A 51183-nucleotide genomic window follows, 5' to 3' on the forward strand; every position below is an offset into this window, starting at 1 on the left:
GCGAGCGTTACTTGCAAAAGGTCTTAAATAAAGGACTATATTGAGTCCTTAAAGTCAAATGAGGAAAAAAAACTGTCATATGAAATAAAAGACTCTGTTGAGTTCTTAAAGTGAAATGAGTAAAAGGTACTCCCATACGAATTAAGAATTACTTTTTTCTGCATGAAGTAATCATGTGGATGAAGTAAGTAATTAAAGTTTCCTCATTTACAAAAGTTGTGAATAGTTTTCGAAATTGTGGCAGAAAAATTCAAGCCACATTTCGAGGGGACGAAATATGAGACAGTTAAGAAAGACACTCCCCTGTAATGTGTATTGAAAAGTAAGAGGTGATCTATTAAAGAACGAATGTGACAGTCAGGAGGAGCACAACGGTCACTATATTGATACCCCTATGTAAAGAAATAGCTAAATTCCAGTATTTATGCTGGACGAGCACATATAAAGTTTTTAACAGATAACCCAAATAAAGAGATTTACTGATACGCCATATTTACAAAAGATGGCAAAATCTAGGGGAGCATGTGCACTTCGATGATTCAAGAGCAACAAGGTTCTCATGCCAGCTGATGTTGTATACAACACCTGTTGTTAGCTCTCAAAGAAAATGAATAAAGTAAAAAAAGGATCTTGTTATGCAAGATCTCATTAGTCCATTGCCATTTGGCAAAAGGGAGCAGCAACAGCCCTATACAAAGTAAAAAAAATCAAATAGATGTTGATTCCACCCATTTGAAGAAGTCGCGAGAATTACATGGGTAGTTCATGGAAAAAGGTGTGATTTCTGAAAGAGTCATCACAGTAGGTTATAATGAACCTACAAAATTTCAATGTGACTCCAGAGGGAATGTTGAAAAATATATAGCAAAATTTGTGACAAAAATTTTAGTCAAAGAGAAGAAAGAACATACGGGATACCACAATAGTAAATTCATTTATGGATTAAAGAAAGCCACGAGACGGTGCTGTCTGAAGTTTAAATGAAACAATATGAAATTTTGGGTTTTCCAAAGATTGAGGAGGACAATAGCTTTTAAGGAAAAGTTAAATAATGGGGAATCTAATTTCCACACCTTAAATGAAGATAACATCCTACTTTCTAGTGGTGGTGTTAATGTACTGTTACAGATAAAGAATTCTTGTCCTCAAGTTTTGATCTTGGTGATGAGTTTTTCATTCTACAAATTGAGACTCATCGAGATAAAAGAAAGGGGTATTATGGTCACTACAAAGGCATACTCAGAAAAGGTTCTAAAAAAATAAAGTATGCAAATGAGTAAACCTACGCCTGTTCCTATCGTCAAGGGTAATAGTTTTGGGAACCTTAGTGTTCCAAGAACCAATGTGACACGGAAATAGTTCCAAATGCTTCAGCTGCTAGAAGCTTTATAGGCGCGCAAGTAAGGAACTTACCCTGACATATTTTGTGTATCCGGGTTATTTTGGCAAAAGTTCAATCCAGATATAGATCACTGGAATAAAATTTAGAATGTCGGCCTCATGCTAAGTTAGAAAGATCAAGTACTCTCAAAAGATTGTGAGTACAAAAGTAGAACATGTGAAATGTGTAGCGAAATCCACAATTGTCGCTAACTTTCACACTTGGAGGTTTTGTGTGGAAAAGCTCCAAAATGAATCAATTATCATCAATGTGATGCAAAGACATGGTACAGCATGATACGAGGCCGAGGGATAGGCAAAATGGTTAAGGGAACCTGTACCCGGAGTTGATAATGGTTGACAACAGCAATAACCATTACAGTAGTTTGCTCCTATGACAACGAGTCAAGTGTGGTGCCAAACACATTGACACAAAGTTATACGTTGTAAAGGAGAAAGTCCGGAATCATGATGAAATGCATTGTGAGTATAAATGACAGAAAGTGTCTGCGGATCCGCTTGCTAAAGGCTTGCCGCCCAGTGTGTACAGAGAACACACAGTCGACATGGGTTTATGGTATAGCCTATGTTTTCCGGATGATAAAGGGCCCAAAGTTAATGTATCTATTTCAGAACCGAGAGGTGTGTTGTAGCTGTTAAGTCCATCGGCTATTGACCGTGACGATGAGACATGCTCATATGCACTAATCCGTAATGGAGTAGGTAGATAAAGAATCAAGAATGAAGAAAGTAAAGATTGAGATAAGTTAAAATACGAGATGAGATCAAGGGGAAGAATGTTAGTGTTATCTCCACCGTTTGGGCCCAACGGCGGGCCTCGACTCGCGCCCTGATCGGCGGCGCCCAGCCCGTGGAAGGCTGGTGGGCCCCGTCGCGCAGCACACATATAAAAGGAAGAGGTGGGGGTCAGTGGCACACAGTCCAAAGATCGTCGCCCTTTGCCCCACCAATAGAAACCCTAGCCGATCAGGGATGTGCTGAAGCGACGGAAAGCGCCACCGGCCCGCCGTCACCACTGGCCGTCACTGCACCGCGCCTCTGCCACCTCTGCACCACGCCGTCGTCAGGTAGCCGCCGCCACTGCTCCGCGACTCCTCCACCCCTGCGTTCTTCGACGGCGATGCGACGTGGAGGTCACAGAGGACACGAGCAAGGTATTTTCCCCAACAAAGTTGTTTACCCGACTGATCCACATCTAGACGATCCACAAAATATAACAATGTTACCATCAAACAAAGAACACGGATTCGAGACGTATACTTGTAATTTTCTGATGGGTACTCATGCATGGTTTGTTTCAGGCTTCTTCCCATCTACTGTTTGAGAGGCTGATTCAGCTCTCCACCCGGTAGCGACTTTCAGGTACACAAAAGCAAACATGGATGGCAGGTAGTGCAGGCCGGGAGACGGGACTCGAGCAGTGGTCGTCGAATAATCCATCCATCGTCTACCGTGTATGCTGCGTCGCCTGATTGTCCATCCGGCCATCCATGAACGAGCTGGGAAGCTCAAGGAAATGCACAGGAGGCTTCCCGTGCCTAGCTAGGATAAGACGCCACAAGGACTTCCAGGTTTCGTTCACTTGTGATGACTTGCTTTGTCCAGTCGTCGTCAGCTTTCCAGGATTCACTTCACATTATTGCATTGTTGTGCTGTCTACGCATGCAACTCGATCGGGTATCAGATTTACCTCAACCACTCGAGAGCAGTCGCATCTATCTCCGTGCAATTATACAGATCAAAGCTGACCAGCTGAGACAGTAATGAACAAGATATCCAACAGCCGGGCCCGCCTGTCTTATACAAACGTTACTCTTTCTCTGCTCTAAAATACGATTTGTTCTAATTTTATCATAAGTCAAACTTCTACATCTACTTTTGATAGAGTTCATAGCAAAATACACCATCGGTTACAACATCAAATTAGTTTAACTGAATCCTCCATAAAATATGTTATACTAGTACATTTATTTGGTATATTATAAATGCTAATATATATTTTCTATAATTTAGTCAAAGATAAAGAAAATTGTTTCAGGACAAACCTGTGAAACACCTTACAAAATGAAAGATGAAAGGGGAGAAGTATAAGTACCGATAATGCCTGGACGAGCAATCCATACACACATACAGGTAGCTATGATAGCTCGATAACTAGCCAGATTAGCGCACTACTCTTGCTTGATATTATTAGTTAAAATAGAGGTAAAATTTGCATTGAATAGGGGTAAAATCATATTGACTCTTGTGAATAGCAGGCAAAATCACAAAGTAAAAAAAATGAGGGTTATAGCTGAGATATTTTCCTTCAAGAAGTTGCCTGACAAATGGGTGGCGGAAGGAGTCGCACCGGAGTGGGCAGCCGGACTCCACTTCTGTGTTAGGAACTTATCGGTCCAATCTGCGTGCCATTCAAATGTTGGTGCTGAAGCTACTATTATTACCACCATTAGAGAGGATATAAATCTGATATACCTGCTGAGAATGCAAAACAGCGTACATGAGCTACTTCAATTTGACATAGTACAGAAGAAAGAAAGAAATGTACTAGGGCAGGGATTGCTGATAGAAAATGCCGATCCTTTACCTTAGTTTAGCTTCATGTTGGTTGCTGCAGTCCTGTGCAGCACCAACTGATGGTAATCACACATCACCTAGCTAGAGGCAGGTATCAGTTACTGATGTGCGATGCTGGCCCCGTCTGTTCCCTGTTGTCCTTCACATCGCATCGGGTGACTGGCACTAATTAGAAGTATTAAATATTAATTTACTATAAAATTGCATAAATCAAGGTTAATTCGTGAGATGAATCCATTAAACCTAATTAGTCCATAATTTGCCTATGTTGTGCTACAGTAAATATATGCCAATGATAGCTTAATTATGCTTAATATAGATTCGCCTCATGAATTAGCTCCGGCTTGTGCAATTAGTTTTATAATTAGCTTATGTTTAGTCCTCATTGGTATCCAAACATTTAATGTGATCCGGACTGAAAATTAGTCTAGGATCCAAACACCTCTGAATTACTCGGAGAAGAGAGCTATGTACTGCAAGATGTTTGCTGCCTGGAAATGAGGTGGAAAGCCCGAGGAAATGCGGAAGATGGCTCCTGCCTTCTGGTACCCAGTACCTCGCTCCTAGGATGCCACCGACCGGGTAGAGACAGGGGATGAGATGCACTCCAGAGTCCAGAGTCACACTCACATAAGACACTCTTGAGTGGGTCAGTTGTAGCAACCACTCAGCTGTCACTGTGTCACAGCAGTAGCTAGCGTCCGTCCTCCAGTCTTTAGCAAGTCTTCGTCAACTTGATCTGGTCCCCATGTACCACCGTTCACGCGGTGACGACGCACTGTCTCCTGCCATTTGATTCCACTTGGATGCATGACTGCAAGCATGCATGTTTGCTTCTTCACTGCTGTCACTGATATTCGAAGGGGATCACCGAGCTTTGGTAATTTCCAGGAAATACAGAGGAGGCTTCCGATCAAGCAGCTACCTAGGACGCTGTATATGCTAACCGCGGCTTGCAGGTCATCCTGGTCAACGGCTGGTCGTCGGCCGTCAGCTTTAGTTGTGTCGTGTGGGCTGGTCCGAAATGAGGCGCGCGGAAAGCTCCAGGGAAACGCATGCAGAGGATTCATATATAGCTGCATGTGCAAGTGCAATCACCTTAGGAGTGTGCAACAATCCAAATTGTTGATCGTTTTAGCAAATCTAAATATATAATATTTGTTATACACCTAGATAAACACTATATCTGGATACATGATAAAAATTATCTATCTGGATTGAGGGCCACCCGAAAGGAGCCGGAAAGTTTAAGGCAGAGGAATGGTAAATGCATGGTTTCTCTCATCCGACAGACCTGCGCTGTACTCTCTTCAAGCGACGACTTACAAGCAGTGAGGTCGTCTCCAATCATCTTGGTGTCTTTGTCTATGTCCTTATCGTCTTCAATTCAGCATTATCAACTTCATGGGTCTCTCAATTATTATGCACTATTTTTCTTGGATCTGAAGCCAGTCATAATCAGTCACCATTACTAGTACGAGTCTAGGAAATTGCTTACATCCTCCTGAGAGTCAGAGGCTTGTTCTTACTTGGAAATTAAGATACAATGTGACGGAAGCTTCAAGGAACCTATGAAGCTGATTTGCTTTTCTAATCACGAACGTCTTCGCTTGTTCAGTATTGGCTTGGCGTGTATTTCCTCTTTCCAGCAACCTGCATCAGCTTAAACAAAAATCTTCCGATGAGAAGATTATCAAAGATACACTGTTCCAAGAATGAGGGAGTACATCTTCTACGTAAACTATTTTCAGCACCGCTATATATTTTCACTGCCAGTTCTTCAAAAACAAGAACTGTCTAAAGTAGGTAGGTGTAGTGGAGGATCGACTCGGACAGAGCCCCAGGCTGACGGTTGAAAATGGTCGAGTCCTTAGTTGAGCCGGCGATGAAAGCTGTTCGAATAAAAACCCTACGCCTGCCTATGCTCCTCTGCCCGCCTACTTGGCCGCTTGCACTCCTCTGCCTAGCCGCCAATGGCGGAGCTACATGCAGCTATTGGGGTCAGCGGACCCCGATAAATTTATTAAAAATTAGTGTAAGTCACCGTTTGTTACTATTTTTCATAGGCAAAGACCACATCGTGCAATAGGAAAGACCTATTCCCATTTTAGGCTGGCTTCGCCCGCCTGCACTGACGCTCGTCTCCCTGCCGCTGATTGTGCCGCCCGCAGACCGCACTCCTCCGCGATGCTAGGTCCGCATCGTCGCCGCGGCACCGCCTAACGCCGCGGGCCCACACTAGGACTACAGTCACCACCCCAACACTGTGCCCACCATCTGTCAATGCTCTAGTCACGCCCTGTAAATTTGCCATAAGGGAGGATGCGATACAAGATGCCTAGCATTTGCCGTAAATATTATATATGTTTTATTTGCTCTAATATTGCGGTTGTCGCGTGCTGCACACCAACTGATGGTGATCGATCACACAGTATCTAGCGACTAGGCAGGTAGCAGCAATTAACTGATGTCTGATGGACTGAAGGGAAGTTGTGTGGTTTGTGGTTGTGTAGTCTATGCTTATGGTTGGAATTTGGATAAAAAGCTGGTGACTCGTTAGCTCGCTTGGTTTGTGACTAGGTCGGCTCGGCTTGGCTTGCCACTCATCATGTGATCGCGCCATCGGATCTCAAGTACTTTTGGGCCGGTCGTCGTCAACATGGTGGGTTCACTGGCTACTCCCACTGTTTCAAATTTTAGGTCATTCGATTTTTTACCTTAAATTTAATTTGACCACTCGTCTTATTCAAAAATTTGTGCAAAATATTATTATTTTTATTGTGGCTTGCTTTCTTAAAATGACTTAAATTTAGCTATGCACAATTTTTTTGAAAAAACAAGTGATCAAATTTTAGGTTAAAAAAAATCAAACGATCTATAATTTGAAAAACGGAGGGAGAACTAAAGACGGAAACCGAGGGAGAACTAAAGACAACGTAGCAATGTATGGCTCACGCGGTTACTTTCGCATCGTAAAATTCTTTAATTTAGCTGCATCCGTATCCGACTCCAGCTAGATCGGTCGGCAATCACTCTGCTGGCTGCGGTTAGTGGCTGGTGCTGGTTTATTGTGAGAGAAAAGTTACTGTTGGCTGGCTGCTGGCGGGAGGCTGATGGTGGTTTGGAGTGAGAGAAAAATACTGTTAACTAGCTGGAGAAGCAGCCAGCAGAACAGAACAGAGTGAATGCAGTTCCCTCGACAAAATCAACACACGCACGACAGCAAGTGCAAAAATATACTCCAATCTTGCACATCTACGGAAAAAAAATTGCACAAGCTATGTCCCAGACCTGCTAGTACGAAATGCTCCTCCGGTTTTCTTTCCGTACGACCTGGCCTTTTCGGCCCATGCATGAATTCTCGTCGTAACGGTTGTTGCATTTTTTTGCTTTCCCCGTCGATCTCGTCGTGGGCTTCGCCTGTCAAGTTGCACAGCACCTGTGCCCGCCCGGAAGAGCCCATGGGCCAGTGCGCGAAACATTCAGCCCAGCCGAAACCCGCGAAGCTCTAACCGGCCCTAAAACATTCAGCCCAGCCCAACAGAAGCCCATCTAGCAACCCCAGCTATATAACCTTGAAATCTTATCGTAAGTTCGTAACCACCCCACACCCTCTCATCCACACCCCACATCAGCAGGCGCCGCCCCACACCAGTTCCACGCGCATAGGCACGACATGGGCGCACAGTGGAGGCCTCGCCAGACGCCTAGATTGTGACCTCGCCGGCCGCCGGCCTCGCTATTCCGCGAATCAAGCTCGGGTTTCGAATTATCCGTTGGGTTTCAGGTATGATTTTAGTTTTGGGATGGATTCTCATCCGAATTTGAGTTCGAAAAGAATTTGAGTTTTAAGTTCGATTTTTGATTTTGAGTGCCCAGAGCCCCAGACACTCCCGAACCGTTGCTATCCTGACCGGTCACCCGGCTGATTCCCAAGGCCACCGGCAGGCGAGCGAGCTGGCACTGCTGCCATGCCCGTTATGTGCTTCTGGGCCGGCACGCACAAGCCTGGCATGGAATGAGCAGCCCAGTAGCTGTCCTATTAGAATCCACGTCTGCTACAAACTCGCCAATCTACCGTGACGCCAACTTCTAAAAAAACTACCGTGACATGAGCAGTGGCAGTCGAATCTAGGACATCCCACAGTGTATCAAGTTGGGCCGGTCTTGTGAGCTGGGCCAAATACGCATTTACTGTTGCTCAGTGGTGGGTGCTATAGCGCCGCGGAGCAATTAGTGCTCCAGGACTTAGCTAGACCAGCTAAAAGCCTGGTCTTAGGGAGCTGTTAACTCGGTTGCAATACACGAAACGAGAATAAAAGCATAAGACAGCAGGGTTTTTGGATTGAAAACTGTAAAAATTTTGGTTGCTACTGAAATGGGTGAATTTTGAAAAAAATCGGAAAAGTCACTCCAGGATTCAGTTGTTTGATCGGTCAACGAATTTATTTTTGAATGAAATTTGGATACAACTTGATGGAATTTCGGGCATGATCACTCTTGTAGTAGATTGTGAGGAAAATTGGGGAGACATGGTGAGCTAAGAAGAAAGATGGCGAAATCATGATGTTTCAGCATTTGATAATATACTATCATAAAGTGAAAGAGGCACAAAATAGATCTATAATTAGAGTTTATTCATGTTTTAATACCTACAAGAGTACACAGACTTGTATGGACCATAGTCATGGCATAAAATTCAACTTCGATCAAATGTTTTGGACGATTCAGTTTCATTCGGTCCTCACCGAGATGGGCGAATTTCGGTGAAATTCGGTCATCTCGGACTGACTCCCAGAACCATATAAGAGAGTTAACTAGCTAGTGTTGTCCACCCAACGTGTAGAATGAATGTTAGCCATTTCCCAACCCGGGTCGTTACAGAATCCATCCATCGTCTACCGTGTTTGTTTTGTCGCTTGAGTCCATGAACGAGCTGCTAGGAAGAGGTCGGCTTCCTGCGCATATAGCTAGGATATAAGACGCTGCATGTACAAGGACTTCGGTGAACTAATTCCGAAGAGGCCCACGAAGGCCTAGAGAGAGGGAGAGACCGGTCACACAACGTGGCTGAACATGGTCGTCCAAACTTCCATTCATCGGCAGGGATTTTATTTTTTCCCTTTTTGAGACAGGCGCGTATTTTTTTTTCTCTGTAAAGATTGTTGGTGAACGAATATATGCATCACAAGTAAAGCTACATTTCTCACACCTTAGTTCTACTAGGTTCAGCATTTGGGATCAGTTCAAGCTGCTCACATTGTATCAAAGCTCTGCTATGTAACATTGAGCCTGTTATTTATTCTCACAATATTATTCCGATGAACCAGTTTGCCTGCATGCGAGCCTAGGCAAGCACAAATTTTCAGTTTGAAAGCGATCGGATGCTCTAGCCTAAGAGGGGGAGGGGTTGAATTAGGCACTCTAAAAACCTTAATCTATGGCTCCAACTAGTTTGCACAAAGCTTAAACTAAATCAAACTATCTAGATGTACAACTACGGTTCTTCTAGTGTGAGACCCTCATCCCACAAGAATTTAGCAACCTATAGTCAATCCTATCAAGATACTACTCTATGAAAGTAAAAGCACCAAGATTGCAATATGAAATGCGGAAGTTTAAGTAGGAGGGATGAGAGGAAGCAAACTCTTGACACGAGGATTTATCCCGTGGTTCAGATTGCCACAAAGGCATCTCTACATTCACGTTGTTGAAGCACTCACAAAAAGTATTACTTCCCGGCAATAAGTCTCTTCCGTGAACACAATCACGGTCACCTTGATCCCGATCTTCACTAAGGGAGATTGCCCACGAAGGAGGGGTCTCCGTCCCCCGCACAATGTTGTCGACGCCGCTCCACACCAAGCTGGAGGGTCGAAGACGTGCCGGCGAGCCACCAAGACTCCAAGAAGGCCGGCGCACCGAAGTACAAGTTTGGTTCACTCTAGAACCAGCCATAAGGATCTCAACCTTACTTGCTCACTCACTTAGGAGCTAACCTAGCACTAACACTTATAAAGCTTGTGCTAAGAACTAAGAATTTGATTTCTATGCTCTTGGATGGCTTGGAGGTGTTCTTGGATATGTGTGTGATGTCTTGGGACTCCAGCAAACTTCAAATGGCTGGGGGAACTCATATATATAGGCCTCCAAGTTGAACTAGCCGTTTGTAGCCGTTAGCAGTTTTTCTGCATGGGCATCGGAACATCCGGTGCATAGGGCATCGGTTCTTCCGGTCACTCACAAGCTGATACTAGCCGTTGGCTTCTCTGACGCTTCTGCAGCAACTTCCAGGAACCATCGGTTGAACCGCTGCTAGGGCGTCGGTTAAACCGGTGACACATATAGTCGTTGCACTTGATCATTCTCTGCTGACATCATTACACTGACGCATTGCTCCGGTGGCCATCGGTTCTTCCGGTGCTGAAGGCTTGGCTGCTGCACGCTTGACATTGTCTTTGGACAATGGTACATCGATTGCACCGATGCCTATATTGACACCGTCGGTTCAACCGATGCAACACTTCTTTCTTCATGGATCTTCCTTGATCTCCAGAACACGTGGCGCAATGCACCGATGCTTAGCTGTCAGTTCTTCCGACAACTATCGGATGCACCGATGCCTAAAGCATCGGTTAAATCGGTGCTACAGATTTCTGCAGAACTCGTCCAATTCAGCATTTCTTTGAGTTCTTTCTTCGTGTTTTGCTTTGTATGACCTTTTTATTTCATCCCTGGGATCTAAAAATGTTCACTCAACAAAACAATTAGTCACATTGATTGCGTTGTCATACGATCACCAAAATCACTCGAAATGGCATAAATGGTGCCATGTTCGTTACAATCTCCCCCTTTTTGGTGATTGACGACAACACAATCAAAGCAAGCATAAAATTTGTAAGAATTTATAAATTGAACCACTTACACTTGCTTAGATGCTTACCACCATCTATTGACGGTTTGGCCTCCCCCTAAAGTCATGATTCCCCCTTTGATCCTCCCCCTATCTTGCTACTTCTCCCATATGAGTTGACTTGATTCACTTGCATTTCTCCCCCTTTGGAATATACCTCTCCTCCTTGGAAAAATACCTTGCTTTGATCCATAATTCTCCCCCTTTGGAATCAAATCACCTAAAATGGTCTCTTGCAAAACAATATAGCTCAAGAAAAGATTAGTAGCCTAGGGAAAAATACCTTGCTTTCCTATGGTTGCTAATTGGACTTGATTGCTCTGATAAAGTATAGAATCAACTTGTAAATCCTCCACGCATGTATGGAACATATATTTCTTATTCTTTCAATGGAGATGATCGGTGAAATCCTAATAACATGGACTACAACAGGGGCTATGTACATTCAGATACGTGACATTTGTTTGTGAAATCTTTTTAATTATTGATAAATAAATCTATTGTTTCTAGACAACAAATTGATTCCATTATTTTTTATCATTATTTTTCTTGTGCCATGCGTTGATCAACTTTCCAAGATGTTGGCCTACATTAGTTTTCTTGTGCCATGCGTTGATTAGACTTCCAAAAGTTTGTCCATGTTCTTTCCTTCGGTGCTAGCGCTTTGCCCTGGCCTCCTCACCGTCATTTTTGCATGGCCGGCTTCCGTCATGGTGCCATCGACCGCCTTGCTCCCTCCTCTGAAGTCTTGATTGGGAACGGTGTTAAGTCTGCGCGTCGCTCTTCCCTCTCGACGATGTTGTTCTGCTAGTCTCATGCTGTCGGCTTCCTTCGTGTGCTAGGTGCCTAGGTCTGCCCATCCCTCTTCCCTCTCGACGACGTTACTCCAGTATTGCGCGGCCGGCTAGACGCAATCAACCAGGTTGCCCAATCCCTCGTTAGTTTTGTTTGAGCCCTCGTCCTACGTAATCAGGCCATACGAGCCGCTGGACGAGGCGAGTGCAGCAACAGTAGGATTGAAGGCATTGACGTACTCAAGATAATGTTCTTTCTGCCTTGATCCTGTCTTTATGATCCTCAAATCATAATCCAGTCTCAACACAGAACTCGAATTTTTAGTAGTCTTGATGCAACCCAATAATTTGTAAATATAATTATTCTTTAAACACATCCTATTTTTAAATATAATTATGGTCATGCCTCTATTGCATGCAAACATGTAATATTTTTAAATATAATTATTCTTTAAACACGTGCCGGGCACGTGCATCTCCACTAGTTTTTGGAGAAAGACAAACATACTCCAGCATGTCTCCAAAAGGGAAAAAACATCCCAAGCCTCGCCCTCGTCTGCATTATTTCTGCTTCTTGGGTCGGATCGGATCCAAATGTTAGGAGTCACATGTGTGACTGATAGTTAAACTATCACATAAGGCCCAATAATTATTTTTTATTTGGGAAAAAATTTATAGTTGGAACAAAACAAAATTGTTCCTGAACAAAACAAAATTGTTCCGACAAAAATTTGACTGGATTACACATGTGGACTGGTTTGTTGGACCAGTTTACGCCCAAAATATAAAATCTGGAGCTGGAAAATCTTAGTGTGACAAGTTTGCTGGGGTCACACGCGTGATTCCCAACAGTGCCCCGGATCGGAAGTCCTCCAGTCCTCCTCATCTTTTCACCTCCAGTCGTATAGGCTGCCCGTGAGGCCCAAAGTCCTGGGCCTGTGGCGACGGTCGAGCTGCGATACTAAGGGCCACCAGCCCAGCGTTGAGCAGCAACAGCCGCCAGCCGGTCGCCGCCTCTAGGCCGGTGGCCCATTTTCGCTCTCCACTTTCCTCTCGCTCTTCCATCCTCCCCCATCCTAGTCCTCCATCCAAATCCTCACCGACTTGAGTACAATATGGCGGCGCCGCAACGCCCACCACCAGAGCTGGTTGAGGACGTTGTCGCCGAAGTCCTCCTTCGCCTCCTGCCGGACGAACCCGCGCACATTGTCTGCAAGCCCTGGCGCCGCATCCTGTCCTCCACCGCCTTTGTTCTCCCTCTGTTATTGCTTTGGAGAATTTGGGGAGCTCACGGCGAGGCAGCGCGCGGTGCGGCTCGCGGCACACTCGTGCGGCACGGATGGCGGTGACGGCCAGCCACCTGCGAGCGTAGATGGCTGCCTGATGGAGACTATTAGAAGTCGAATGTGTGACTAGCAGTGAAGGTGTCACACAGTCCATTCGATTGCTAGGGCCATCGGTCACCTGGAAAAATACTCAAGGAAATATATGCAGGGGTGGATCTGGAGCGATGTATTTGATGTACATCGCCGGTTTGATCGCCAATGTCATCGTCGGTCGCACAATCGGGCGCCGGGCACACGCCGCCGGTCAGTTTCCCAGACGTCACCCCGGGCACATGCTAGTGATCCACGCGACACCGCTGTACCTTGAACTTGGACGCGAGCGAAGCAATCACACCAATCATCAAATGTTGGCCAAGTTCAGTGATCGCAAATAGCATGCAAGTCTCCGATACTCCGCCGCTTCTCCAGCCGGCAGTCCGCCGCCGCCTCCAGCTCCATCTCCTCTCGGCGGGCTGCGGCACATCACAATCACATCAAGCAGCATCGCATCGTCGTCGTCAATACTGATTTCTGGCCCAGCCCAGATCTCCATGGGCCAGTTCGAACTAACTCTACGTAGGCCCATGGATGCCCAACTCGACAGGCCGAATGGTTCCACTTCCACAGTTTGGAGTTTGGCAGGCGCGGAGCAGCCTCCTCGCTCTCGGGGGTGATCTCGTCTTCCCCACCGAACGGTTCCCAGAACCCAACCAAAACTCTCGCCGACCCCGAGCGCGACATGGCGGCGCCGCCGGAGCTGGTCGAGGACGCCGTCACCGAAATCCTCCTCCGCCTCCCGCCGGACGAGCCCGCGCCTCCCTCGTCTGCAAGCCCTGGCGCCGCATCCTCTGCTCCGCCGCCTTCCACCGCCGCTACGCCCGCTTCCACCGCTCCCCTCCGCTGCTCGGCTTCTTCGCGGGGTCCTACTTCCTCGACCCCACCCCCGCTTCGTCCCCACCACGGACGCCTCCCCCTTCCGCCGGGCGGCGTTCGGCTGCCGCAGCTACTGCCACCTCGACTGCCGCCACGGGCGCCTCCTCCTCAGGAAGCCCGGGGCCCACCGCTTCGTCGTCTGGGACCCGTCACCGATCGCCGGGAAGCGGTGCCCGAGCCCGGCATCGTCTGGTTCGGCGCCGCGGCCGCGGGCTGCTGCGACCACCGCGGCTGCCACGGCCGCGGCCGCCCCTACCACGTGCTCTGTGTGGGCACCGACAACATGGTCGGCGTCGTGCACGCGTGCGTCTACTCGTCGCTGCAAGCAGCTGGTTCATGGGGCACCACGGTTTCTGTTCCCATCGGCGCTAACTATGTGACCCCAAGTCGGGGTACCCTTGTCGGGGATGAAATGTACATGGCACTCGGGCTGCGTGGTAAAATTCTCAGCTACAACTTTGCCAAGCATCGCCTATCTGTGATTGATGCGCCTGACTCGTACGACAAGGGCATTGTGCTCATGCTCACCGAGGACGGCTTGCTCGGTCTCTCCGGCGTTAGGGGGTTTCAACCTTCACCTGTGCTCGAGAAAGGCGAATAAAAGGTATAGATCTCGAAAAATTATGAAACTTTGTAGTTGACAACTTTTAATTTGAATTTGTTTAGGGCCTCAAACAAATAATATACTCTCAGTTTAGTATAATATGTGGGGAAAAAAATGGAGTATAGACACAAGTGACTGTGTGGTGTAGTGGTACTGCGTGGTGTGCGAAAAATGTTACAACTTGCAATTTAGATGGAACCGGTGTGTGGCTGGCCGGTGGGGTCCTCCCCGAATTAAATCTTATTTGTTTTCTATTTTTAAAATTGATTTTCTGAAAACTTCTTTGCCGAGTGCTTTTTAGCACTCGGCAAACTATTTGCCATGTGCCCGATAAATGGCACACAGCAAAGGACCTCTTTACCGACGCCTGTTTGCCACACCGTAGCGGAGGGAGGGAGGGAGGCACGGCGAAGGGAGGGAGGCGACGACAGAGAAAGGGCGGCGGCGCTGCGGGGAGGGAGGCAGGGGAGGAGGGAGAGAGAGAGAGAGAGAGAGAGTGGAGAGGATGACAGGTGGGGTCAGCGAGCTGACATGTGGGGCTAGCGCCATGTCAGCAAAAACCACCTACAAAACCAGCTAGGGGGGTTATTTACCCGGTTTTAAGAGTTGAGGGACCTTCCATTTCTGGTTTTGTAGTTAAGGGGGGTAATCCGGATTCCTCGACAAGTTCCGGGGGGGGGGGGGGTAAATGGACTTATTCCTATACTATGGTATGAAATAGTAACTCTTAACTTTTATTCTTGATACTTTTGAAGTTGTGCTTGCAACACATTGCCATTACCAGCATAGACAAGTTAATCAATACTGAGATGCCTGACCAGTTTACAAATCCAAGAAGCTGAATCTGCCACTGTTGGCACTTTGGAGGGTTGATGCTTTAAAATGTTTATTAGTATTCTGTTTCGTAGATTGATTTCTTCTAGGGCCGGCCACCATGGTCAGAGCCTACCCCAACTTTCTTGACTCTAAAATGGCTGTTGTTGCAGTAGTAGTAGTGTAAGCCAGCGTCACCAGTTCTTGTGTTCTTCGTTCCTGACTAGTTGTTTGAGATCATTCTTGTGAAGACAATGTTTGAGGATTAAATCTATTCTTAGTTTCTTATTACGGTCGGTGTTATATTGATGGTTGATAGGTCCACTCCGAACTAAATGTGTATCGTGGTTCTTTTGACCGAAAATTAAATCCAATTGATGATTGCTTTAGCTTAGTTTTTACTTCCGGAACCAGGATGGTTGGTTCAGCCTTCAGAAATGCTTTTGGAACTGAAACTGATGAAATTAATCAAAGTTTCTGTATGCCAGGTTACACATCAGTGGGATTGCTATCAAAGTAAGTTTCGTATTTTTGGACTGGGGGAGCTTTGTTGCTCCATTCTTTGTTCATACAACACTAGAATGCATCACCTAGTGGTCGCTTGCTTGTTCTGAAAGACCTGACCGTTCCATCACGTCTCAGAGTTAGCTCCTCAAAGTTCATCTGAAGACTGAAAGAGGAATGATGTATGTAGGTTGCATACAGATGCACATATGCATGCCATGAAATCTGAAAGGCTTCAGTTGATGGCCTGATTGTGAGTTTCTTTCTAATACTAGCTACTAGTTGACTAACCAGTAGTGTAAAACTGTGAATTGTGAACAGCTATTTTTTTTGACACAGAAGCAGGGAATTGGTAATATTTTTGGTTTACGACATCATCAAGTACTGTGAGTAGTATTAAGGCTACCGGTTATGGTCTCATACTTTCATACTCATTTGAAGCCCTTGTTCCTTAAGGTTTATCATGAGAGCGATAATTGAACCCCCTGTATTTTGAAAATATTGTGCTAAACCATGTGTTTCTGCATTTCATCCGGCAATATATCCTTAGAATATCCATCATGCATCCTAGAATCTAAAACACAACTTCAACAACTCTGTTTGTAGATTGTACCAAGGGCCTTTATATATTTTAGGGAAGTCAAAGTAAAATAGAAGAACAATGCTTAGTCTTTTTACAGGAAGAGAAAAGTTGGAGTTATATTGAACATGAATAAACAATAGTTCAACCAAACATAAGTTCTCAATTCCTTGATCATGATGAATTTAGTCAGAGACAATTAGTAATCATGATTATACTTGGCAGATTTTATCCAAATTTCAGTAAAAATAATGATATGTATTTAGTTTGTAGTGGTTGCGTCAAATATTGTCTGGAAAAATGACCCATGAGCCCTAGGATTCAGCCCCCCCCCCCCCCGCGCTCTCTTCCCTGCGGACCCCCCGCGTAACTGAACCTTGGTTTAATTGGTTGCCTCAAGTAGCGTTTGGGTTTGGCCCGCAAGGTGCAAAAGGTCTTCTCCAACTTGGCTCCTAATATGCTAAAGATCTGCTTATATATCCTTATCGTCGCTGCTCCTAGTCGCTCACTCACCATTCTCTGCATCTGACCGGGTGAATCTCTCCTCTTCTTTCCTCTCAGATTCATCTCATCTCCTCTCTTTTTTCTCCTTAATTATCTTCTTGATGAATTCCTCTAAACTCTCTTGTGTTTTCTTTGTTTTGCAGCGGAGATGTGTTGAGGAACCAGTGTGAGCAGGCAAGTGATTTCAATAAGTGGAGATTTCTCGAGAAATCTGTCCGTGCGTGCAGGCAAGTGATTTCTCTCTCGCTCTCTCTCCCCCCCTTTGTTTTCCATCAATTTCCCCATCGCTTAACCCAAGAACACCGAGAAAATTATGGAAGCCATCATTTCTCATCTCGACCATATAGTCCCCAAACTGGATCTGGATTGCTTGGTTGCTTGAAGATAAAAAGGCAAGTTTTCTTTGTGATGAATTTTGATTTATGCTTCTTTACTATTATTTTCTCGAGATCTTGATGGTTAAACTCAATTCTTTGTTGTTTAGGATTGGAGATCCGCCTCTTCTTCATCTCTTCTCCTGGCTCCGTACTGCTCCTATTGTGGTAAAAAGATACAAACCCATCTCCTAATCCAATTTATTCATGTGGATCTGAGCATGGCATCCTCGATCGGTCCCACATGGCAGACTCCACCTCAGAAGCTCGGGCGCTTCCTCAGCATCGTCAAGCTAGTCAAATCCAAGTATCCAGCCAAGTGACACCCACTGGCCCACCCACTTGGTCATCGGGCTGTCGGACCCACATGTTCCAGCACGCAAGCAAGCAATTTCTCTCTTCTCGTTGATTTCACTCGATTTATCTTAGAAGATTTGAAAAGTTATGGACTCCCTTGCTTGTCATCTGAACCGTGCAGTTTCTACTAGATCCGAGTTGCTTGGTCGTGTTTAAGATAAATAAAAAGTTAAGTTTTTTTGTCATGAATTTTTATTTATGCTTCTTTCTTGTCATTTTACTGAGATATTAATGGTTAAAATAAACTCTTTCTTGTTTAGGATTGGAGATCTGCCGCTCCTCTGTCTCCTCCCTGGCTTCCTGCTGCTCCTATATTGTGGTAAAAGAAAAAAATACACAAATTCCTCTCTTAATTCGATATATTCACGTGGATCTGAGCATGGTATCCTCGACCAGTCGTACTCGTACATGGCAGACTCTCACCTTAAAGGCTCGGGTGGGTCCTCGGCATCATCAAGATAGTCCAACCCAACCAGAGTGACACCCATTGGTCATCCACAAGTCTGCTCCTCCCTGTCAAGCACGCAGGCAAGGGATTTCTCTCTTCCCATTGATTTCCCTCGATTTAATTACCTTAGTAGTTAGTACGTCCAAAAACAAAATCCCTTCTTCTCATCTCATCTGTGCAGCCTCTACTAGATTCAAGTTGCTCGGTTGTTTTTGAAGATAAAAAAGTTAAGTTTTTTTTTTGTTAGGATTTTGACTTATGCTCCTGTCTTGTCATTTTCCCAAGATTCAGATGTTAAGGCCTTTTTTAGTTGCCAAATTCAAAATTATAAAATTATCACATGAAATGAGAATCTTACATGCATGAAGTATTAAATCTAGACGAAATAAAAAAACTAATTGCATAGTTTGCTTGTAAATTGCAAGAAGAATCTAATGAGCCTAATTAGATCATGATTAGATACTAAATTGCTACATTAATTGCTACAGCAATCATGTGTTAATGATGGATTAATTAGTCTTAATAAATTCATCTCGTAGTTTACAAACAAATTCTATAATTAGTCTATATTTAGTACTTCAAATGTGAAAAAAATTCTATTTCATAAAGTTTATAGAAGCAACTAAATAAAGCCTAAAATTAGTTCTTCCCACCAAGCCTCTTCGACAAGCTCGGCTGTCGAGCACCTCGCGTGCACCGCGATGCCGCCCACCAAGGCGCGCCGCCGCCGGCAGAGGCGCGGACCCAGGCGCGCCACTCGGTCCCAGCGCAGCTTGTGGAAGACACCGTCGGCGAGATCCTCCTCCGGCTCCCACCCGACGACCCCGCGAGCCTCGTCCGCGCCTCCGCCGTCTGCAAGACCTGGCGCCGCGCCCTCGCCGACCCCTGTGACACTTCAGGTGTCAGCATTAATAAATCATGGTCATTAGCGTCAAATCATGCATCATTAATCAAGAATGAGAAATAATTGCACCTCTATATGTTTTTGAACAACAATCAAGAAACTTAAATAACTTTTAAACCGATGCAAGTATGAATATGAAATTGAGTACGCAACTCAGTATCAAGATGATAAACCAAAGTCTAGTTGAGGCCAAGAGGATAAAATGAAATTTTGCACATAAAATGACGAGTCATTCGAATCGAAGTTTCAAAGGTTAAATGTTCGAATTTGAAATTCAAATAAAGAGGCTTTGAAAACAATTTCTAAACCATAGATCAAGTAAACTTTTGGCTAACACAAAAGTTGTAGAGTTTTGTGTTTTGAACAAGTTTTGTGTTCAGGGTTTTTCGAGTTGTTACACAAAAGTTTGAGTTAGATTTGATTTTCGGTTGAAAACTTTTATTGTTTCAAAGCGAGTTTGATTTTATTTTGCAAACGACAGCTCAAATGAACTTTGGGCTAAAAGGAAAGTTGTAGGTTTGGAAATTCGGCACAACTTTCGTATTCAAACTTTTTTGCGTTTCTGTTCAAAATTTTGAGAAAAAAGCAAGTCAAACGCGGTCAATTTCTTTTTCCCTTCTCTCTTTTCTTCCTCTCTCTCCCCCTCCCCTGTTTTTCCTACCGATGGAGCAGAGCCCCCGCGCCATGCGGAGGGGCATCTCTGCCGGCGAGCCGCGCCAAGGACGACACCCCGACCAGCGCCCCGACCGGCCACCGACCGAGCGGCCCTGTCCCATCGCCTCGGCCACGTCTCGGCCATGCGCGAGCTTCCCGGCACGCCGCGCGCGAGCTGGCCGGCCACCACGGCCGCCCGCCGCACTCAACCCCGCGCCCCACCCCCTACAGAGCCTCCTCCCCCTTATTTCCTTCGCAACGAGCACTCTTGCCCACCCCTCTCCACTCCTCTCGCCCAGGGAGCTGAGCCCCAACCCCTCCCCTGCGCCAGAGGCGCCGCCGTGCCCGACCTCGCCGTGGATCTCGCCCTCCGGCCCTCCTCCGCCCCAACCAACTCCACAGACAGCTCCCCCACCTCCCATTGGTCCTTACAAGCACCACCGCCGCCACCCTAGCCCGCCGGACCACCGCCGGAGCAGGCCGCCGCCGCCACCCGCAGCTCTGCTCCACCGCCGGCCATCTCCCGTCCTCCCCCAACCTCGATTGAGCCCACAAATCGGTAGATCTCGAAGTCCTCTAGCTCCTCCTCCACTTCCCCCTAGCCGCCGGGGACCATAGCCACCGGATTTCGGCCGGCAAAGCCCGCCCCTTCTCCTACCTCCGGCTCGGGGCCTATTTGTGATTTGTTTTTAGATTTCAGGGGCCTCTGCACAAAAGTTCCTTTTCCTTTTTGTTTTCCAAAGCTGTGAATTTGTAAATTTGATATAAATTCGTAGCAAAATCGTAAAAATGCAAACTCAATTGTTATGATTTCCTTGTGACTAGGTCTACAATTTTTGTTACATACACTTTTTCTTTTGCTCAATAGTTTTTTCTCTATTTAAAATGCAAAGAAAAGGTAGATTTTATTGTATCTCAAGTTTTATCCAGTGCATGTATACCATTTTTGGTCAGTATGTTTAATGCTGTAGAAGGAGGCTCTTATGAAAATTTGGTGGCCATTTGACACTCCTAGCTATAGGTTTTATTTAGGTCTTGATTTATGCCTAGGATAAATAGTTTGATTTATACAAGTTGTTATGATAATATTATTTGGCTGAAACTTTTACAGATGCTCTATGGTCATTCATGTATTTGTCAGAAAAAGTTGGGCAATTTTTAGTTAAGTGAAACTGGTCCAAATGATTTATGGTAGAAATAAATGTACTAAATAAAGAAAAATAGTTTCTCTGCCTAGAAAAATCTGAAATTTTTACTACAGCTTTAATTTGAGTTCATAATCATTCTAGTAAAGTTTTAGTCCCTGGAACTTAGTATAACTAGCTGTAAAAATTAATTTTGTTACATGCAGCTCTAGATTGTTACTTTTTTCATGCCTAGTATACTGCTCCTTTAAATCTGAAACATTGAAAGTAGACTCATAATAGGATCACCAGCACCCAGTTAATTTTTCAGTACTAGTACTTAGCTGGTTTGTTCTATAGAAATTAATCTTGTTTCTAGCAGTGGCTGTGTAAAATAATTATCATGCTTTTTCTGCTACATGAAACTTGCTGAAGTTCATACAGTAGGACGTTAATTAAGTTTCTTACCATGTGTGAAAATTTCATGACCAAAGGATATGTTTAACTCCACTTTCACTTTATACCTAGCTCGCACATGTTACATGACTAGGAATGAATTAATGGCGTTTTGGAAAATCACCCTAGTTCTTTTATGAACTAAAACATGATGATTAATACTCGATAAACGATTGCCCAATGAGATGAAAAATGAAAGTATTTTGTTGTCCAACTTGAGTTTTGTTGGATTACAACTTTATAGTGAAGTAAATAATAACTTGTTATCATCACAACAGCTCATGCATGTGCATTTCATATAGATTCGACTACTCTCGCTGAGGGAACATACGAGCTGGTGCCCGAGTCCGAGAGTGAGCTGCGTGAAGCCCAAGTGAATCTAACTGAAGCCACCGAAGACCCGAACCAAAGTTCGGAAGAGCCCCAGGCTAACTACGCTCAGGAAGTCAAGCCCCGGAGCATAACCTATCTATTTGCAATTTATGTAATTTATTGTTCCTACCTACTTGTGCATTTAAGTTGAAAAGATTTGTTTGGAACCTTAGTTGCATGATCTTAGGTACATATGTTTGAACACTAGTATGGGTAGGTCTATAGACAGCAATGCTAATGAATCGGTAGAAGTCGAGTGATTTCCTGTCACTCACGAGCTTATAGGAGTTGAATGTTTACTACATGCTGCAACCATAAGGTCCATGGGTGGGGCTATGATATTCGTTGGTGCCCCGTCTATTTAGTGAAAAATGTTAAGGCCGCAGTGTGTGGTAGTGGTGGTTAAGCATTTGAACGTACTAACCACATGCCGAGGAATATGGTAATCGGTAAGCTCAAGTACCTGATCGGACCGAGGAGTGGACTTTTCCCTCAACCTCTTTGAACTTGTTCTCATGCGCGCACATGCGGGTGTAGAGTCTGCGTACTCTGTAGTCGAGGATGGTGACCCTGATCCACGAGCCAGAAAGAAAGGAGAAATGTTGCGTGGGTGACTCGATTCTCATGCGTGTGTTTAGGTCTGCTTGGCCAGGTTAACAAATTCAATTCGAATTGTCCGTTTCTCGCGGTTATTGAGACTGATTAACCCTTTTGCCACATAGAGTAAGAAGTGAAACATGATGATGATCAATATTGTTGGATGATGATGAAAAATAATTGTTCTATCATGTTTGCCATTGGATAGTTGCTCACTTAGAATGATTAATTGTATTTGAATCCTGAGGCTAAAATCTAAAAATAAGGACATACTCTTAGTTGCTTTTCGGCAAAACAAACCCCTCGAGCCAAAAGTCTTGCATGTCTAGATAGTGGGCTAAGTATACCCATAGTCGGGTAAGCCTTGCTGAGTATTAGTATATTCAGCCTTACTTGTGGCTCTACTTTGTTTCAGGTGAGACTTTTGAGGACATGATTGCTAGTTTGACTTGGCCACGTACTCTTCCTCCTGGTTGGTCGGTGGAGTGGGATCCGACTCCGGCCAATGATGACAATGCCGAGTGATGTCATGTACGGGTTTCATCGTGACATTTTGTATCGTCGTTAGAACTCATTTTATTTCTGCTGCAATTTGAACTCTGAACCAGTTTACTGTTTTCGAACTTGAAGTACCTTTATGATTTCGAACTTGGTATGTAATATTTTCAATCAAGACTCTGTGATTTAAGAAATTGTGAATTGTTGTAATATCTGGTCCCGCCTTCGTGTGGGCTACGTTTGCTTTGCCGATCCTGGAAGTTAAGTGGTTTTTATCGGGACTTTACCCGAGGGACTGCCGTGGTCTTCCGGTTGAGGTGCGAGTTAAATCTAATTGCCTTTGCGAGAATGGTTAGCGTAAAATCGGATTTTTTCGGACGGTTCTGCCACAACCGCACCTTCCCTGCCCGCTACCGCGCGTTCCACCGGACGCCTCCCGTGCTCGGCGCCTTCTGGGGGGACGCGGTCTTCGTCCCCACCGCGTCGTTCCGCCCACCTGCCGCCGACCACAGCGGCTGCAATGTGCTCGACTGCCACCACGCCCGCGTGCTCCTCGAGAACCTCGGCTCCGGGGGCCTCTCCGTTTGGGACCCTATCACTGGCGACCTGCGCCGCCTCCCGGAGGCGCCCGACACCTTCTCGCTCGTCTGCAATGGCGCGGTGCTCTGCGCCGCGACCGCCCGCTGCGAGTGCGACCACCTCGCCTGCCACGGGGGTGCCTTCCTCGTGGCCAGGAGCGGATCCACATGGGGGGCTAGAGGGATTAAGCACCCAACCTCCCTAATATCCATGGATACCCCCGTAAGCCCCCTTTTTATTATTTGGATGAAACAATGAAAAGGAAGAGGGGAGGAAGAAAAAGAGAAGAGGAGAAAGAAGAAGAAAGTGGACATGATCCCCCTCTACATTTTTAGCCTAGATTCGCCACTGCTCGTGGCCTTAGTGGGCGCCGGCATCGAAGGGGAAATGCACGCCTGCCTCTTCTCGTCGGAGAACGGCGCGTGGAGCGCGCTGACCTCCGCTCTGATCGATTACATTTACCAGCTCCCGCCGGACTACTCCACCACCTCCTGCATCACCATCGACAATGTGCCGGCCGCGCTCATGGGGAACGAACTCTACTTCATCGGTGACTTCGGCAATGAGATCCTGCGGTGCGACCTGGTCGGGGAAAACCTCGCCGTGGTCGATCCGCTGGACGTGGAGACTTGCTACGACGGCGTCGTCGTCATGCCAGAGGAGAACGGCAGGCTGGGATTTGCCTTCGTGAAGGCCAACAGCCTCCATCTGTGGTTGATGGAGACGGGCCCTGAACCTGATGGATACGGCCGATGGGAAAAGCGCAGGGTCATCGATCTGGAGACGCTGTTCCCAATTCTCAACCTCTCACCGTATTTGAGTGGCTTTGTGGATGCAATCAACTGCATTGTTGTGACAACAGGTGATGCTCTTTACACCATTGAGCTCAAGATAATACTGACAAGGAAGGTGTGCAAGACGGAGAAACCCTACTCTTATTGCTGGCTGTACACTAGTTTCTACATTCCAGGTAAGATTTCTCATGTTTCTCTGTGTTTGGTTAATTCTGATATATATGCGAGTATTTAATTACCACCTCATAGTTAACTTCACCTTTTGAGCAAGAAGGCTGAAGGCATGCATAATAATAGAAAGTTTATTAGTGCCCACTGCCCAGGCTACAAGTGACATTGTATTTAGTCAGGATTTATTCCGAGACACAAGGAGCATAAAAAACAGTATTTGTGATCCAGAAATTGAATTTAATTTGAATATACCTCGGACTTTTTGTTATTGTTTAGTACATTGCCCTTCATGGTACTGCAAGTTTGATTGCTGATCTTTAACATGATGAGCTTTATGCTCGGTTTATTTTCAGCATGTGCTAGTGGAATACTTGCAGCACCTGCGGCCAATGGAGACTGAGTGAACTTCTGTGAGCCATTTGAGGACATAACCAGGCAAATGGAATGCAAATCCATCACTGTGCAGTGCTGATGCTGTCCGGTGTTTTATTTCCTACTAAGCATTTGAGCAAATCTATCATCTGCAGAGCTGAGGCTCGTGAGAAAGTTTCAGCGAAGAATAGTATCAGCAGTTATCTTGGTCGACTAACATTCTTCAAATCAAAATTTCTGTTTGTATGAATAAAAAACTATGTTTCAGTTTATTGCAGTCGTGAGTCTTTTACCGGTCCGTGTGTGGTGCAACCACTAGAAAGTAGAAACTGAATATGCCAAGTTTTGCTTGAAAACTGTATCACTGTTGTTCAATTTTGGACAAGGTTCCAAAATATCAGTCATCATGGCTAATCTGGTTCGTTTATCATCATGATTATTACTTAAGAACTGTATTTTAATTGTTTATTTCTGCTTGGTTGAGCTGCATGTTCAATTCTGTTTGGCATCAACAATGCAACTGTTGTTTTCAATTCTGAAAGAAATAGCCTGCGCGTTTATGTCCCTGTTTGGCTTGTGCGAAAGAGCACTAGTTTCAGGTTTTCAGCTTTCTGAGCACCCTCTTGGAATTGAAAAATACTAGTCTTTATGGTTTGGTTTCAGTAATCCGTTTCTGCTTTCTGCTGATTCTATGGGTAATCTGTTGATTCGATTGAGCTTTCTGAAAACGTCACGAGGGACCTCTCTTGCTGCCATGAGATAATCACCAGCACACATCCGAATGAATGCGAAATTGGAAGTGTTAAAGTAAAGGAGATGGTGAGATCAAAGGCAGCGGAGGTGCCGAATTATTCAGCACTTTGGCTATCCGCTCAATTTTGTCAATTGCAACTTGCAATAGGGAGCTCCCTTATAGAAGCTAATGCTTGGAGAAGCTGAAATGGTTAGCTCCGTTTCAGATGAAAAGAAGCAAAGTTGCAGATGCACTCTGAAATCCACAAACAGAAAACGGAACAACATCGCTCCTTCAGTCAGCTTAAAACAGTATGCGATTGAATCATTGAACTGACTAGTGTTCCAAACATATTCCTGAAAATCCTGAAACTGTTGTCCTCATTCCAGAAGTGAAAAAGAAGCAAAATGTATCATCAGTTTTGGTGGAGTTGTCAAGCATCATATGACCCTAACAAAAGTAATGATTTCAGCAGACCTGAAACAAGATTGACAGTAAACTTGAAATATAGTCTTGACAGTCATGAACTCATGATCATAACCAACTAAAGAAGAACAACCAAAGGTTTCGAGGGTCCAACTTGCCATGGACACTTTAATAGATCAAACTATACCCAACAGAAGACTAGACATTTGGAAGCATCAACCCTGCCATATGCCAACAGCAGTAGACTCAGCTTGACGCCTTGGGGCTAATATACTTGGGCTTGCTCAATAGTGATTGGTGTGCCTCCGCTGATGATGGCAATACACTGCTAGCATAATCTGAAAGTAACGCGCATATAAGTCAAAATTTGTTTCATAGCTCAGCCTTTTAAGAAGAAATAGTGGTGAGTGCCAGTTGTATAGATTTAAAAAACCATCTGAAATGATGTACAAAGTAAAATGTCATTACTCATTAGCTTATCATAGGATATATCCAAATGATAGACCAACAACTTCAGGTTTGTGAAATAAAGAAAAAGGTGCACTACTTCCTGGCACATCGATCCTGACAATTTCAAAAACAGTGTTTAACAATTCAAACATAACAAGAACAAGTGTGATCTTCCAACAGTGTCATACATTTAGTTTGCAAGCATTGGCCAACATTTTCAAAGATATTTTCAGTATGGGACTATTATTTACATTCCACTATCAATATATATATATAAATCAGGACTACGCAAATGTACAGAAGTACAGTGCAGGGTTACATCTAAGTAAAGTGGCTAGCACAATACCTGGAGTGAAGAAGCTCATGAAGGGGAAGATGGTCAAGTGTTTCCTAGGCTTTCCTACCTTCCTCACATCGCCTGACTCGAGCTCCATTGCGAAGACACCAACATCTGTGACCACAAATATGGTACCGAAGCCTTGGGTAGAACCAGCCAGTTCTACACTAGACCAAAAGGGCACCCGTGTCAGAATATCAATGTCCCTTAATTGGACCCATCTTGCAACAACTACCACTGGATCAGCATTCCTCGACCACTGGCAAAGCCTTGTACATAGAAAACGGTGTAACGAACATGGCACCATTTATGCCATTTCGAGTGATTTTGGTGATCGAATGACAACACAACATTTGGACTAATATGATTGTTAAGATGATCATTCTCAGGCTTTTAGGTTCAAGTGATGACAAAGAGAAAGAGAAGATAGGCGTAGTAAGGCCCGAAGGGCCGCCCCTGTGGGGTTCCGCTGGTTCGGTCAGTAGCACCGGAAGAACCGACGCATGAAGCATCGGTGCATCCGATGGTTGTCGGAAGAACCGACGCCATAGCATAAGGGAATTAAAGCCAGGTCAGCTTATGAGCACTGGATGAACCGACGGGTCAAAAAGGGGCATCAGTGCATTGGGCGTCCTATGTTCCAGAGACGATGCAAGTCGCGCAAGAGCCAAGTCTTCAGCACCGGTTGAACTGGTGAGGCATCGGTGCATACCATCGGTGTAATGACGTCAGCGCCCAGGAAAAGATCCTTAAGCACCGGATGAACCGGTGATGCATCGGTACAAAGCATCAGTTCAACCGGTGGTCACTGTGTCAGCTGTCAGGAGTTCAATGGCTACTTCGGTTTATGAGTGACCGGAAGAACCGACGCTACCCCGCCAGAGGCATCGGTTCTTCCGGTGATACACAGATTTTCTGCTGACCGTTGGAGCAACGGCTACAAGACTTGGTGGCCTATATATACGCTTCACCCCGGCCATTTGAAGATTGCTGGAGTTGCTGGACATCCCACACACACCCAAGAACATCTCCAAGCCATACAAAAGCATCAAGATCATATCTTTAGCCCTTAGCACACTTTGAGAGTGTTGTGTAAAGGATAACTCTTAGTGAGTGAGATTGCAAGGCCTTGAGCCTTTGTGCTGTGGTTCTCTAGTGAACCAAACAAGAGCTTGGTGCGCCGGCCTCCTTGGAGCTTTGAAGCTCGCCGGCAACGTCATCGACCCTCCGACTTGGTGTGGAGCGGCGACGACATCTTTGTGCGGGGGACGTGGAGACCTCCATCCTTTGTGAAGAAGCTCCTTAGTGGAACCCGGGGACAAGGTGACCGTGATTGTGTTCACGGAAGAGACTTGGTGGCCGAGTAGCAATACTCTTAGTGAGTGCTACAACAACGTGGATGTAGGTGTGCCTTTGTGGCTAACCGAACCACGGGATAAACACCCGCGTCAAGAGTTTGCTATCTCCTATCCCGCTCTTTAAGCTTCCGCATTACATACTAGCAATTTGTGTGCCTTTACTTTCATAGAATAGTTTCTATAGGTTGCTAAACTCTTTTGGGATAGGGGTTTTCACACTAGAACAACCTAGTTGCACATCTAGATAGCCTGTTTTAGTTTAAGTTTTGTGCAAACTAGTTGGAGCCATAGATCTAAGTTTTTATTAGTGCCTAATTCACCCCCTCCCCCTCTTAGGCTAGAACACCCGATCACTTTCAAACGGGCAAGCCCCAGTGAGCCATCCTCCATTGGCACGAGTAATATGTCCCCATGTTTGCCGGGTGCCTCCGGAGGGTGGATGATGGATAAACAATTCTTGCCCAAGTTGTACTTGAGAATTATGTCGCCCGGGGCAAGCACGAAGTAGAGATCATCTCCGACAAGCGCGCTAGGCTTCCTCTTGGCAAAAGAAATGGAACCCAGATCAGCAGATGCATTCCAAGCACCAGCCTCCGATGAGTACAAGTGTGACCCCGTCGCCCCGTTGCCATCGCCCACCAAGACCACGAAGAATGGGCCACTGTGGCTGTCGAGATGGTCGCAGCCGCGGACGGCACAGAGCACCGCCGCATTGTAGGCCTGACGACGGACCGGTGGCTCCGGAAGCCCCTGCCGTTTGCCGGTAGTGGGGTCCCAGACGACAAGGTTCAAGCCCTCGCCGGGGATGCCAAAGAGGACGCGACCATGGCGGCAGTCGAGGACGCACCAGCCGGCGAAATCAGCACGCAACGCCCGCTGGGGGAATGGGGAGGGCGTTACCGCAGGAACGAAGAGGGGCACTTTGCGGGCGCTGGCGGCGAAGTACCCGTGGATGAAGCCGAGCAGAGGCGGCGCTCGGTGGAAGGCGCGGTACCGGCGGCGGAAGGCAGGGTCGGAGAGGAGGCAGCGCCAGGGCTTGCTGACGAGGGCGGCGCGCGCGAGGCACGCGGGGACGTCCGGCGGGACTCGGAGGAGGATCTCCTCGACGAGCTCGGGCATCAGCTCCGGCGGCGGCGCCATGGCGTGTGCTGGTGGGCGGCGGAGCGATGCCGCGGGACAGAGGAGAGCCAAGGCCCAAGAGTGGTTCAGTTTCGGCCCGGTCTGGTTACACCAAGTTAAGGCGGGTTTCAGGTTCAGAGCCTGCACACGAACATGGTCAGTGGCCCTTCAGGCCCCTGGGGGTTGGGTTCGTCTGTCCGGCGGCTCTAGTCTGGCAGGGAAGAGGATCTGAGTGGACGCTAGAGGGAGGGGGCGTGACTGGCGCAGGCCTGGACTGGACGCAGGCGGCGGTGGCGTGGAGGAGCTTGAGGGAGGCAACGTGGAGGGGATCTTGCGAGCGCTGGGAGGCGGAGGCCGGCGATTCTATTCATCGCGCGCGCGTCTGGGCGCTGTGGTGTCGCAGAAGAATTTTGCCACGCGCCCGCACGATGCTAGACTGTTACATGCACGGTCCGTTCTCTCCCACAGTCCCACTCCCATCCGAAGAAGACAATCGACTCGGTTTTCGTGCGAACACATTCAAATAAGAAAAATTGTAGTTCACAAATTAGTTAACCAAATCAATTTCTGATTGCATCATTGTGTTATTTACAATGAGATCTTTCAAACTAGATCACATTTGACTATATTTGGATAATATTTTTTCTAAAACATTTTTATTTGTTTCAGAACAATTCTTTTGAACATTTTGTTTTGTTCTTTGAATGCTTTGTTTTTTCTCAAAACAAACTATATTTGGTGGAACATTTTTGTTTCTATTTGGATAATTTTCTAGAATATTGTTATTTGTTCCAGAACAATTCTTGCTTTTAAAGGAGAAACAAGACTTTTTTATCTAGATTACACGTGCTATTAACAGTGGAGGCTTAATCACGCAATGGGGTTCCGGCTTCTGCGATAGCAGCGCGTCCAGACGCGCGCGCTATAAACAGACACCCCCGGCGGAGGCGGAGGGCGGCAGCGGAGAGCGAAAGGGGAGACGAGAGAGAGAGGGGGCGGCGGCAGTGAGCGAGAGAGGGATGCGGACACGAGAACAATGAAAACCCAAAATGAAGTAAAGTTTCGAGTCTGAACTCAGTAGACAGGTAACAGGTATTTAACGTGGCCCCTTCCAATGACATTAGTAATGAGCTTTGTTCAACTCCTGTTACGAATAATTGGTTATTTGTAACGGAGATCAAAGTGGTCTTATTAGTAACGGTCATAGACAATGCCCGTTACAACCTAGAGATTTTGTAACGGGCCTCATAGGCCTGGTACCAATAACACGTTACCTAATTTCATTTTTCACGTAGTGACAGTGCATTGGTTGTTCTGCTTCATACTGGGACAAAAATCATTTTTATAGGTAGGTGATAAAGTACGTGTTTCCACATAGGTTTAGTTTGTCTCTGGAAATAGGTTTGCAAATTAAGTTTTACGTGGAAATCCATTTCTATCACTACTAGAAAAGTGCCCTTTAGTACCGGTCGGGAACCCCCCGGTTTCTACCGGTTTCTTGACCGGTACCGCCCCATCGGTACTAAACCGTTTAGTACCGGTAGGGCTGACCGGTACAAAAAGCGCAGTTACCAACCGGTACTAAGCTGTCTGCCACGTCGCAGCTCCTGGCGCGACAGGTTAGTATTGGTTGTTTTTACCAACCGGTACTAAGTGTTTTTTTTGGTTTGTTTTCTTTTAATTATATTTCTCCTCTTATCATTTTAGTTTTAGTTAATTAGTATTCGTATTTCGTAGCCATTTGCGTATTTGCATTCGTATCTAGCATTCATATATATTGTTCGCGCAAAACAAAAGCAATTATATATACATATTATATTGATATACACTTCATTAATTACAAGTACTTATAATAATAATTTGGAGTACAAAAATATTTACAAGTATCCATGATGATTAGTTTTTTCCGACAAGTATCCAAAAAGGAGAATAATACTAGTCATCGTCGTCGTCATCGTCGTCGTTGTTGTCGCCCCCGCGGTTGTTTCTATCAAGTCGACCCATGCTTATCCTTTGATCCGAATAAAATTCTCTTTTTCGATTTATGATCTCATCTAGCAGGAATCCACATAGTGATTCTTGAATTGCCCTGATTCTTTCCGGTTCTATGAGATCCTCCTTCATACACCAAATCTGTCAAGTGCAAACACCAAAATTTTCTATTAGTACCTGCATGGAATTAAATGAAAGAAATTGTTATATATTAATGAAACACGTACATCGAATTGTTGTTGTGTCATCCTCTTGGTGGAGGAGCAAAAAGATTGTATGTGCTCACATACATAGTAACCACATAGGTTGGTTCCTTGATTCTGTCTGAAACACTATATATAGATGTGGGTTATGAAATATTCATGACGTTTAATGAAATCACAGTAGATGCGCGATATGTATCCGTACCGGAAAGTCAGTTTTGATATAAAGATCAAAAGGCGGTGTCGCGACTCCTATGTGATTACGGATAAACCGAGCCCATGCGCTTTGAAGGATGTCTATAAGAGATTGATATTCTTCTTTTGGTTTCCGCAAGGAGTCGAACACCACAACTCGGGACCGATCGATCTCGATAAAGAGCAAGATCCAGTGGAAGCTGTTGAAATTGAAGTGATGAAAAGAAGTTAATTAAAGGACTCACTTAAATTTGTACGATAAATTGAAGTACTGAAGTGATGTAAAAAGTTAAAGTACTCACTTGAAGTTGTACGGCAATAGAATGAATGTACAAGCATGCTGCCTATCCATGGCTGTGAATATAATATTCGTGGTGCGATTTGGCCGTTTGCGTACCAACTCTTCATGTACGACATGTGGATCAATGAAGCCGATGTTGTAGATCCCTTTTTTTCGGCATTCTTGCACCTTCATCCTATACGATTAGAAATACGAGGACGGGATGAGAAACCACAGACTTAGTATAGCTAGAGAGTATAGAAATGAGAGAGGAAACACTTACATGCAGAATGTACTGAGGAGGGACTTGTCTAGAGAACCTTGATGGTATAGATCCCACAGATTTACAAGTTCAATCCATACATCGTCCATCTCCCGATGAAAATGGCTATCTTTAATGCGAGCATCAAACATAATATTTCCCTCTGAAGAATATTTCATGTACCAGTTATGCAACTCACGCATTCTCGTTGATAGCCTGTCAATTAACTCTAGCCACATAAGAGGTTGTCCCAGTACAAATGGTTTTCTGCTGCTCCTTCATGAACTGGGACTTTTTCTTTCCCTTCCAGCCGAGCTTTTGCGAGCCCGGTTTCAGCCACAAACTCTTTAAGTGCTTCATCCTCATTTGAAAGGACCTTGAGATCGGGTACCCTTTGTTTGGGTTGTTCGCTGAGCTAGGGGACTTGGTTGTACCTCCGATTACTCTTCTTCTCCCATGATTTTGTAATCGAGCGGTCGTAGTCCGACATCAATTCTTTCGGCTTTGGTTGGCACATCATGGATAGAAAGAATTTCTTCGCTGCTGGATCCACTGGTTCCTTTGGCGGAGGCTTCTTTGGTTTCAACTGCTTGCGCGCGTCTTCTTGCACCCAAGCAGTCAATTTCTCATCAGTCATTTCGGGACCTGACTTCTCTGGCGGGGGCTTCTCTTTCTTTTTTTGTTCTTGGGTCTTCTTTGGCCTTGGAGGTGGCGGTGGCGGCACCCAAGCAGATTGCTTCTTCATTGCGGGGGGAGGAGGTGGCGGAGGCGGACTAACACTGGGGGTCCCCGGAAGCGGCCGGTGACGGCGATGGACTAACGCTGGGGTCCTGGGCTGCGGCCGGTGATGGTGGATCCACACTGGGGTACCCTTGAGCAGCTGGTGACCTCGGAGACGGGTTAGGATCCCTTCCTGCAATTCTTATATACTGTTTCTTCCAACAGATCCAAGTGTGGAGGGCCTGTCCTAGTTCCTCTTCTCCATCGCCTCTAGGGATCTCGAGGTCGAGGTCTTCTCATCCTTTCTCGACACAGTCAACCATGACTCTAGCATATCCTTCTGGAATCACCATGCCATGGATTGTCCCGCCTTGAACAGGGACTTCAGCAACCCCGTAAGCGACTACTTTTAGTTTTTTCCTTAGCTGATATAGAAACTTACAGGGGGTCCTCAAGGCGATGTCGTCCACGGGGTAATGTTCCGCAACTGTTTCCTCTCGATCTGCGGCTGGGTGTTCCATTGATGCGACGCTTCTACGACGCTGCGAGCCGACGGGGCTAATCTCCAACTGAGTCATTGATCTGGCTTCTGGGGGCTGCTGCTGGCTAGCTGCAAGTACATCTTCGATCGAAGCAACCCATTCTTCTAGGGCACGCATCTTCTCTGCTTCTACAGCCATTCTTCTCTGTCGGCTTCGATATCTCTCTATGTCGGCACTGAAGCCATGCTTCCATGGAACTACGCTCATGCCTTGCACACGTCCTGTGTGTTCTGGTGTGCCAAGAGCGTACGTCAGCTCGTCTTTCTCTCTGTCCGACTTGAAGCTGCCTTCGGACACGGCCTTTAGTGCCACATCGAGCCTGTCGGCCGCTTCCCTTATGGCGTCGCTAGTGACAAACGAGCCATCTTCCATGTTCAATGTGCCTCCGTGAGCATAAAAGTAATACTTTGCTCGCATCGGCCAGTTGAAGGTTGCTGTTACGATTCCTCTTGCGATGAGGTCCTCTTCCATCTTTTGCCACTTCGGAATAGCCGCCTTGTAACCTCCCTGGCCAAGATGATGGAAGTGTTTTTTCTTGCTCGCATTCTCTTTGGCTTGTGCTGTTTGCTGTCCTTGGACGATTTGTATTGTACAAATGCATCCCAGTAAGGACGTTGATTCTTGAAGTCCTTCTCAAAGTCTGGGGTGAGGCCCTTTTTAACGTAGTCTTTGTTCAAGTTTTTCTTGAACGTCTGAAACGCAATAACCATCTTCTTCATGACCCAATACTTAAATAGTTGTTCGTGCTCCTCCGGAACACTGACAAGTCGTTTCACATCTGCCCATAGCATTTCCTTTTCTGTTTCTGGGACGATGTCATTATCACTGTCGGTGGCTTTGCTTTTCTTGCATAGCATGAAGCTGATGGGGATATTCTCACGCACATAATACCCGCATTGATTGACGACAATTGTCTTAGCACCCTTGGGAGACTTGGGTTCACCATCTTGGTACCGGGCACACCCTCCGACCAGTACTAAACTGCGCCGTTTAGTACCGGGCCGTGGCTGCGCCCGGTACTAAACAGCCTCAACTGGCGGGAAAATTTCGTTGAGACTGTTTAGTACCGGGCGTTTACATGCCCGGTACTAAATAGCCTAAATCCATTTTTTGTTTTTTCATGTCCTATATGCTATTAATGTGTACTAACTTAACTAAATCACTAAAAATTATGTATATACATTATTTTGCACATGCAAAATTATATTTTTGTAGCCACTTTTTAATTTTAGTATAAGTAATGTACTTCATTTGTCATTCTGTTTCCAATTTTTCTTTTTTTGTGTTTCAAATTTTTTTTGTGCGTAAATTATTTTATACATGAATTAAATTGCAAATATTTATTGTTTTGACCATAAAAAAGTTAATAGTTTTATATTTTGCATCACTGCATCAAATTAAATATACGTTTACGCTCCGAACTAGTCATATTGAGTCAAAAATTAATTTGAAATGTGTTCCGTACATAGTAACTTAAATAATTTTATTAAAATTTTTGTAATTTGTATCATTTTGTTAATTTGAATATACATTTACGTACTTAATTTCGTCATCTTTAGTCAAAAATGATTACATATACCTAGTGTAAATAAAATGGATTCATTAAAAATAATAACATTTGTGAGTTTGCCCTTGCAAATATATTACATAAATCATTTGATCACATGAACATCAAAATACAACATAATGATTACACATCATTATTTAATGAAACATTGATAACCTTTCTTTTTACAAAAGTGCCTTGATCGTGATCGCGACGTAAGTAAGGAGCGTCCTCTTTGGATAACAGGATGCTGGTGTCAACATCGATAGAGAATGGAGGACGGTCATCAAACTGAACAAAGTCTTCTGACTTATCCGAAATGTCTTCAACTCCAATAATTTTTCTTTTTCCTGGAAGAACTATGTGGTGTTTTGGCTCGTCATCGGATTTGTCTTGTTTTTTATTAGATTTGCTAGACATGTCCTTCACATAGAACACCTGCGCGACATCCTTGGCGAGGACGAATGGTTCGTCTTTATATCCAATTTTTTTTGAAGTCCACTATCGTCATCCCGTACTGGTCTGTTGTTACGCCGCCTCCTGCTCGGTTCACCTATTGGCACCGAAATAAAGGAATCTTCAAAGGCCCAAAGTCAAGCTCCCATATCTCCTCAATGACACCAAAGTAGCTGTCTTTATTCCCATCATTGCCTATTGCATCAATACGCACACCGCTATTTTGGTAAGTGCTCTTTTCGTCCTGGGCTCTTGTGTAAAATGTATATCCATTTATCTCGTACCCTTGGTATTGCATTACTGTGATCGATGGTCCCCTAGCCAGCCATTGAAGTTGTTCATCAATCGTTCTGTCACCCATGAGTTTTCGTCTGAGACAAATAGCAAAGCTATCTATGTGATGACGTGTAATCCAAGCCTCAGACTTCTGTGGGTATTCGGAACGTACAGTATTCATGTGCTCGTCTATATATGGAGCCATGAGAGTTGAATTATGTAAAACGGTAAAGTTTGCTTTGCGGATTTCACTTTTGGGGATTTGAATATTATATTTCTTCCCTAGTGTGCCCTTTCCCTTCAGTCTCCCCTCATGGAATGACATGGGAACCCCAATTGGACTTAGATCATCAATAAAGTCAACAAAAAACTCAATGACCTCCTTTGTTCCATAGCCTTTAGCGATACATCCCTCTGGGTGAGACCGGTTGCGGACGTATTTCTTTAGGACTGCCATGTACCACTCGAAAGGGAACGTATTGTGTAGAAATACAGGGCCTAGAATGTTTATCTCTTTCACAATATGAACCAGGAGATGTGTCATAATATTAAAGAACGAAGGTGGAAACACCATCTCAAAGCTAACAAGACATTGGACCACGTCATTTTGTAGCTTTGTGAGCTTATTTGGATCGATAGCCTTTTGGAAAATTTCATTAAGGAAGGCACATAGCTTAACAATCGCCAATCTGAAATTCTCTGGTAGAATACCCCTTAGCGCAACCGGAAGCAATTGCGTCATTAGGACGTGGTAGTCATGAGACTTTAAGTTTGTGAACTTTTTCTCTTTCATATTTATTCTTACTTTCATATTCGAGGAGTACCCAGGCGGTACCTTCATACTGTTCAAGCAATCAAACAAACTTTCCTTCTCCTCTTTACTGAGAGTGTAACTAGAAGGGCGCAAGTAGTGTCGTCCTTTCTCTCTCTTTTCAGGTAGATCACGTCTTGCTTCTAAGGTATCTTTTGCCTGCCCATACGTACCCAGGAAACCTAGCAGGTTCACGCAAAGATTCTTTGTCAAGTGCATCACATCAATTGCATTGCGTACCTTCAGGACTTCCTAGTAAGGTAGCTCCCACAATATTGACTTCTTCCACATTGGAGCACATCCGCTTTTATCATTCGGAACTTGTTTGGCTGCCACGGCCCTTTCCAAACACTACATGAACATCCTTTATCATCGAGAAAATATGTTTTCCGTCACGGAACATAGGCTTAGCACGAGTTTCTTGTTCCCCTTTGAAATGCTTCCCTTTCTTTCTCAAGGGGTGGTTTAGGGGCAGGAATCGATGATGACCCATATATACGACCTTCCGACAATTTTTTAAATAAAAGCTATCAGTTTCATCAAGGCAATGGTGCATGCCTGGTTCCCCTTATTCGACTAACCGGAGAGATTACTAAGTGCAGGCCAATCATTGATGGTTACGAAAGGCAATGCTCAGAGGTCAAAATTCTTCTGTTTGTACTCATCCCACACACGTACACCTTCATTCTTCCACAGCAGTAAAAGTTCATCAACCAGCAGTCTTGGGTACACGTCAATGGCATTGCCATGTTGTTTCGGGCCTTGAATAAGCACCGGCATCATCATGTACTTCCGCTTCATGCATAGCCAAGAAAGAAGGTTAAACATATATAGGGTCACAGGCCATGTACTATGACTGCTGCCCCACTGGCCGAAAGGATTCATTCCATCCGTACTTAAACCAAACCTTATGTTCCTTGGGTCCATATCAAAATCTGGAAATTCTCTATCCATATTTCTCCACTAGGACCCATCAGCGGGGTGTCTCAGCATCTGATCTTGCTTATGCTCTTCTTTGTGCCACCACATCAACTTAGCATGGTCCTTGTTTCTAAAAAAGGCACTTCAAACGTGGTATTATTGGGAAATACCACATCACCTTTGCGGGAACTTTTTTCTTAACGGGCTTCCCGTCGACATCACCAGGATCATTTTGCCTGATCTTGTACCATTTCGCGTCACAGACAGGACATGCATCCAGTTTCTCATATTCATCACGATAGAGAATACAGTCGTTAGGACACGCATGAATTTTCTGAATCTCCAATCCAAGAGGGCAAACAACCTTCTTTGCTTCGTATGCTGTAGAGGGCAGTTCATTCCCCTCTGGAAGCATATTCTTTACGATTCCTAATAGCTTCTCAAATCCCTTATCGGTGACACCATTAGCTGCCTTCCACTGCAGCATTTCAAGTGTCCTACCAACCTTTTTCAGCCCTTGCTTGCAATTTGGATACAACAATTTTTTGTGATCCTCCAACATCTTCTCAAACTTCTTTGACTCCTTCAAAGTTTTACTGTCTCTTTGTGAATCCACTAGAACTTGACCTAATTTGTCAGGTGGTTGGTCTTCTGCTGCATTTTCTCCAGCCTTGTCCATTTCTTCAGCATCGTCCATGGATTCATCTTCAAAGGCTCCCGCTACATATAAGTGAGCCCAGTCTGCAATATTATCATCATCATCTCATTCACCGTCTTGCATCACAACTCTAGATTCACCGTGCTTGGTCCAAAGAGTATAGTTATCCATGAAACCCTTTTCATAAATGTGGGCGTGTAGAGTGCATCTCTTATAGTATTCCTTTTTATTTTGGCAAAGGCGGCATCGACAACACATGAAACCTTTCGATGACTTGTGGGCCTCCGCCGCATCGAGAAAAGACTTTAGACCATTAATCCACGCCATGATGCACCGGTCGCCGTACATCCATTGTCGGTCCATCGATCTACAATTTTGTATTAAGTAACAATATTATTTTACTTGTATTCATATCATTTGGCACATAACATAATGAAATACAAATGCCATTTCCGCGAATTTAATATTGAAATACAAAAGATCCAAATATCCATCACATAACATGCTTAAATTAAACAACATGATAAATAAAAGTCTAAATTAATAAATATAGATTACACTACATACTAGCTACCTAATACAAACTACTCATCATGAGATATTTTGACCGATGCCTCGTGAACTGCCTCGCGAAGTTTTGACACTGAACGGTCATATTCCGCCAGCCCCGACTCTTCATGTCTTGCATTATATTGAGCCATCAACTCACGATCATCATCAGTACCATGCAACTCGATGTTAAATTCACGATAAAATTTACGACTTTCTTTGCCAAGGGAGAATATATGAAAAGCTTTCATAATCAAACGACAAATACGACCGCTAACAAGACCAACACGCTCTGCAGGGTGGAATTCAAGCGAATGACCGGTGCGCTCCAATTGATTGCGTACCGCCGCCCGAGCCGCAGTTCGACGCTCAAAGGCATCATATTGCAAAGGCATTTCTAAGAAGTAATATTAATAACAGGTCAATTATATGTCTCATTAAGAAACAAAACTAATTTCAGTACACTAATCAAATAAATGTAAAAAATGAACAAATTATTAGAATTAAAATGAAAATATAGATTGTAAACCATAATGAAAACAAAGATTCCAATATGTGCCCGAATAAATACATTATTAGAGTGTCAAAATAATCGACATAAAAGTTGCATTAAGAAATAAACATTTGTTTCTAATGTCAGTTCAAATACTAAACTAAATTAATTAACGAATAAAACTAATGTCGTCATTATACATCTAAAAGTACTGAATAAAACTAATTTACAAGACAAAAAAAAATTATCTACCTAAAAGGAAACAAACTAACAAACCAACCATGACATTTGAAAATAATTGAAAAAAAGCATTAGAAATTAGGCATATTCAAACTATCTAATAAATCTTCTCTATGTTCAATTTATCAGTTCTATACATCTCAAAATGTATAAATCAAAAAAATCAAGCTCATACTCACTCTTTCTAAAAATTCTAAATTTCTCTAAATATGGGGCATTAAACAAAGGATAAAGACCATCAAACAAGAGAGGATGAAGTTGCAAATCTTTGACATAATTGGATGAGTGAAATCCCCACAAAAATTGAAAAAAATAGGCAGCACCTCCTCTCTCACGCCATGGAAGCACCCCAAGCTCGGTGAAGAAATGGTTGGCTTGGGCTCGGGGAGGAAGAAGGCACCCCGTTTTATAGTGGGCAAGTTAGTACCGGTTGGAGACACCAGCCGGTACTAAATTTCTCATTTAGTACCGGCTGGAGCCACCAGCAGATACTAAATTTCATCGGAGCCATTTAGTACCGGCTCGTGACTCCAACCGGTACTAAATGGCTCCTAGCCGTTGCGCACCGGTGTCGGTGCCGGCTCTTTAGTACTGGCTGGAGCCACGAGCCGGTACTAATAGGCTCCGATTTTTTGACCGGTACAAAAATGGAGCCATTAGTACTGGTCGAAACTTTGACCGGTACTAACGTGCAGGGACCAATGCCTCGTTTTCTAGCAGTGTATAGTTGGTTCGTTCACTTAAGAATAATCCACCTATTAAAATGCCTATTGCATTTGTAGAATTAGATCTATATACTATAATCCATAATATAAAGAGGGAGTTTTTTATACACAAATTCTTCTACCCAAAGATAGAGACCCCTTTCCTCCTATGATGGCCCCGCGGAACAGGGAAGGTTTCCAAAGTTTCGCAAGAAAAACACCCAATGGAAAATGAATTCACTTCTTTGAGCAAATCACTACTACATGAATGACCTTTGATTCTCGACATTTGTCCCGACCATAGTTGGACCCAGAACTAATCTATGCATTAGTCCCGAGTCCAACAGCTAGAGGATGGAAGGGCTTTTTAGTCCCGATTGGAGCCACCAACTTTAGTCCCGGTTGGTGTCTCCAACCGGGACTAATGAGCCCAACGCTTTAGTCCCGGGTGGTACTACCAATCTGGACTAAAGTGTAACTCTTTAGTCCCGGCTGGTGGCATCACCTGGGACTAAAGAACCCTTTACTTACGGTCGGTGTTACCAACCCGTTCTAAAGGGTCCTCCACGACTTAGTTTAAAAGGAGGGCATTCCATGTAGTCACATATGCTGTGTAGGTTGGGTTTGCAAGGAAGCTATACAAGTGGCAAGAGATTTTGGGTTCAAATCTGTTGACACTATTTTTTGACATGTGTCAGAGAAGGTGATTTTTGTGAAGAGAAGGTGGCCGATTTGGAAGAAACCAAAAGATGCACAGTGTTGGAATCGGCCGATGGAGTCCGTCCGATGGACCAGAGGAATATGCCGTGAAGATGCTGATTTGTCCGTTATGGTGTTCGGCCGATGGATAGTTGCCGATGAAGTCAAGGAAGGAGGAGAGGATCCGGACTTTGCTTTTTTTTTCTTTTTTGGACGAGTTCTTTCAAGTTGATCAAGGATGCCTCACATTCGAGCGACTTGATTTGCTGGTGAGTTTTCATTTTACCGAGTATATTTGAGCTTTAGCTACCGGGCGCATCGCTGTATCTTCGTTCAAATCTATTCAAAGGTTATCGAGTTTATCTAGGCTTTGACTTCCGGGCACATCGCTGTCGTCTCGTCTAGATTTATTCACCAATTATCGATATCGGCTAGATTTGTAGGTTTTCCTATGCTTTTTGGCCATTATCACATCTAAAAACATAATAGATCGGCTTTAGATTTTGAAGTAACACTTTTGTTATCTCAAGAGCCAGTTTAGATATGTTTTTAGCTCACATCATCTGAGTTACACATTCATAGCTTAGATCTTGTCAAACATAGACAATCGACTATTCAAAGCCGGTTTTGTCTTTTAGTGCATCGGCTGATCCTGCCGATGCGCTCTTTAACTACGCGCTTGCATTTAATATCTTTTTGTCATCTATAGTATCGGCAAAGCTTGCCGATACGCCCATCTGAGAGATATTCGGAATCCTAGCCGATACGCTCTCGAATTTGACTTTGTTTTCTCCCTTGTCAATTTCAGGTCAAATTGACTGGCACGTTTGGTTGACTTTCCGTGACTCGGCGAGCACTTACCCTCGGATTCTAGTGTGTTGATTTTTGCGTCAACACATCTTTTGGCACACTCGGTGTGACCAAAAGCTTCAACATGGTGAAGAGAACTAGATTCCTGTTCCTGAAGATAAGCTTAAAGAAGAACAAAAGAAGGAATATGAAGAGCTGGTGGAGAAATTCAAACGTGAATGCCTCAAGTCGTACAGCATCAACAGATCTGGTGAAGTGATCAAGAAGTTTAATCTTCCATCTTTCTAGCCATTGACAGAGGCTCAACGTGAAAGCAAGATGATAGATGCAGTTAGCCAAGCTGTGGCAGAAGCCTTCATCAAGAGTGCAACAGTCATGGGCAACATGGTGCACAATGCAGTGGTCAAGACTTTTGCCGAAGGCACGTTTCCAGGGTGCATGGGTCCTTGCTATATACAACCAGATCAGATGTAATATACTCCCTTGGAGATGTCTATGGTAGCAGCCCTGTCGGCTCGAGATAGCCAGGCAGGAACAAGCAACAGTCAAACTCCACCCCAGATGACTACTGCAACATCGGCAGGTACAGCAGATCCTATCTACTCAACCACGCTGCCGATTGCTATAACTGTGCAAGATGGATCTGCATCCGTATTTCCTAGAGGATGGAATCCTGCTACTGGGTATGGTACGCATCCAGATTTCTTTTCTACACCACCCAAGATGCAGTTTAATGCATCGGCTTCTCAGCCGATAGCCTCTCAGCCTGATCCATCAGCCGTTCAGCTGATGGGTGCACAGCAGGATGCATCGACAACACAGCTGAATGCACAAGGCACATGGAGTCCACAACAGATGGCACAAGCTAATGCATCGGTGCCACCGCCGATGACCCCACAGCAGCATCTTGCTATCCTGCTCCAACCCCAGTCTCCTTCAGAAGTGTTATTGTCGCAATCTCCGCATCAGAAGGGAGTCAACTGGGTATTCCACAATCAAGCAACCGGACAGATACGGTGTGTCAATGTGCCATACATGGATATTACTAGTCAACAGTCGGCTAACCCATCAGCTACACAGCTAACGATGACTCAGCAGATACTCAATCAGATGTCCCAGCAAGCACAACAGATGCAATCGGCTCAACAGCCGATGAATCATGTAGCTCAGTAACTTGCAATGATGACCAACGCAGCGAGCGTGGCTTCTCCCCAACAGACGCCAAATGTTGAAACACAAGTTGATTGGAGCACGAAGATAGCTGAAGTACTGAGGGACCAGTTTGGCTTAAGGCCGAAGCAACAATCTGTTATGTACAAGGCTCCCTATCCTCCGGCTTATAATCAGATTCCTCTCCCCCACAAGTACAAGATGCCTGACTTCACGAAGTTCTCAGGGCAGGGAGAAGTTTCTACGATGGAGCACATTAACAGGTTCCTTCTACAGTTGGGAGAAGCGGGCAACTATGATGCACTCAGAGTCCGTTTGTTCTCCTTGTCTTTGTCTAGATTGGCCTTTGCTTGGTTCACTACTTTGCCAGCAAATTCCATATTACATTGGGCCGATCTGGAGAGACAACTTCAACAAATTTTCTACTCTAGGGTTACTGAATTGAAGTTGACCGATCTGACTGGTTTAAGGCTAAGAAACGATGAATCGGTTGCTGCTTTTATCCAAAGGTTCAGAGATGTCAAAAATTGATGTTACAGTTTGGTTCTGTCTGATCAGCAGTTGGCCGATGCAGCATTTAATGGGCTTTTGCCGCACATTAAAGATAAATATGCATCTTAGGAGTTTGAAAGTATTAGCCAGATTGCGAGTCGGATGACAGGAGAGACTCGATCCTACGAGTCCAAGAAGCCTTTTTAGAAGAAGATCAACTATGTGGAATATTCTGCTAATGATGAGTCTGAAGAGGAGCAAGAAACGGTCGCATCGGCTGAGTGGATACAGAACAACCAAAAGCCGGTGATGTGTCCGTTTGGAAAGAAAGAGCCTGAGCCGTATGGGTTTGACATCACCAAAGCCGACAAGATCATTGACTTGTTATTGTAAGAAGGGTTGATCAAGTTGAAGCCATATCACAAGATTCCATTGGAGGACGAGCTCAAGAATATGAAGTACTGCAAGTGGCACAACGCCACATCGCATGATACAAATGAGTGCAAGGTCTTCCGGTAGCAGATTCAGATGGCTTTTGAATAAGGGAGGTTGAAATTTGAGCCTCCCAAGAAGACGATGAAGATCGATGGACATCTTTTCGCCACGAACATGATTGATGTGGCCAGAGATGAAGGTTCTCCTCAAGCCAAGATTCTAACGTCATCATCGGCTAAGAGATCTGGGGCTGTTGATCCTAAAGTACAGATAACGGCCGATGAGGTCAAAGGAAAGGGTCCAATGAAGGATGCTGAACGTTCATCGTCACCACGTAGATGTGTAACATCTCAAATGCTGTTGAACAAGTTTCAGCGTGATCATGAAAGGCGGTAACATAGAGAAGAAGAGGAACGACGCGAGCAAGATCATTGGAGGTGTCCTTTCTTTGTCTACTGCTGGCAAGAAGGGTTGACATTGCCATCAGCATATGATTGTCCCGATGAAATGGTCAAGGCAGCCAATTATATGAAAGGTCACGTCATGATCCCTATCGGCGTGAGCGCACTCCTGTGCATGATTGGCTAGGAAAAAGGGTATCGTTGCTTGATCGACTGGGGGGCAGGACAATGCTATGTGATCCTGCTAGGAGAAGAGTGCCTGCACACGATCGGCTAGAGCAGATGGCCGATGAAAGAGTGCAAGATGATCAGCCGATGCGAAGAGATCCAGAACGTGAGCCTGATCACACGGATCAATTTCAGTGGTGTCCAGGAGGTTTGACCAGGTCTCAGAAGTGACGTGTTCAGAGTCGACGCCAACTGGAGATCTTTAAAGAAGAGCAAGAACAGACTCTGAACAAGAAAGGAGTCAAATCGCAAGTCTGGCGTGTCAAGGCTAAGGCCGATGGTGAATCGGCCAGTAATAGTTCCACACCGATCCAAGCAGTCCGTTCTTCAGAAAGTTCCTAATGGATGAGTTCCTAGAAGAATAAGGGAAATTGGGACAGGGATTTACGTCGGCCGATTTGTTAGAAGAAATTGATATTGGAGATGGTGATAGACCAAGGCCGACGTTTATTAGTGCCAACTTGGATCCCGAATACAAGCAGAAACTGAAAAGTTTATTTAGGGAATACAAATATTGCTTTGCTTGGGAATATTATGAGATGCCTGACTTGGATAGATCTATTGTGGAACATCGTTTGCCTATAAAACCGGGATATCGGCCATATCAACAAGGAGCAAGACGGTGTAATCCTAAGATTTTACCGGATATAAAGGCCGAAATCACACGGTTAATTGAAGCCAATTTTATTCGGCAGTGTCGTTATGCCGAATGGATTTCTAATGTGGTTCCTGTTTACAAGAAAAATGGCAAACTACGAGTGTGCATTGATTTCAGGGATCTCAACAAAGCTACACCGATGGATGGTTACCCTATGCCAGTAGCTGATATGTTGGTAGATGCTGCTGCTGGGCACAAAGTGATCAGTTTTATGGATGGCAATTTTGGATACAATCAGATTTTTATGGCAGAGGAAGACATCCACAAGACTGTGTTCAGATGTCTGGGACATCTCTGTTTATTCGAGTGGGTAGTCATGACCTTCGGATTAAAAAATACCGGTGCTACATACCAGAGAGCCATCAATTATATCTTTCATGAACTCATCGGCAAAATTATGGAGATATACATTGATGACGTGGTTGTGAAGTCAAAGGGGCACCAAGAACATTTGGCCGATCTGCGTAGAGCTTTGGAATGCACCAGAAGACATGGTTTAAAGATGAATCCAAACAAGTGCGCCTTTGGTGTATCAGCTGGCCAATTCTTGGGTTTTATGGTACATGAGGGAGGGATTGAAGTTAGTCAGAAGACTATATCAGCCATCGACAAAGTTGAAGCCCCTATGACGAAGGTTGAACTTCAGTCATTGATCGGCAAGATTAATTTTATTCGAAGATTTATATCTAATCTGTCGGGAAAAATTCAGCCGTTCAGTTCTTTACTGAAGTTGAAGGCCGATCAGGAATTTGTATGGAGAGAGGAACATCAAAAGGCATTGGATGAAATCAAACATTATCTGGTAAAGCCTCCGGTGTTGGTTCCTCCCCCAAAAGCACAAGCCGTTTAAATTGTATTTATCGGCTGATGAGCGTGCTATCGGATCGACCCTTATTCAAGAATTTGAAGGGAAAGAAAGAGCTATTTATTTTATGAGCAGAAGGTTGCTGGATGCTGAGACCAGGTATTCTCCCGTCGAGAGATTATGTCTTTGCTTATACTTCTCCTGTACCAAGCTTAGACATTATTTATTGTTGGCTGAATGTGTTGTTGTGTGCAAGGATGATGTTATTAGATATATGCTCTCATTGCCGATTTTGAAAGGAAGAATAGGGAAGTGGATTTTGGCATTGTCAGAATTTGATTTGAGATATGAATTGGCTAAAGCAGTTAAAGGTCAAGCCGTAGCCGATTTTGTTGTGCAACATTGTGGACCAGAGCTAAACATGGTAGATCTTATTCCTTGGACTTTATTCTTTGATGGATCTTCGTGTGGAAACGGTTCTGGAATTGGTGTGGTGCTGATTTCCTCTCGGGGGGCAAATTTTGAGTTCTCATTTCCGATTGAAGCCTCTGCAACCAATAATCAAGCTGAGCATCGTGCTATTCTCAAGGGGATTCAATTACTTCGAGAAATCAAAGCCGATGCTGTTGAGATTTTTGGAGATTCTATGCTGGTGATCAATCAGTTAGTTGGAGAGTATGAATGCAAAGATGATATTTTACAATTATATCATGAAGAATGTCTCCGGCTGCTGAAAGAATTCAAGAAGGTAACCATCGAGCATATTCCCAAATTTCATAACAGTGATGCAAATCGACTGGCTCAGCATGCTTCAGGACATCGGCCGATGGAAGGAATAGTAGCCTTGGAGTTAACAGCTGATGATTGGAGAAAAGAGATTATTGATTATTTGAAAGATCCGTCCAAGAAAGTAAACAGAAAAATCAGATTCCAGGCAAACAAGTATGTATTGTTGGAGGAAGATTTATATTATCGGATAATTGATGGGGTTTTGCTCAAATGCATTGATAAAGAAGAAGCAAAAGTGTTAATGGGTAAAATTCACGAAGGTGTCTGTGGATCCCATCAATCGGCCTATAAGGTAAAATGGGTGATCAGGAGGAACGGATAATTTTAGCCAACGATGCTGGAAGATTGCTTCACATATTAAAGAGGTTGCCAAGAATGTCAGAAGTTTAGGAGCGTGCAAAGAGTTCCTGTGTCAGCCATGAATCCCATAATCAAGCCGTGGCCATTTAGAGGATTGGGAATTGATTTGATCGGCCAGATATATCCTCCATCCAGTAAAAATTATAAGTTTATTTTGGTGGCCACTGATTATTTCACCAAGTGGGTTGAAGCAATTCCTCTGAAAAATGTTACATCAAAAGAGATGATCTAATTCGTCAAAGAACATATTATCTATCGGTTTGGTATTCCACAGACCATTACGACCGATCAGGGTACTATGTTTACGTCAGATGAATTTGAGGAATTTGCTACCGGAATGGAGATTAAATTGTTGAATTCTTCTCCATATTATGTCCAAGCTAACGGTCAGGCAGAAGCATCTAATAAAGGGGTCATCAAACTGATCAAGCATACTGTGCTTCATGAAGTTTTATGGGCATACATAATGGCTTGTCATGGCGCTACAAAGGTGTCTCCATATTATTTGGTATACGGACATGAAGCTGTTCTCCCATTGTCACACCCCAAAATTTCAATTTTGGGTTGTGAATATCTTTTCCTATATAATTATCCTTTTTCTAAATATTTGAGAATTTTCTAGATTTGCTTAGCAATTATTCTCATTTTTTTTCTCTAGAGCTAAATCTATTTACTGGAAAGTTCTAGAATTCTTTTTCACGAGATTGAAGTATTTTATTTGGACTCCTCGTATCCCAAATATTCTACAGGTGTTCTTCTTGAAATGTTGGGATTTTCTGGATATATATTTTTGGATTAAAAGATTTATCTAGATTTATTTTATTTCTGAAAATATATTCTGTGAGGACCAATCATTTCACTTTTCTTCATAGACGGGATTCAACTTGTTTCGCCCCATGGAGTTCCCCGTTTTCTAACCTTGCTCTCCGATCAAATCATATCCGAAACGATGCCGTGGCTTATTTTTCTCATGAAGCTCGGCTACTCCGATCACTGTGTAGCAGTCACGGATCCCTCTCTTGTACATGTTCGTGCTAAGTCTTCAATAGCACACGCGCACTCCGTGTCCGGCACGGAAACTAGTGTTCTGCACCCCAAAAAGAACCACGAGGCCCTCGGTCTCACATGCCCTCCCCTTTTCCTCTCTCTCACGTGCCTGTACAAAACATGAGCCCAGAAACCCCCCTGCGTGACCCTTGCTCGCACCCTTGTTTTGCCCCGTGGCCCACCCCAAACCTGCAAGCTTTGGCCTACGTCCGAAGTGGTGTGGTGCTCGAACCGGCCCATGGACCCCAACCTGATCAGAACTTCGCGTCACCCAGACCACGGTTGTCAAGAGCCTATCAAGGGCGAGCGCTCGAGTCTCTCGGTGGTCGGTGCCCCAGCAGAGAGCACGCCGCCTGCCCTACCCTGCCGCCGCCCGCCCCTGTCGCCGCCCCTAAGAGTACGAACCCCCTGCGTGCTCCCTGCGCCCTCAGGCATCGCCACCAGAGGCATGGCCAAGGGACAAGCGGAGCACCACCGTCCCTGGAAAAGGTGTGACGCCGGCGCTGCTCGCCTCCCACGTCGACGCTCGCCTTCCCCGTCGCCGCTGCTGTCTGCAGCACCTCTCTCCCAATAGCGATGCGACGACCAACGCCTCCCTCGCACGATTGGAGCAACCTGCCGAAGCCACAGCGCCGTCGTCCATCCTCCCTGGGAACGCCGAACAGAACGATGATGCCGCCGCGCCTCGGAGCTGCTGCTGCTGCACGACTTGGCTGGGCTGGACAGCTGCCCGCTGGCTGTGCCCCAACGCGCGGCCGTGCGCTGCCCCCCAAGCCCGGCCGGCTGCCACCCCAGCCCGAGACCCACCTCTTTTTCCTATCGTGCACAGCATGTTCCCATGGTTGTGTTCGTACGGGAAGGATGAAGACGAGGTAATTATGAATTTGCCACTGTTTTGTAATATGTATTGGTTTTAGTTCTGCTTCGACCCAATCTGGCTACGTTAGCTTCGTTTTAGGAGGATCTATCATGTTGGGGCGCTGCCGTATCGTAGTTTCTGTTTTGTTATAATATAAATCTTCCGATAGTTGTATCTTTTTAACTGTAGCTCTGTTTTAAGTGTTTCTTACGTTCTCGCGATCGTAGCTTCGAGCCCTCTTCTTTAGTGCGTTCTTGTAATGCTTTTCTTTTGTTTAGTGATCTTTTCTTAGTCGTGTTTGTTTGTTTGTTTATTGTATGTTTGTTCCGATACTTGTCGTGAGTAGAAAGGAGCGCAGTTAGAGAGCTGTGAAGATGAAGAGTTGCAAGAACAAGAGTTGAAGACTCTGAGTAGTTATTATCTGGATTTAAGGCAAGTATATTTCTTGATCATGTTTTATCCTAATAACATTTACTTTATGCTTGCATGCAATAAATTGATGGGTACCTATTATCCTTATTGTTATCCATGTCCTTGAATAAATCTTTTGGATAGTTTGCTTAGTTGCTGAACAATGGTTACGGGTGGTTTACAATAATAATTCTTGAGACATGATACTATACTTGATACACTTTTGGAACAATATGATGAATTGATGAACTTGATTAAAATCAACCATGGAGCGACCACCCGGAAAAACAGCGCAACCACAAGAACTACATGGCTCTGGTCTTGGCTGATTAATTAGATTTCTCTAGCTTGTTAGTAGCTGACCGAAAGGCGCAAGAGGGGGGACTAGGTTTAAGAGGGGTACTCGGCCTGCCAAAGGGGTTGGTACGCGGGTACACTCGCTTTGGGGGAGGGTGCACTCGCCTAGCGGCTGAAACCTTAGCGGGCTACTATTTGTTAGAGAGTCTTTGTAAATGCCTCGTAGCGTCCCTATGCGGCCATACCGAATGAAGTGTGGTATTGTGCCTTATCAGCACATGCGTGGTTGGGTCCAAAGTTCTTTTGAACTTTTACGCGACTTGTGGGTAAAGTGTGCAATCTCTGCAGAGTGAAAACTGATATATCAGCCGTGCTCACGGTCAAGAGCGGCTCGGACCCTCACATGTTCAACTTAATGAAAATCACTGTATTTAATTCAGTTGTTTAATTGTTCCAAGTTACTCGTTTATTTCAGTTTTTCTACTTCTTTTTCTTAAATGTGGGATGGTTTCATACATGCTTTAGGAAATAGGTTGTTAATGTTCAACTGTTAATTAAAATGCTTACCGCTTGATTCAGCCAGCCTTTATTCCTTGTTATATGCCTTGCATGTCATTTATTTTTCCAAAATACTTGCTGAGTACGACATGTGCTCACCCTTGCTATACCAACACTGCTCAGAGGAGAGAGCTGCAATAAAGCTAAAGATGTTGCTGAGTTCTAGGCGTACAACCCCCGGTCGATTGCCTGTGAAGTTTGGAGCCGTCATTTCCAAGAAAAGCTGTGTATCTCTGGTAGGCTTTTATTCGTTGTAAGTCTCATTTACGTGACATTGTAGCTTATTATTCCATTATGACGTCACTATATGTATGGAACTTGATCCTTGCATACATATAGTTATGCATTCAGTTTTATTTTAAAAACCGGGTGTGACACCCATGGGAGTTGAAACTTGGTTCACGGCGTGTCACGTTTCAGAATCAATTGACGGCCGATGAATATTCTACTATGATGAAAGATGAATTAGAGAATTTGGCTGGCCATGGGCTTAAGGCTCTTATAAATGTTGAGGCAAATAAAGACAGAGTTAGCTGATGGTATGATAAAAAAGTAAAAGCCAAAACCTTTGAGCAAGGGGAATTGGTTTGGAAGTTGATACTGCCGATAGGAACAAAGAGTTCAAAATTAAGCAAATGGTCGCCAACGTGGGAAGGACCAGAGTAAACAGATGTGTTCCTGGCAATGCTTATATTTTAGAGACACTTGAAGGGGAAGAGTATTCTAGAGCTCTTAACGGAAAATATTTGAAGAAGTATTACCCTAGCGTTTGGGTGGATGGACAGCCGATTAATTGAGTTATCGGTTGAATTATTATGGCTGACACGATATGTGTCGCCCTTAGTGCAAAAAATCTACACAATCCAAGCTGCTCAGATTCAGTTCAGGGTTGGTTTTTTGCGTTATCAAGTGAGAAGTTGCAATGGAAATCGACAAGAAAGGGGGAATACTTTGTTAATAATATCATTTACAAAAAGGCCGATCGGATGATCTGGCCGATACAGCAAAAGTTGTTTCTAGGAAGATGCTACTCCTAGAAATCTAATCATCGGCAAAGACATTGCCGATGATCGCCTCTATGCTGACATCTTCGGAGATGGCGGCGGCTGCCATCTCCATGTCGTCGGAAAGCTCTTCGAAGGCCCACCAGTCTTCGCTGCCCAGCGGGAAGTGGACCGGTTCGATTTGCAGGAAGTCGTGGCCGGACTCAAGCTGAGCTGTGGTGAGGGCTACAGCGGCACCGTG

General features: G+C 44.7%; 3 protein-coding genes and 1 long non-coding RNA gene across 4 annotated transcripts; 3 read left to right on the top strand and 1 right to left on the bottom strand.

The window, feature by feature from the left end:
• Nucleotides 1–17186: 17186 nt before the first annotated feature.
• LOC120695831 lies at nucleotides 17187–18567 on the top strand. Its single transcript, XR_005683913.1, has 3 exons — nucleotides 17187–17490; nucleotides 17574–17998; nucleotides 18076–18567. It is a non-coding gene; the product is annotated as an uncharacterized LOC120695831 (long non-coding RNA).
• Nucleotides 18568–18776: 209 nt separating this feature from the next.
• On the top strand, nucleotides 18777–23569 carry LOC120659493 (the record flags this gene model as incomplete). Its single annotated transcript, XM_039937663.1, has 2 exons — nucleotides 18777–19014; nucleotides 23130–23569. Coding segments are annotated over 2 exons (678 nt in total), but the record flags the coding sequence as incomplete, so codon positions are not given.
• A 114-nt stretch (nucleotides 23570–23683) lies between these two features.
• On the top strand, nucleotides 23684–24946 carry LOC120660894. Its single transcript, XM_039939560.1, has 2 exons — nucleotides 23684–24281; nucleotides 24630–24946. Exons 1-2 carry the CDS (start codon nucleotides 23699–23701, stop codon nucleotides 24674–24676), a joined length of 630 nt encoding a protein of 209 aa, XP_039795494.1. The 5' UTR covers nucleotides 23684–23698; the 3' UTR covers nucleotides 24677–24946.
• Nucleotides 24947–27171: 2225 nt separating this feature from the next.
• LOC120659499 lies at nucleotides 27172–29092 on the bottom strand. Its single transcript, XM_039937670.1, has 2 exons — nucleotides 28307–29092; nucleotides 27172–27180 (listed from the first exon to the last, which is right to left on the bottom strand). Exons 1-2 carry the CDS (start codon nucleotides 29090–29092, stop codon nucleotides 27172–27174), a joined length of 795 nt encoding a protein of 264 aa, XP_039793604.1.
• Between the last annotated feature and the right edge of the window lie 22091 nt (nucleotides 29093–51183).

The sequence above is a fragment of the Panicum virgatum genome, chromosome 2K (genome assembly GCF_016808335.1).
Source record: "Panicum virgatum strain AP13 chromosome 2K, P.virgatum_v5, whole genome shotgun sequence".
Taxonomy (NCBI): domain Eukaryota; kingdom Viridiplantae; phylum Streptophyta; class Magnoliopsida; order Poales; family Poaceae; genus Panicum; species Panicum virgatum.

Excerpts from the sequence above, each read along its gene's own strand:
- LOC120660894 (XM_039939560.1), top strand. The coding sequence starts at position 23,699 with ATGCACGCCTGCCTCTTCTCGTCGGAGAACGGCGCGTGGAGCGCGCTG. Across the intron at positions 24,282-24,629 it reads CACTAGTTTCTACATTCCAG|CATGTGCTAGTGGAATACTT; the intron begins GTAAGATTTCTC and ends GTTTATTTTCAG.
- LOC120659499 (XM_039937670.1), bottom strand. The coding sequence starts at position 29,092 with ATGGCGCCGCCGCCGGAGCTGATGCCCGAGCTCGTCGAGGAGATCCTC.